We start from the raw sequence: 70,927 nt of genomic DNA on the forward strand, positions 1-70,927 counted from the left end.
TGGTGAGTAAGCATGACTGCCTCTGCTCTTTACCCTATTTGCAGCCAGATTACTTAAATGGGGAAAGAGGATCATGAGTGAAAAAACTAAAATTATGAAATGTTGACTATTGCCATAATCAACAATTCTTGTTTAGTGGAAATCTACTTACACAATCCAAAATTTGAAAAGTAATAACTATCATAAATTCTAAGATGTATCTTCCAATATTACAGATTTTAGTTATCCCGCCCCCTAATATGTTTCTTGCCTGTAGTCCTCACTGGTCCTCCCATCTCTCCTTTTATACGTATCCTGGCTAAACAATGACAACACTCATGGCCAACACAGTACCAAGCCCGCTCCATGATACCAAGAGCCACTACAGGCAATAAAACTATTCCCTCTTATTGTGGTTCCCTTTATGGTGCTTCAGAAGATTGCCTTTTTTTTTTTTTTTCAAATTAAAGGTTTGTGGCAACCCTGAGTCAAGCAAGTCTATTGGCACCATTTTTTCAACAGCATTTGCTTCTTTTGTGTGTGTCACCTTTCAATAATTCTCACAATATTTCAAATATCTCATTATTATTATATTTGCTGTGGTGATCGGCAGTCTTTGGTGTTACTACTGTAATCGTATGTGGGTGCCACAAATCGTGCCCACATAAGATGAACTTAATAAACATTGTGTATGTTCTGACTGCTCCACTGACTGGCCGTTCCCCCATCCCTCCCTCTCCCTAGTCCCTGAGACACAACAATATTGAAAATAGGCCAACTAATAACCTGACAAAGGCCTCTATGGGTTCAAGCGAAAGGAAGAAGCACAGCTCTCTCACTTTAAATCAAAAGTTAGGAACGATTAAGCTCAGGGAGGAAGGCATCTCAAAAGCCAAGGTAGGCCAAAAGTTAGACCTTTTTTGCCAAACAGTGAGCAAAGTTGTGAATGCAAAGGAAAAGTTCTTGAAGGAAATTACACGTGCTACTCCAGGGAACACACGAATGATAAGGGAAACAGCCTTATTGCTGCGTGGAGAAAGGGGCAGTGGTCTGCCCAGGAGACCACACCAGCCACACGCTCCCTTAAGCCAAAGCCTCATCCAGAGCCAGGCCCGGACTCTCCTCGGTTCTAGGACGGCTGAGAGGTGAGGACCTGCAGAAGGAACGTCTGAAGCTGGCAGAGGCCGCGTCAGGAGGCTCAAGGAAAGACGCCGTCCCCATAACACAGGAGCGCAAGGTGAAGCAGCAAGCTTTCCAGAAGCTCCAGCTAGGATCACCGATGAAGGTGGCCGCACTAAACCACAGACTGTCCGCGTAGACGAGACAGCCTGCTCTTGGAGGAGACGCCAGCGAGGACTTTCGCAGCCGGAGAGGAGAAGGCAGCGCCTGGCTTCAAGCTTCAAAGGACAGGCGGACCCTCCTGTGAGGGGCTAACGCGCCTGGTGACCTGAAGCTGAAGCCGGTGCTCGGTGACCTGAAAACCCTAGGGTGCTTAAGACTGATGCTAAGTCCCCTCCGTCTGTGCTCTAGAAACGCAACAACTAAGACACAGCCAGAGGGCAGAACCAGGCGTGGAGCCCGAAGACGGCACGGAGCTGCTGCAGAGTCCGGACCGAACGTGAGCGGACGAGGAGCCGCTGCTTCGGGCCGCGCCAAGCAAGGGGCTTCCCGGATGCGGCTCGTCCTGGCGGAGACGCCGAGACAATGCTTGAAACGACCACCGAGGATCGAGAAGGTGACCGCAGCTCAGCCGACGAGGCAGCGGCAGGGCTCGGGAGGACGGACTCCGATTCTGAAGGCAGTTCTGCTGCAGGTAAAATGCCACCCGGCAGCACCGGCCGCGGCAGAGAAACCGTGACGGACGAGCCGTCGAGGCGGCGAACCGCACGCCTGTCTTACGAACCTGCACGGCCGCACCGGCCTCCAGCGCCCAGCACCCTGATGGGTCGGCAGCGCCGCCCAGACCCTCCTGCTGCGGCAGGACTGACTCGCCAAAAGCTCGGATGGCAGTTAGCACATTCTAGCAATAAAGTATCGTTCAATGAAGGCATGTCCGTTGTCGTTTTAGACACAATGCTATTGCACAGCTCACAGACCCAGCGTCTTGTGCACGGAACTTCCACCCACGGGAAACCAACACATTCCTTGGACCTGCTTTACTGCAGTATTAGCTTTACGGCAGTGGTCTAGAACCGACCCCGCAACATCTCCCAGGCGTGCCTACACGGAGAACAGGTGAGCTAGGCCTTTGTTTGGTGTCCTGGGTCTTGTGAAGAAGCTATAGGCTGATGCCCTGTGGCCGTAGTGCTAAAAGGTGAGGAGAAAGAAACCTCAGCCCTGCACAGCTGGCACTTCGAAGCATGGCCTTCCCACTCTGGTCTAGCTGTCTCCCCAGGAACAGCAGCAGCACCTACTGTTTCTATCGTGTGCCTTTCTCTGCTTTGTGCCTTCTCTGCATGGCTCCCGTCTCCCTTCGTGTCTTTCAGCTTCTACTGCTTCTAACGGCCAACTTTTCATAATTTACATTCAATCTCCAAGAGGATCAGACTGAGTCAATCACCATGCAATACAGATGACCCTTTTGAGCAGAACTCTGAGCAGGCCACAGATCAATGTATAAACTGGCTGTCCTTGGGTCAGGTGCTCATCCGGACCCAGCCAGCAGTGGGCCAGAATTACGAAGTCACTAGCACAGAACATGCCAACCCACGTAGGAAGAAATCCCCAGAAGAGTCCTATGGGCATGAAGAGCCTTCCAAGATCTCCCCTGAAAACAGCTGTATAATTAACCAGGAACACCTGCCCTGATCTGCTCAGTTGAGTTAGAAATAAAACTATCCATACAGACACAATGTACTAATGTAGTGACCTTTATCTAATATTAGCTGGCAAGTTACTGATAAGCTTCCATATCTCAGCAAACACTGAGATAAAGTTATACTCCAAATCAGAATGGCATATTTCAGTTTATAATTTATGCATTGCTAAGCTAAGTCCCATAAGGTAATCCACTGTTCAACCAGGGCACACAGCTTATTCCCCAAATTATCTGGTTTAAATATTTCTACCATTTAGTATATGACATACCAAATGACAAGTTTTCTTGAACCATTGACAGTTGACTAATTTTATGCTTGCATTAATCTTAAAAATTTTAATCCTCGTGGAAAGAAATTAACAGCCAAATTTTCTTATGCACAATAAATTCAAGCTGACTTCTTTTTTGTAGTTTATCTGGGCACATCACCAGTTGTTGTTGTTGTTGTTGTTGTTTTTAACATCTAAACCATATTGTAAGTTTCCTGTTTGACCCTGACCTTAGTCATGCTGACATCCGACTAACAAAGGAGACTTATGAACCAAGCCTGGCTTTGCCCAGTTCAGGGAAGACCTGTGTGCTACACACTGAGATCAGACTGCTTTCTTCCCCCAGCCAAGAGCTGCCTCCAAGGCTTTTGGTTGGTTCCTTTCCAGCTGGCTGTTCCTCTCTCCTCTTAACTAAAGCAGTTGATTTTCTTTTCTTCTGAGCTACCTCCTTCAAGGTCGAGCAGTAAGAGCCCTCCCAACTTTATTGGTTCTGGGACGGGAAACCTTTTAGTTCAAGGAAGCATTTGATACTCCTTTCACGTTTGTGTTTTGGTTGAGTTGCTTTAATTTCAAAAGATTTATCCAGTTAATCTTTCCTCCATTAAAATCAAAGGAAAGTTGGCCTCTCCTTGGAAATGACATCTTTAACCAAAACCACATATTAAGAACAAGTAACAAGAAATGAACTACTAGTATGAAAGAATTCAGGGAAAAGTCAATATCACAGAATAATTTGAAAACAAGAATAAGAGGAAACTTTATATTCAGTGTCCTAGCACACACTGTATGTCGCACGGAGGACAGAATCAAGCATTTAATCCAATCCCAGAAAAGAGGGAAGGTGAGGGGAAGGGACAAGATGACAGGCCAAGCCTTCCCCCAGAGTTAGATCACAGCGGGTCTGGGAGGCACAGGAAGGTAGGGTAGCTTATCCAAGGCTGTGCGGACTTCAGGAAGCAGAGCAGGAATTCAAACCCAGGGTACTCATTTGAAACTGAAGTCCTTCCCTTGATGATAGACATTTCTCCAGAAATGGCATACCAGTCACTGTTTCTCTTTTTGTAATGATTTAAGACACAACTATCTGTTGCTGAAGTCTGAGAGTCTGACCCAATCGTATCTTGATAAATAAACACCGCACTGAACAGTGAAATTTGGGCTGCTTACCCCTAAATTAAGGACAAGGACGTCCACTCTCACCACTTCGATTCAATGTTATAGTGTAACAAGGCAAGAAAATTATATTGAAAGCACCCAAAATGAAATGTTACAAGTAAAAACTACATGACTACCTATGCAGAAAAGCCAATGAACTCTATGAAAAATCTACTGAAACAAGTTTAGCAAAGTTTTAGGATAAGAGATCAATAATCGAAAATCACGGTATTTCTGTATACTAGCAACAATCAAAAATTGAAAATGTTTCAATCCCATTTATAGTAGGAAAAACCCAGTTCTTCTCTCCTGTGTTTCCCTCCTGTGAGGTTCCTTTACTGCTCACACAGAACACTTCACTTCTGACACTCTGGTCGCCAAAATGTGTGAAGTTTCTCCCCCAAAACCAGCAAACCATTCTTGGTGGAGTGTTCAAAAAATCAACTCCATTCTGACACTATCTGCCTGGAGAGAGCATCAAGCTGAGGGCTCTGTCCCGCAGGACTGCCGCCACCCTCATTTCAGATGCCAATTGCAAGTCCGTGTTGTGACCTGTGCTTCTGACTCACCTGCTATAAATCAGATATTCCCACAACCACCTCTTTGGGTTCAATTAATTTGCTAGAGCCACTCACGGAACTCAGGGAAACACATTTACCAGTTTATTAAAGCATACTTAAAGGATACAGATTAACATCCCAATAGAAAAGGCGCATAGGGCAAGGTATGAGGGAAGGGGTGCCACTCTCCTAGCACCTCCACAGGTTCATCAACCCAGAAGCTCTCTGACCCAGTACTACTGGGATTTTATGGAGGCTTCCCCACATAGGCATGATCAATTATTAACTCCATTTCCAGTGCCTCTCCCCTTCTGGAGAAGATGGGTGGGGACGGCCGAAAATCCCAAGCTTCTAATCATGGATTGGTCTTTCTGGAGACCAGCCCCCATCCAGGAGCCCACCCAGAGTCACTCATTAGAACAAAAGGTGTTCTTATCATCTTAGAAATTTACAAGGGTTCTAGGAGCCCCATGTCACGGATGGGGTCAAAGACAAATATTAGAACAAGAGATGCTCCTAAGGTTATCGCTTAGTAAGTTACGAGGGTTTTACAAGTTCTGTGCCAGGAACCAGGGGCCGGTATGTGTGTGTGTGTATGTATGTGTGTGTGTATATATATTTTTTTCCTATTATCTCACACTTGCTCATGGGTAAGACTCAATATTGCTAAAATGCAATTCCTCCCCAAATTGATTTATAGATTCAAAACAGTGCCAGTCAAAATCCCAACAGAATTTTTGTAGAAAGTGATAAGTGGATTCTAAAATTCACATGAAAATTCAAAGGACTAGATTAGTCACAAGTTTGAAAAAGAAGAACAAGGTTGGAGGGATAAAATGGCCAGATTTCAAGATTATAAAGCTACAGTAATCGATGTAAAGACAGAAAAATACATCAATGGAGCAAAAGAATGTCCAGAAGTAGCCTCACACACGGGCAACTGAATTTTGACAAAGATACAAAGGCAATTCAGTGGAGAAAGGGAAGTCTTTTCAACAAATGGTACTGGAACAATTGGATACTCATGTGGAAAAAAAAAAAAAAAAAAAGAACTTTGCTCCATACATTTTGCCATATACAAGTATTAAAACAAAGCTCATTTACAAAATCCAGATTTTTATAATACATCATCCAGGGGCACCTGGGTGGCACAGCGGTTGGGCGTCTGCCTTCAGCTCAGGGCGTGATCCCGGCGTTATGGGATCGGGCCCCACATCAGGCTCCTCTGCTGTGAGCCTGCTTCTTCCTCTCCCACTCCCCCTGCTTGTGTTCCCTCTCGCACTGGCTGTCTGTCAAATAAATAAATAAAATCTTTAAAAATAATAATAATAATAATACATCATCCATACATCCACTACAAAAGTTACTAGATGTGAAAACAAAACAACTGTAATCAAGAGAAAAGTCACTCAGTAAAAGCAGACCTATGAATGCTCCAGATGCTACAATTAGCTGATTTAAAAATAACAATATATGGGGGCGCCTGGGTGGCTCAGTCATTAAGCGTCTGCCTTCAGCTCAGGGCATGATCCCAGTGTTCTGGGATCGAGCCCCATGTCAGGCTCCTCCTCTGGGAGCCTGCTTCTTCCTCTCCCACTCCCCCCTGCCTGTGTTCCCTCTCTCGCTGGCTGTCTCTCTCTCTGTCAAATAAATAAATAAAATCTTAAAAAAAAAAAAAACAATATATGTGTTAAGCAACCTAGAGAAAACAAGGGTATGTTGGGTAGAGAGGAGAATTTCAGGAGAGAAGAGAAACTATAAAAGAAAACCAAAGGGAAATCCTAGAAACAAAAATGCTACCAGATTTTTTTAAATAACTTAATTAGGAAGGGGGAAAATACGGAAAAGAACAAACAGGCTCAATGACTGGCAGAAAGCTATCAAAGTGTCTAATATGTGTGAAACTGGAGTCTCAAAATAAAAGGACAGAGTATGGGGCAGAATAAATACTCGAAGAGACACTGGGAAGTTTTCCAAATCAGATCAAAAATAGTAACTCGCAAATCTAAGAAGTTCAGTAAACTTTACACAGCATAAAAGCAAACTACACACAAACACATCACAGACTCTGAACACCACAAATAAAGAGAAAATCTTTAAAATTTTACAGTCTTGGGGCACCTGGGTGGCTTGGTTGGTTAAGCATCTGCCTTCGGCTCAGGTCATGCTCCCAGGGTCCTGGGATCAAGCCCCGCGTCAGGCTCCCTGCTGAGCCGGGAGCCTGCTTCTACCTCTACTTCTACCCCTCTCCCCTGATCGTGCGCTCTCTCTCAAATAAAATCTTTAAAAATAAAATAAAATTTTACAGTCTTAAAAGCAAGTATTACATAAAGGAAATAACAAGATAATCACTGATTTCTCATTAGAAAAAACTGGAAACCAGGAGAAAATGGAACAACTTTAAAGTACTAAAACACACACACGCACACACACACGTAACACATACTGTCTACCTAACATTCTAAGTTCAGCAAAAAAGTGTTTCAAAAATGAAAAGAAATAAAAGGATAACACGAGAAGATCTCTGTAGTGATGAACCAGCTCTGCATTTTGACTGTGGTTTTGGTTACACAAATCTACACATGTAATAAAATTGAATAGAACTACACACACACAATAGTACTTGTACTGTGGATTGTATCAATTTCGATTTCTTGGTTTTGATACCGTAGTATATTTACATAAGATGTTACCATTGGGATATTGGTACACTGCACTGCCCTGTACTATTTTTAAAACTACCAATTAATTTATATTTCACTTTTTTTTTTTTGAAGATTTTATTTATTTTTCAGAGAGAAAGAGCACGCCCAAGCAGGGGGAGCAGCAGGCAGAGAGAGAAGCAGGCTTCCCTGCTGAGCAAGGAGCCCAAGGTGGGGCTCGATCCCAGGACCCCGGGATCATGACCTGAGCCGAAGGCAGACACTTAACCAACTGAGCCACCCAGGCATCCCATGTATAATTATTTCAAATAAAAAGTTAAAGAAATGCAATAAAGACAATTTTCAGATAAATAAATGCTGAGTTTGTTGCCAGGAAACTCCAGGAAATGCCTGAAATTCTTCAGGTAGAAGGAAACTAGGGTAAAGCATAACTCCCCAGTTTGTGAAGGCTGCACACAGTAATTTCCTTTCAAAGAAGGCGGTCCGAAGGGGAGAAAAAAAAAGTATAAAAATCTGACAAACACTACCTCTGCCAGGAGATCAAGGTCAACATCAACAGTGATAAGCCATGTTGACAGCATGCACCCTTGATATGATATGATGGAAATGGCTCTTCACCTCTGTGGTCTTCCTCCCAAACCCAAATTCCCAGTTTAACCCTGAAGGAAAAATATCAGGCAAATACCAATCTACAAAACACCTGAGCAGCACTCCCCAAAATTGTCAAGGTAATCAAAAAACAAGAAAAGTCTGAGGAAACTATCACATCCAAAAGGAGCCTAAGGAGACGTGATGAGTAAATGTTAGGTGGGATCCTGCAACAGAAAAAGGACATTAGGAGAAAACTGAAGAAATCTAAGTATGGACTTTAGTTACTAATAAAGTAGCAATATTGGTTAATTCTAACTAATATACCACACTGACGTAAGATGTTAAGAATGAGGGAAACTGGGCACAGGCATAGGAGAACGCTCTATACTATTTTTGCAATTTTCCTGTACATCTAAGACTGTTCTAAAAAATAAATTTATTTTTTAAAAACTTAAGACATATAGCAACAAATTACATTATATGGGCTTTTTTTGGATTTGAATTTGAATAAATGGTTAAAATTATGAATCATTAAGAGACATTGAATAGTCTGGATATCTGTTGCTATTAACAAGTCCTTAACTGGTTTTGTTTTAGGTGTAAAAATGGCATGTTTTCTTTTCTAACGAGAGTCCTCTTTCAGGGAAAATACTGACATATTTGTGAATGAAATGTTATGATATCTAGGATTTGCTTCAAAATGATCCATGGGTGGGTGGGAGAAGCAGGTATCATATAGATGAAACGGGATTGTCCATGGTTCGGTAAATACTGGATTGGTAAGAGGCTGGGACGCATTATACCAATCTCTCTAGTTTTATATACATGCTTGAAATTTTCAAAAAAAAAAGTTGCAGAAAAACTTTATAAAGTCTGCCATGGTGTTTTGGATGCTTAGTTTTTAAACATCTTGCTGTTTGTTAAGGGATACTCACTATATATCATTAGCTAACATTAAGGTGTAATTATACTTAGTCATCATTAATGATGTGGGTGTGAATCTATATTTTAAATGCTCCTCTTGTCAATTTTGACTGTTTTGTAAAAAAAAAAAAGTTTTTGGTCATTCTCTTGAAAGATATGATTCAGCTATCTGGTTTACCTTTAGTGGAGCTAACAGAGCTCACACAAGGAACAGGTGTTAGCTCTGCCATTCTTCTGAGTATTTACTTATGTTGCATTTTTATTTTCATCACTAATTCATGGTTTCTTTGAAGGAAATCTCTTCAGATCCATGACCAATTTTGTGAAATTTAGTTTAGAATTTACGTAATATATCCCATAATTCCTCAAAACCAGACCCCTGAAGAGCAATACGTTACAATATTCGGGACACTCACCCACAAGGGCAATGCCGCCGACCACTCCCTGCAGTGGACATCCCACCAGGTTACCTCTCATACCTGTCACAACATGCCACCACCTGTCAGACAGGCCATGAAGGAGCCCTGGCCAATCCATGTATTACACAGTCGCAAAGCTCAATTACTTTTATTTTTAAAAATGTTCTTAAAAAAATAGAAATTCTATTTTTTATTTCTCTGCACACCAATGAGAGAAACTCCCTGGATCCCAACATGCTAGATAAAACCCCACACTGAGGTGCCTTCCCATAGGAGGGAGAACCCACCGTGAACACGTTCCTCAAACAGTAATTATAACTTTGGGTAGCTTGTGAACACCGTGAGTAAATTCCACATCTAAAACGCAGTTGAAGAGCTTATGTAATCCAAGCCTTACTGGCACAAGCCGTCACCTGTTTTATTGCACAGAATTAGCCGCCTGGCTCGCCTCAAGCATCCCCCAGGTGCTGTCACGCAGGCTCTTAGGAACAGGTGTTCTGCTTCGGCCATCTTGCCTGACCACTACCAGGGGCCCTCGGGAAACATAAATTTATTCTCTTTCAGCTTCTGGGAGCTCCAGGTATCCCTTGGCTTGTGACAGCATCACACCAGTCTCTGCCTCTGTCCTCACATGGCTGTGGGCCCTGTGTCTGTGTGAGGGTCTCTTCTTCTCTTAGGAGGACACCAGTCATATTGGAGTAGGGCCGACCCTACTCCAATATGACCTCATCTTAAACTAATTACAGCTCTAACAGCCCTATTTCCAAATAAGATCCCATTCTGAGAGTAATTGGGACTTCAGTACACCTTTTTGAAAGACACGTTCAAGCTCTAACAGTTGAAAACGATTTACAACTACTGCATAGACCTAAATCTGTCCTCAGAGTTCCTTGCTAAGCCAACTACCTCCCTTACGAGTTGCCTACCTCCATGGACCTATGAGACTTATTCCACTTTCCGCCTCTGGGAGTACCCCATACAACTCCATACCTCAGGGTTTGAGCCAGACTGAACCCTGGCATCAGAGAGAAAAGGATCTTTTTCATCCCAGCGCAGGTCAGGCACTTGCTTTCCCTAGGACGGCCTCCTGCTAGGATGCTGAGGACAGGCCTATCAAGATCCTGCTGAGAAAACCACTCTCTCATCCACAAGACCACACAATGCAATGGCCTTGGCGTGTTTCCCCAAATCTGCACTGTTGGATTTGAATGATACCCTAGATGAGACATAACAGATCAGTCTGATTTGGCTTATGCCATGATTAAGATTAGTGCTTTTCCAGTCCTCATCAAATATTTAAAAGCAAAACAACAACAACAAAACGCCTTCATGTCCACTTGGCACTTAGGGTCACCCTTTCACATGTAAAAAGGTAAACTCATTTCACAAACATCCTTTCAGCAAAAGCAAGCACGCGGTTTTACCCCTTGTCTAACCTAATGGTAGATAAAAATAAGTTTTGTATATTACCACAGGGAATTTTTTTAAAAATGTTGAAGCTAGAAATAAGATGTCATTGAACTTGGAAATGCTCACAGAGCATTATAATTTTCCCACAGTAACGACGAATTCACACTTCAAATAACTGCCATTAATTGCCATACCCAGCAATGCTGGAAGCTTAGGCCAGTGGAGGCTTTCCTGGCAAATCTACAGGTTTAGCACGAGCTCCTCACTCAAGGGATAGTGGTGATTAGCTGAACCAATCATGTCCTCTCTCTGGAATTTAAATGGAAGAGATAGAATTCTTATATCCCAGGGACATGGAATATAGTAGAAGGACACACAGAGGAAAGGCGGCATGCAGAGACCACAAGACAGAGCAGTCCTGAATAAGCAGAACCTGCAGAGGAGATAGTGATTGGTGGCAGAAGTTCCAGCTGCTTGGGGCGCCTGGGTGGCACAGTGGTTGAGCGTCTGCCTTCGGCTCAGGGCGTGATCCTGGTATTATGGGATCGAGCCCCACATCAGGCTCCTCCGCTGGGAGCCTGCTTCTTCCTCTCCCACTCCCCCTGCTTGTGTTCCCTCTCTCGCTGGCTGTCTCTATCTCTGTCAAATAAATAAAAATCTTAAAAAAAAAAAAAAAAAGAAGTTCCAGCTGCTTAAACAGGTAACAAGTGATCTCAATCAGTAGAACTACTTTGAATTCAGAATTAAACACCTTTCTCCACCATGTTTCTATAAGGTCTGGCTGCAGTCTGTCACTTCTACATGAATTCACGCCATCAATCCCAAATAATTTTAGGGAGTCATTTCTTAAACCAAACAAATTCTCCCCATTCTGGAATAATGGAATCTTCAAAATTCCTGTATCTGACCTTAACGACTCTAAAACAACTGGAACCTTTTTTAAAGGACTTTGTCCTTTACAACAGAGCTTCTCAGTCTGGACTCCTAATATTCCCAGGCTAGGTCAACACCTTCAAACTCTGAGGCAACTCACAGTAAGAAATACATTTTACAATGAAACTCAGTACCCAAAACATATATAACGCATTTACAAATACATATACACACACAACAAAAGTATCATGAAATAATACAAAACAATACTTACCAATTCGAGCAATCTATTTTCTATTCTGTTCTTCTATTTAAGAAAAGGTAACACCGCAAATCTGATTTCACAACCAACCAGGGAGTCTAGTAGCATCAGTTCAAAGTACTGTGGTAAGGGGCATCCAAGTTCACTGGATAAAAATGATACATTTTCCTGGAGACACACATTTTAAGACCTGAAGTTTTAAAATATTTTAAATATAGAGTAGAATGCAAAAACCATTAAGACAAAACACAGAATTTCACAGATACTTCTCAGTTCCAGCTGGTTGTCTGGGACTTTAGTCTGTAGAGACCCCAGGATCTGAACACACACTTTCCCTCTCTTAGAAGCAGGTCAGCAGGATGGTGGAAGGATTCTGCCCTAATGCCAGTGTTCTAACTCAACAGGCGTATTTATGGGACAGTCACACCACTAAATCTTCATACCCAGGAATCCAATCCTGCCACTCCTCTGTGCTTCCTGGGAAAGGCAAAGGGCTGTGACCAGCAGGTGGGTTGTCCCAACACAGTCAAACAGCCTGAGGACAATAGGGGACATTCGTAGGAGTAGCGAGAGTATCTGCCTCTTTAGCAACCACCAAGGGCAAGAAGATCAAGCGTGATGGAAGCCTCCCGGGCTGGAAAGGTCCCAAGCACATCCTCATTTCTCAGTCCTGACTTCCACCTTCATTTTCCGTGACCGAGGCCTCCAGCGCCGGCATCCCTTCCCCTACTCCAACATTGGTGCTCTTCACCACCAGCACTGGAAAAAGGGGTTGCCCCGTGTACTTTTTGTGGGAAGAACAGCGGCGTCCCCTTTCTGGAGGGGTCAGCCCGCACAGGAGGGCAAGTCCAGCAGACTTGAATCCCCCCTGCAAGGATGGTTCTGGAGCGTCCTCGGCCAGCGATGGCTGGTGTTTGACTTTGCCTACTGAATTAGCCACGCAGGTGTTGACAGGTAGGTATTTCCTGGGAGGTGTGCCGGGTTCGCCGGTGGCAGGGCTGAGACCAGAACTGGGGAGACACACACATATGTAGAGAAATGCGTAACATTTGGAATTAACGCATATTCCATTCTTCCCAGCATCCTACATCCAAGGATGACGCCTAGTAACCACCTTCAACCTCAATCCCAGACTTAGGAACTCTAAAGGAATGAAGGCGTTAAAGAATTAAAAACAAACAAACAAACAAAAAACCCACACAAACACCAGCAGCCAACCCACAAACCAGCCTGCAAGAGCTACGTGCCTCGCGCCTTTTAAGGGCTCTGTGGGCGCGAGTCCGCCAATCGCTTAACGTTCCGCCAATCACCACACTCCCCACAGTTTGCCCCGCCCCCCGCCCTGCTCTAACCAATCACTAGGGAGCTAGCTTCTCTCCGCCCCTCCCGCCCGCCCCCAACGCCTGAGATGTTGGAATCCTTCAAACTTCACTCGGCGCGCAACCGCGGGGTCGCAGCCGGAATTTATTTTTAGCTCTGGGCGAGCAGCCCCGCCCTCGGCTCCGCCTCCTAGCCGCCCCCAATCGGAGATGGAGTTTCCGTCGCGTCATCGCGCGGGCGGGCGGGAGCTATCCAATCAGCGCCCGGGAAGAACTGGCGTAATTAAACAGCGGCGGAAGAGGGTGGGAGGGTCATGACGCAGCGAGTTTTAGTCGTGACTTTTCCGGGGGCATCTTGGCGTCCTCTCTATTTCCCCTTAAAGTTAAACGTCGCCCGACGCACCCCCGTGCTTTTCGAGGGCGGGGGTGGCCGCCGCGGCGGGGAGGGCGGTGCTGACGCGAGTCGCGGCGGGGCCGGCGGCGGCGGTCACGTGGGCGTGTTTGGGGGCGGGGCCGCGCGGCGGTTCCGGGCGGTTGGGCGCGCGAGCAAGGAGCCCAGGCTGCCGCGCCTGCCCGCGCCCGCCTACCCCGCCCCTGGATGCCGCTGTGCCCCGGCGCGGCCGCCGCCGATCGCAGCACAGGAGCCGCCGCAGCCGCGGTTGATGTGGTTGGCCCGGGGCTGAGGAGGCAGCCAAGATGCCGCAGTCCAAGTCCCGGAAGATCGCGATCCTGGGCTACCGGTCTGTGGGTGAGTGGCGGGCGCCGCGCGGCCTCCGCGCCCGGGCCCAGCCTCGCCTGGGCGCCGGGACGCGGCGGCCCGGCCAAGTTTGGGGTCGGCGCGGCCATGTGGCGGCCGCGCGTTTCGTAACCAGCCGCCCGCCGCCGCCACCTCCATTTTGAGCGGAGGCGGCGAGGCCGGGGCCCCGTGGGGCGGCGGCGGGGGGCGGCCTGGGCTCGGGAGGACGTGCCTGGGGAGGCCGCGGGCGGACGGGGAGGTCCGGCGTGGCCCGGGGCCGCCGAGCGGGCGGAGGGGTCTGCTCCCGGCCGGAACCGCCGCAGGGAGCAGTCGCACCTGTCTTCTCTCCACCTTTTTGCGGCTGGCTGTCGCGATCTTGCCAGCGGCCTTTCCGCCCCAAATTAAATAAAGTCCGGGGGATTTTAACAAAGGAAACAGCACCTTGGGTTTTTTCTATCCGTGGCGAAGTTCAGCGTTTTAAAGAAAACCAGGGACCTAAAGGACGTTTGGCTACGGAGGGCAAGTTTCCTACCGAAGAAACCCGAAAGAGCCCTCTTCGAAAGCCCCCTCGATGTGGCCAGCGACCGAAGTAAAAAGGCAGAGAAAATGAGATTTCTGATCTCTCTGTGTCCTATTTTTCTTCGGGAAAAAATAAGGTCAGGTACTTGTAACCGGGCTGTTGAAGTAATTCAGAAGTTTGCCGGGGTTTCCCCCCCAGCCCCCAAAGGTTGACATATATTTGAAACTGTTCGTGGCAGTCGCCTTTTTGCTGAACGGGGGTGGTCTGTGGTGGGGTCGGGGGTGGACGGGGTGCCGGAAGACGAGTGAGAAAACAGAACCGTTGAACTTAACCATGCTTCAGGGCGAGGCTTTATTGTCTTTGACAACCGGAAGGCTGGAGAAATTACGTTTATCTTTTCGTGTTGTTTTTAAGAAGTAACTGTCTAAGGAAAATGTGCGCTTGATCTTGGGGGAGGGAGGTAAAAGCGAAGGTTTGGAGTCTATGGTGATTGCAGAAGGAGGCAACAATAACTGCCATAGGAAAGCTTGTAACTGCCTCCTACCCACTGATGAACTCCCCGAGTCCGCTTTCTCTTCTGCTTCCTCACCCCCATTTTCCACCGCCGGTGCCAGGGTCTGTGCTCTTTGACCAAGATCAGCTACAGCATGCTTACTCATCCTTTTATCATCTCTCTCGTCAAAGTGCCGGGGGGGGGGTGGAGGAATCATAAGAATGGGGGGAAATCAAAGGCTGAGAGATGCTTGTGTAGAGATAGGGGGTGCCAAGAGTCAGAGGGATAACTCTTGTATGATGCAGTGCCAAATCATAGGTCTGTTTGTGGGGGAAGAATGGGTGAGGGCCTTAGCAGCTGCCGCTCTGAAGTAACCACGCATCACATGGAGGCTTTTAAAAATCACTAGCAGTCCACTCCCCAAATGCCCGTGTGGAACCGAACCTTTATTGGCAGCCTGAATCACCCAGCCCTTGCTTCTCTCTTCTCTTTATTTCCTTGGCATTTTGAAGAGTGGGAAGAGGACATATCCTGGCTCCGGAGGGAGTTCTAACCAGATACATAGATGCACAGTGCTCACTAGTTGAGGATAGCAGTCTCTGAATAATTTGCAGGTGACCTCTACCTGGGCTACCTGTTTTAACTTGAGAGAATGTCCTAAAGGTACTGACTTACTCCTTGAAATTCTCCAGATGGTGATTCTAGTCTTCAGTAATAAGCAAGTCTAGTGTTTTATTGCGGTTTTGCTGAAGAAGTTCCTTATGTCCGATTGAGATCCATTCTATTTTGTTTTCCATCTAATCCTCATCCCCCTGAAGACCCAGATGTGACAGGTCACCCCTTCGCCTTCTGTTCACAAACATCTATTTTAAACTGCTTTTGGAATACTGTGCTCAGCCTCCAGTGAGGTACAAACTAAGTTCTGGTTCCTGTTCGCTGTGCCTTCCATATGTCATATTACTATATCCTACTTCAAGTGTAGTGATGATTAAAGTAAAAGGTATTTTGGAGAGTTTAAATTACTCCCAACCTTTGCCTTTGATTTTAACGTTGTTTACCTTTGTTAGGAACCAAGATACTTTGTGGTTTGTGGGCCTTTTGTTTTGCCAGCATCAAAAAAGGAAGTATTCCCCTGATGCTGTGTACTAGCCACTCTTCAGAGAATTACTCTGTATTTGGACTTAAGAAGAGTTTACGGACATGTTTACTTGCATGTGGTGCTATACGAGGGAAGTTGAGTATATGTGTTTCTAGGTTGTTCTTTTGTGATGCTGAGCTGTGTGTCGTATTGACTGACGGTAAAGAGTGGTAGAAAAAGGGGCATCTGGCTGACCCCGTGGAGTGTGTGACTGTTGGGTCTCAGGGTTGTGAGTTTCAGGCCCTTGTTGGGTGTAGAGATTACTTAAAAGTAAAATCTTTTTGAAAAAGCCTCAGCTAGAAACCACACCTTTCTTAGAATTTTCTCTTGATTAAATATCTTATCTCAGCTTGACTAGTAGGGTACTTGTCATTGTGACTTTGTCATGTCACAAATTTTATTTTAAAAGTTTGCCTTTAGATAAAACTACTAAATGCTATGATTGTTTTACTTGGCTTTCAAATTTTGGATTTTTTTTTTTAAACACCGATAAAACTGCCACTGAGGAATGTATAATTCTCAGGTAAATCGTACAACCCTTTTTCCTGAAGTACTTTTCCTGTTATTTACAATGTTAAGCTTTTAAGGACACGTCACCTATAACGCAGTCTGGCTCTCTGGGAGTTCTTTGTATTAATTGTTTCACTGGTGGCAAATGTTTGAGCTCCCTTACATCCATTGTTTCTAATACAACAAGTAGTCCTCTGATAGGAGGTAACTAAACAAGTTAAAAATGTTGTGTCGGGTAACGATCCTTGAATAAAATCTGGTACATCCTTCGCTGGAATCTTCTGCAGAGGGCTTTGATAATCTAGTTTATCCTCAGGCTATAATCAAAAAAAATTTTGTCCTATAAAAGTCTCTGAGATTAACAAAAGGGAGAGGATTGGGGCACCTGGGTGGCACAGTTGTTAAGCGTCTGCCTTCAGCTCAGGGCGTGATCCCCGCGTTCTGGGATCCAGCCCCACATCAGGCTTCTCTGCTAGGAGCCTGCTTCTTCCTCTCCCACTCCCCCTGCTTGTGTTCCCTCTCTCGCTTGCTGGCTCTCTCTGTTAAATAAATAAAATCTTAAAAAAAAAAAAATGGGAGAGGATCACAGGAATGTGAAAGATCATAAAAGAGAAAATGAAATAACTCTGTGGTTTGGTAAAAGACAATTCAAAAGTAACTCAAATTATTACCTTGTCAAAGTGTTTTAGGTAGTAAAAAAGATGCACCTTTTAGTTGGATACTTCATAGGGAAAAATGTCATTAAATTTGTTCCCAATAAAATACAATCCAGTTGTATTCTGATTTACTGTCTTTTTAAATTACTGTATCCTTTCCTGACACATTCCATTGAAAATGCTGAAGGTGGAACATTAGCCTGTGAAGTTGTGTGTTCAGGCACTCAGTAACATTTTGGTTGTGCACCTGTGGGTAGGGTAGTCCTGTAGTGGCCACCTTGTGTTGAAGATTGAAATTAACTTTGGGGGGGGTGTTCATTTGTTCTGTACAAGACGATAGTCAGACTTGGATTTGTGATTGATACTTCAGTGCCAAATGTTACTTTGATGTCCAAGTGGGTTATATCTATCCATAATAACCTTCATCACCCCAAAAAGAAACTCTGTACCTGTTAACACACTCCCCCACTCACCCCTGCCCCTGGCATCCACCTGCTTTCTCTTTCTGTGAATTTACCTATTCTGGACATTTCCTGTAAATGGAAGCATACACACGTGGTCTTTTGTGATGAGCCTCTTTTATTTAACATGAATATTTTCAAGGTTCATCCATGTTGTATAGCGTATACCAGTAATTCCCTTTTGTTGCCAAGTGATTCTCTGTTATTTGAATATGCCACATTTTATTTATACATTTGTCAATTGATGGACATGTGGTGGTTTCTACATTTTGGCTATTATGAATAATGCTGTTATGACCATTCCTATACAAATTTTTGTGTAGACATATGTTTCCATTTCCCTTGGGTGTATTCCTAGGAGTGGAATTGCTGGGTCATTATGTATAACTTTTTTTTTTAATATAATTAACTGCATTGTTTTAAAGATTTTATTTATATATTTGACAGAGCACAGCAGGGAGAGCAGCAGGCAGAGGGAGAGGGAGAAGCAGGCTCACGGAGCAGGGAGCCCTACACAGGGATCTATCCCAGAACCCTGGGATCGTGACCTGAGCCGAAGGCAGACCCCTAACGACTGAGCCACCCACGCGCCCCTATTTTTTTTTTTTTTAAGATTTTATTCATTAGAGAGAGAGAGTGAGTGTGTGTGCATGCACACTCGCATGCAAGCAGGGGGAGGGGCAGAGGGGGAAGGATGAGGAGACTCCCAGCTGAGCAGGGAGCCCAACGTGGAGCCCGATCCCAGGACTCCAAGATCGTGACCCGAGCCAAAGACAGACCCTTAACTCCCTGAGCCACCCAGGTGCCGTGTGTGTAACATTTAGAGGAACTGCTGTGTTTTCCACAGCAGCTGTGCCATTTTACATTCCCACCAATTGAATGTTGGTTTCAATTTCTTTACGTCCTCGCCAACACTTGTGGTTGTCTCTTTTATTTTAGCCGTGCTTATGGGTGTGAAGTGGTATCACATGAGATTTGTACATGATGTCTTCCATTCTGTGGGGTTGTCTTTCCACTTTCTTGATGATGTCCTTTGAAGCAAAAGTTCTCAATTTTGACAAAGTCCAGTTTTATTTTTTCTTTGGTGACCTGTGCTTTTGGTGTCATGTCTAAGTAACCGTTGCCTAATCCAAAGCCATGGAGATTTACTACTATGTTTTCTTTTAAGTGTTTTATCATTTTAACTTTGACATATTTGATCTATGATCTACTCAGTTAATTTTGTATATGGTAGGAGATGGGGGTACAACTTTATTCTTTTGCATGTGGATATCAAGTTGTCCTGGCACCTTTTATTAAAGACCATTCTTACTGGATTATCTTGACATCCTTGTCAAAAACCAGGTGACCATAATAAATGTTAGAGTTTGTTCCTGGATTCTGTTCCTTTGACCTTTATGTCTGTCTTTAATGCCAGTTATCACACTATCTTGATTGTTGTAGTTTTATAGTAAACTTCAAAATAGGGAAGTGTCAGTCTTTATACTCTATACTTTTTCAAGATTGTTTTGCCTATTATGAATCCCTTGTGTTTCCATATGAATCTTAGGTCCAGCTTGTCAGTTCCTGAAAAAAAAAAAAAAAAGCCCACTAAGATTTTGACAGGATGTTTTATAGTTTTGCAATTATCTTTAAATGTCTGATTTTGAAACCAGCTGAATTCTCATATCTGTTTCTAAATTCATTCCATTGCAATGTGTTATTTTAACGCAGCATGTGAAGGAAATCCAGCCTTGCAAAGATACCTTGTTGGGAAAGAGAGGAGTATTTTTTTTCTCAAGGTTTTATTTATTTATTAGAGAGCTTACACGCATGAGTGGGGGGAGGGGCAAAGGGAGAGGGAGAAGCAGACTCCCCACTGAGCGGGGATGTGGGGCTTGATCCCAGGACCCCGAGATCACCATCCGAGGAAAGTCAGATGCTTAACCAACCGAGTTACCCAGGCACCCAGGAGTATTTTAATACCTTTTTCAGGTAATTGTTTATGTTCTTTGATACTTGCCAGAACTCCGTAGGTGTTGGTGGTAGTTTCAGCTCCATAGGTGGTTAGTTGTAATATGCAACCTGAAATCATGTGGAAGAATTTTTTCTACTCCGTTACACTGAATTCCATTGCTTTATTTTGCACTTTGGATGTGTCTTCTACCCGTGACTGATCTTGTAACGTCATATCTTGGTTATTTCAAAAAGAATGGTTCACTGTTATGCAAATCCTTCCACATTTTGATACATTTCAACATACAGACTTTTTTTTTTTAAGATTTATTTGAGAGAAAGAGAGTACTCCTGTGAGCCAGGGAAGGGGCAGCGGGAGAGAGAGGCTCTCAAGCAGACTCCCCACAGAGCAGAGCCTGACCCGACCAGGAGCTCCATCCCAGGACCCCGAGATCATGACCTGAGCCAAAACCAAGAGTTGGATGCTTAACCGACTGAGCCACCCAGGCCACCCCAGCATACAAACTTCTTAATCACGTTTTTTAATATCACCATCAGTCTCTTTAGGAAAAAAAATGTAAATATTGGGAAGCTTTAATTAAGCTTACTGTGAGTGATGCAAGTTCTCCAAAATTCTGATTTCCTCCTAAGGGTTTGAATTGGCTCATTGGCAAAGTGCTACCAGCTTTACTTGAAGTGACAGTCTCATTTCTTTCATTTCAAGAAGATGCCTGCCGAATACAAACTATTTGAAATAATGATCGTTTGTTGGTCATTCTTGCAAGTAAAAATGCAGTTCTGTGATAAAAGTGGCTATTTTCAGATCACTTCACAAACAGTGGCGCACGTGCTTTTTTCTTCAAGACAGCCATCACACTTCAGGATGTGGGAGCGCTTTGTGTATACATCTCATTTGGTCACACGATATTAAAAAGGCATGCTTAAGGGTCAAGATAAAATTAATCATTTTTACTTCTTCCTCAAGGAAGTAAAAATAGTTTGGTGTGTTTTTTTGTTTTTTTGTTTTTTTACTGCGGGTCATGGTCATGAAGACTACACGGCTTTCCACTACAGTGTGTAATCACTGTCTTGATCCGTGCTAAAGGGTACCAAGCCAGCATTGCTTTTGCACCATTAGTGCAAATATGAACATAGTGGGAAAGGCAAATAATAGCTTGGTATTGTGGTAGAAATAGTTTTGACCTCATGAGCCCCCTGAAAAGGTCTCAAGGGCCCCCCAGAGTGTCTCTGGCTACACTCTGAGACTCATTGAGTCGTGGTGTGCAGAACCTTGCTAGACTGCTACTTGCTCTTGTGCAGAATTGAATCAAGAGTGGCTGCATCCTGGATGCTACTCAAGGGGCCTGGTCACCACGGTCTTGGAGGAGCCTTCCAGAAGAGGCCCTGTTGCCTCGTAGGAGAGAGGGATGGTGAGGCAGGAAGGAGCTTGCATGCTTGGGAACTGAAGGAGGCAGGGTGACTAGCAGAGAACGTGGTGGGAGGAGGAAATGAAGGTGGAGGTGGTCAGGGGCTGCGGATGAGGCAGGGCCTTGCAGGAACTTCAAGAGACCGTTCCTTCTGAGTAGTGAGCAGTGGGTTACTAAGAGTATGGGGAGACTTAAGGTACCTAAAGCCAGTTGGCGTGGCCTCTGATTGTGGTGCAGTTTGGGGTGAGTGTCATTTTTTGATCTGGTGATGGTGAGGCTCCCAGAGATTAGTAAAAATTGCCACGGATGGCAGCATATCAGGATTTGTATGCTAATAACACGGTTTTCCAATATAAGCATGAGAATTGGGGTGCAGGGGGGTACTTAAGTACCAACAGCAACATTATCACAAAATCAGAAACAGCCATCTCTACCTGTGATTATGAAGTCAGAAATATACAACACTCTTCTTACTTGAAGGTCTAAAATAAGGAGTTAACTTTAATATTGTCCATGAGTGGATCGTAGTTAGTTATTTGAATAAGTCAGAACTGAACTTGGACATGATTCTGTAAGTTAAACCATTATCAGGTCTTGAGTGATCACCCTTGAGAGAACCTTTATTCTTAGTTCCGGAACTGTTTATCATGAAGTACCAAAGTAAGCCTTAAGTGATACAGTCCTCACAGTCTGTCTTAACCATGTACCTGTCACAGTGCAAACTGCTTTATCATGAATTGCTTGCTTGATTTAGAAATATCATTTAATATATCAAAACAGAGGTCCTGGAATGCTGCTTTAGTCTTTTTAATATTCTTAAAGGTATATTGGGCCTCTGATTAGAAAAAAGAGTTCCGTATAGGACATTGGAATCTGAAGTCTACATTGAGATTAATTTAGAACAGAGGCGCTAGAAGCAAAAGTCTGGCGCTCTGTGGGCAAGGGAAAGGAGGGCAGTTTGAGGACCCTAATAAAATGAACTCCCTCATGTTCTCGGTTGGTTGGTGTCCCCCTTCCCTCCCTGTTCCCCCTCCCTCATTTCTCTTTGTTGTGCTTACTTGCTTGCAGAAAGACTTCTCAGGGACTCTTGAAACAGAAATTGGTGTTTTAACAAGATATGTGATCCTGCTTCTTGCAAGATCAAAAGTTGAATGTTACAACTACAGCATCACGGTAAATAATTTGTGCATGTGGAGATGAAAACATCGGCTCCTACAGTTAATGTAGTTTGATGAAACGAAATGCTTTTCTAAGACTTGTATCAGATATAAATGCATCCAGCTGACATTTTGCTGGTTTTGAAAAATAAATCACATTTAGATTTTATTTTAAAGAGAATATTTTAAAATATAGGTTTTTCTTACTCTTTTTTCTTTTTTTTAAGATTTTATTTATTTGAGAGGGAGAGAGCGCATGTGCAAGAGCAAAAACGGAGGAGGGAGAAGCAGGCTCCCCACTGAACAGGGAGCCTGGACATGGGGCTCAATCCCAGGACACTAGGATCATGACCTGAGCCGAAGGCAGACGCTTAACCCACTGAGCCACCCAAGCACCCTGGTTCTTTTTATTATTGTCCATGACTTGTTATAGGTACTTGAGTAAAAAGTGTAAGTGGTAAAATCCAACCACAGTGGCTAACATCAAGGGGGGAGGAGGGCTCAAGGTGACCTTGGCAAACTGGACGCACCAAGGTAAAATGTGACACTCTGTGGCTGGAGGGGAAGTGGGAAAACACTGGAATCTCCGATCCACATGCTAGACAAGAACTATATGTGGTAGGCGAATCTCTGACCAGGCTTGTGTGGCCTGGAGTATGCCAGGGGGCTGGAATGCCTGACCGGAGACATGAGAGCTCTGAGAACGAAGTTTGGGCTGGAACGTTACTGAGATGGCTCCTGGAGGAAAGGACAGCCAGAAATGTAAAGTCTTGGAGCGCCTGAATGGTGCCGTCGGTTGTGCTGCCAACTCTTGGGTTCAGCTCAGGTCATAATCCCGGGGTCCTGGGATTGAGCCCCCATGTCTGGCTCTGCACTCAGTGCGGAGTCTGCTTCAGCATTCTCTCTCTCTCTCTCCCCACTCCCCCGCTCATGTGCACATACTCTCTCTCTCAAATAAATAAATCTTTTTAAAAAAGAAAGAAACGTACAGTCTTAGGCTTATGTTTCAGAAGAGGTCTCCTGAGTGCGTACAGGTTGAGGACCTGGGTTAATTTTCTGGGCATTTTAGTTAACCGGCACTCACTCTGAACCACACGTAGAGCAGTGTCTCCAGTGCTGGGTGTCACGTGTTGAGGAGCATTGCCAACTTAGAGGAGTGGTTCTTGGAGGTCATGAGCTTTCCCTGAAATCATGGGCCTATTTTCTGGGGAAAGAGTTGGCTTCTGTCAGCTCTCCAAAGGACTTCAGTCCCCCAGAAGATTGAACTGCTAAAATGACGGCTTGTAGAGGACACTGTGTGGATTAGGTGTCATATGTTATTTAGATAGGCGTTCATTAAATGTTCAAATCAGTCACTACTGTATGCCAGACAGTGTGTGCTTAGTCACAGAGGCAAAGGCGGTCCTGATCCCTGCCCAGGGAGCTTCATCTGGTGAGGGAGTCACAGGAGACAGTACTGCTACTACTAATATGGTGGTTTTTAAAGCATTAGCGGTATGGGTGCCCTTAAACTCTGTGAGGTAGGGGGGATGATGATGATGATGATGATGATGCCTCTTTTGCAGATGAGGAAACTGAGCAATAAAAACGTTAAATGGTTTGCCCAAGGTCAGACATTAAGTAGCTGAGCCAGGATCTGAATTTAAGCCATAGTCTGGAGCCAGCACTCTCATTGGGCCACTACACAGATGATTATTTAAATACAGTTGGGATAAATGAGAGAAATCGTGGAGGGGAGAGCTCCTGTAACCATGGGTGGGGGTAGAGAACGATCCCTAAAGAACTGTTGTTAAAGCTGGAGTTAGTCAGGCAGAGGGTGGGGGTGAGTGGGGTAGGGGAAGAAGGGCAGAGCCTTCCAGTCAAAAGGAGCGGCATATGCAAAGCTCCCAAAGGATGAGTGGGAGCCTGGCACAGTGTGGCTGACCGAGGAATGGTGAATGAGGCTGAGAAGAGTACGATGTGAGTGGGCAGGGAGGGATTTATCTGTGTGCCGACTGTCTATCAAGAACAGCCTTGTAGGCCTTGTGAAAGTTTTAGACTTTTCCCTAGAAACAGAGGAAAGTCAGTGACGAGTTTTAAGCAACAGATAAGATGATCGTCTACGCCAGGACTGACAAACTTTTTCTGTAAATATATTGTAAATATATGTATTATATACTGTATTGTTGCAGTAAAGTAGGCTAGAGGAAAGAAAATGTTACTGAGAAAATCTTAAGAGAAAATACATGTATAGTACTATCGTGTGTTTTATCAGGAAAAATCTGCATGTAAGTGGACCTGGGTGTAGTTGAAACCCGTGTTGTTTCAAGAGTCACTGCGCTCCTGCCTTTTGCAGCAAGCAAGCCGCTGTAGACAGCACATCCGTGAGTGTAGCTGTGTGCGGGTAAAACCTTATTGACAGACACTGACATTTGAATTTCATCTAATTTTCATACCATGAAATATCATTGATTTTTTTTTTTTTCAACCAGTTGAAAATGTAAATGCCACTTGTAGTTCCCAGGCTGTACAAAACCAGACTGTGGCCCACGTTTGGCCCCTGGTCTGTAGTTGCTGATTCTCCTGTTCTGTATCCTCAGGAAGATCCCTCCCGCTGCCCCCTGAGGTGGATGGGCAGTCAGGGAACGGAAGTGCCAGGACCAGCCACGTACTGACGTTCACCAGCCAAGGTGTCAGGGACTGGTGTAGGACGGGCAGGATGAGGAGGCAGAGTTGAGAAGTGACGAGGAGGGACTTGCCAAGACTGTGGTGTGGGAGATGTTAAGGATACCCTTCAGGCGGTTCGGCTCGCGGGGGGGCCCTGAGTGGGTAAGGGTGCCGTTGGCTAAAGGGAGGAAGGGTAGACCAGGATTTGGCGGTGGACCACAGTCATTTATGTACCTGCCAGATCGGCACACTCACCTTGCTTTCTGGCTACAGAGGCGCTAGCAGGGACCCACACAGTTCCCGTGGTCCTAGAGCTAGGTGGCTTTCCCTGCGTTTGGGACTCTGAGGGTATGCTGCTCCTGCGTCCCCCTGTCGCCTGAGGGTGTGCCCAAACACACCTTCCTGCTGTGGCATTGTTTCCCTGCTGCCTTGGAAACAGGAGGTTGCGAGACCCACTTGGCCACACACACTCACACTGCTCACCCCGCCAGGCAGGGTGCTGAGGGTTCATGTCCATCTACAAGGACGTTCCTTGCTTTGGGGAGACTGGGAGCCGGGCTTCATCTCTAGACTTTTCTGGGTTGTTTTGTTTTTGTTTTTAAGTAGGCTCCATGTCCAGTGTGGAGCCCAATGCAGGGCTTGAACTCACAACCCTGAGATCAAGACCTGAGCTGAAATCAAGAGTCAGACTCTTAACTGACTGAGCCACCCAGGTGCCCCTAGACTTCTTCATTCTAAGTAACTGCTACCAAAATGTGTGAAATGTGTTTTTATAAAATGTTGTCTTAATCCAACCATGTTTCCACATGACTATTAAACAAAAAAATTGGACTATACACAAAATGGACATAGCTTCCATTTCTTAAACTTCTGTGGAAATCTTTTTGGTAGGCAGCTAAGTGTATACACGTAGGCTGTTCCTGTACCCTTAAACCATGGTGTAAAGTAGCATTGTCCAACAGAAATATAACGCAAGCCACATAGGGAATTTAAAATTGTCAGTAACCACGTTAAGCAAGTAAGAAATAGTTGAAATAATTTAAGTATATATTTAATTTAGCCCACTATGTCCAGAATATTATTTCAATATATATTGAATATTTTTGATGTTTGTTACTTTTTTATGGTAAGCTTTTGAAATCTTCTGTGTGTTTTATACTACGCATGACACGTCTCAGGACCAACCATGTTTCGAGTGTCCACTGCCCACTGGCTCCCCACTGTGGGACAGCACAGGAATAGGGAGGAATGAATTGGTGCTCATAAATGGATCATTGTAGATTCTTAAAGGCCTTTTGAGGAAATAATTTTTATAAATAACCACTCGTGCTGATGAATGTCTCATTTCATTTTCCTAGTGTTTTTATTACTAGTTTTGATGAGTCTTGAACTTCATGCTCTCTATATATTAAAGATTGTGTTATAATTTGAGAATTTATCTCGTTTGCTTTTCTCTAGCTCTTTTCCTCCCTGAACCCCAGCCTTCTCCCCAGTTTTGGCCACATACGTAGCAAAATTTATTCTTCATTGTTGCCAAACATTGAATTTCCTGCAGTTTATCAGGTCTGTCCCTGCCTTCCAGCTCGGCCGTATCTCTGAATCATCCCACGGAAATGGATCTCCTGTTTTAAAACTCTTGAGGGAAATAGTTCCATAGCCTTTCTTGGCAGAATTTTGTTTTTCTTTCAGTTTAGTAACCCTGACGGTTAATAAAAGTCTTCATTTATGTAGCTCAAATCTTTATGTTTTAATATAAACTTCTTTCTCGTATTCTCCTCAGTGGTGTACGTCTGATAGCATCATGCTTGGCGATAGTAAGCACCCGGGAAGTATTTGAATGACTAATAATTTTATGAACCAGTTTTGCTTGTTCATTCTGTCTTGTATTTGTCGTAATAATAAGTGCACCTTGGTTTTTTTCTCACCTAGCATCTATTTTTAAAAATCGGGAAGGGGGTATGAGAAAGAATGAGATGATGTCAGCCCTGGTTAATTCATAGGAACAAATGAGATAATTCATATGAAAATGTTTTACAAACTCTTAAAACGGTGTCTGGCTTGTAGGTTCTAGTGAACCTATGTGCCTTCCTCTGACTGATGGAGATGCTGTAGGGACGGGCATGTGTAGTAGAATCACGGCAGACACGACACACGAGCTTTTATGCACCACCTTTTTCAATTAGAATGGTGAGGTAAGTGTACTTTTTAAAAGGCTTCCTTGGTGACCCTGATGTATATGCATATCACCCCACCCCCTCAAAAAAAACAACCACCTGCCATTGACAGAGAACCACACATTTTTTACTGAAGTGGGGGCGGTGCTTTAGTAAGCCTCTAATTGGCATCGTGTATCACGTAAGGAACAGGTTGTTGAACCTTCATACAGTTCATTGTTATTCTAGCCCTTTTAATAATGATGATATGTTCAGGTTGCAGTCCATTTATAACCCCAGGTGATTCTGCAGTCTTTCTGCTGCTTGCAGACTGGGTTGTTTTACTGATGTCCTTTCTATTGGTGGTTCCCAGAGAAACACCTTCCTGGTGTTCATGCCCTGTCCCTCGGACACTCTAGAATCAGCAGAATGCTGCAGAGATGACGATGGGCCAGTACCAGCTTTACTCCTTAAGAAATCAGCGTCCTCCCCTTCTGTGTTCTCTGGAGCTACAAGTAACATGTGGGCGTACTAGGCGAGGAGGACATGTGGAAGGTGGCAGGCCCCCCAGCCCCCCACCAGGGAGTGACTGCCAGACCAGCAGAGGGCGCAGCTGAGCCCAGCCCGGGTTGTCAAACTCGAGAACGGATTCCGTGGCTGTTGGTATTAGCCGCTAAGTTTTGGGGTGGTCTGTTCTGCAGTGGTGGTTGACTGAGCAGTTGGTAATTTACTGCTGGGGGGGGTGTATTTTTAAACTTAATGATTTCTTTATCGTGTTTTTTTTTTTTTTAAGTAATGTCTACACCCAGGGTGAGGCTTGAACCGAAAATCCCCCGAGATCAAGAGTCACACGCTCCACCAACTGAGCCAGCCAGGCTCCCCGTCATGTTATTTTGAGGCTTTAGCTGAAGTAGTTGTTAGTATATGTCATTTTCTTAGATTACAGATAAATGCATTCAATAATTACGTCTAATAAATTATTCTCCCAAGCTGATTCTTTTAGTCTTAAGATCGGTTGATAATATTACTACTAATAGGGACATTTAGTGAGGACTTCGTACCAGCTATTCCACGCGTATTTTCATTTACACCTCACAGCCATCTGTAAGGTAGGTGCTGTTATTACCTCCAGCTTACAAACAAGGAGACAGACTCAGGAAAACTGCCTGCGGTGATGTAGCTAATCACCATCCTGTTCTGCTCAGTGAGAAATAGTAAATGTCTTTCTCCTTTTTCTACTTTTTTTTAATCAGTTTTTATTGATGTATAATTTACATATAACAAAGTATGCATTTTAAGTGTAAAGTTACATGAGTTTTGATAGATTTATTCACCTGGGCAACCGTTACTCCAAAATACAAAACACTTCTGTCATCCCAAAACGTTCCCTCATACCCCACCCCCACTCCCAGGCAAGCATCGATCTGCTTCCTGTCACCATGGATTAGCTTTTCTTGTTCTGCAGTTTCATATAAATGGAACCGTACAGTGAAGACTCTTTGGCTCCTTTCAAAAAGCGTGATGTTTTTGAGATTCATCCGGTTGTCACATGTGTATGTAGTTCCTTTTTACCGCTGAGTAGTATTCCATCATATGGCCGTGTCATGGTCTCTTTCTCCTGTCATCTGTTGCTTGTTTCCGGTATTTAACTACTAAGAATAAAGCTGTGAGAAGCATTTCTTACGTCTTTGTGGACATGTGATCAGTTTTCTTTGGTAAATAGCTAGGAGTGGGGTTGCACAGGCCACATATATGTTAAGTGTATAGTTTTGTTGGAAACTACCAAACTGTTTCCTGATACATTTGTACCATTTTACACTCCCACCAGCAACAAATGAGAGTTCCATCCTTACTGATGCTCAGGGCCTCGAACTTTCTAACTTCAGCCATGCTAATGTGTAGGTCGTGGTTTTATTTGAATTGTCCCAGTGACTAGGGAGGTTGAGCATCTTTTCATTTACCTATTGGTAATTCATAGATCTCTTGTGAAGTGTCTGTTCAAGTCTTTGCCTAGTTTATTGGGTTCCTTTTGAGTTCTTTTGAATAACAGACACAGAAAGTAGCTCAGTGATTCTGGGGGGCGGGGGGGCACCCACCAGAATGGAAGTGACGGATGACAAGTATGGGGTTCCTTTTTGGAGTGATGAAAATGTTCTGAAATTGGTTGTGGTGACGATGGCACAGCCATGTCAATATGCTAAAAACTTAATTGTGCTCTTTAAGTGGTTAAAGTATATAGTATATGAATTCTATCATAATAAAGTTGTTTAAAATTGAAAGACAAAAGAAGGGTATTCATTTTCAGGGGTGGCTGCAACAGGACACCACAAATGGAGGGGGAACAGACCTTTATCATCTCACAGCTGTGGGGTCAGAAGTCTGAAATCAAGGGTGGACAGGGCCCTGCTCCCTCGGAAGGTGCTCTGGAGGGTCTGTTCCAGGCCTTTCTCCTTGGCTGGTACGGATTTCGGTGTTTCAGAGGCACCGTTAATCAACCACTTGGGATGGCATAAAGCAGTAGAAGCTGAGAACGTGTTCATAGCTATTTCAGGAGGAGAATTTAGAGGAGACTGGGAGGGAATGGGATTCAGAACACAAAAGGCCAGAATAGCATTTGTGGAAAGAAGAGGTGGTCACACGGGTGCCCTTTGAGGTTAGGCACCACTTCACAAGTGCCCTGGCTCATCTTAAATATTCTTGAAGTACTTACGATCTGAGCTGCTGGAAGGGACGTTCTGGAGGTTGGAAGAGAAAAGTGACTTTGAATGATCAGTTAAATTTGAATTTATTTCCCACGGACAATGCTGCTTCAGCTTTAGTGCGCAGCCAAACGGGGCTGGAGCTTGTTAGTCCTCCCAGGAGGTTTGGTTGGGGCTCAAGAATTTACATTTGTAGGGGCGCCTGGGTGGCGCAGTCGTTAAGCGTCTGCCTTTAGCTCAGGGCGTGATCCCAGCGTTCTGGGATTGAGCCCCACGTCAGGTTCCCTGATCCACTGGGAGCCTGCTTCTTCCTCTCCCACTCCCCCTGCTTGTGCTCCCTCTCTCTCTGGCTGTCCTCTCTCTGTCAAATAAATAAATAAAATCTTTAAAAAAAATTTTTTTTTTTTTTTTGCATTTGTAATAGGTTACCTGGGATGCTGCTGGCACCACATTTACACTACTCCTGCAGGAGGAGAGAGGGCTCCAGAGAGGATTCCTGAGGCCTTGGCACAGCCAGGGGGAAGGCGGAAAGAGCATAGATTGAGAATAGTTGTTAACCGACATGATTGCAGAATTTCCCTGCAGCTGAGCTCGACAGGCTCACCAAAAGGCAAATGATTAGATTAAGATCAGAGGGTTTTTCAAGGAGCCCAGAGAAAGGAAATTGGAGGGTAGACAAGATAGTAGCGGACGGTGATTTATCTTGGGGCTTAAAGTGATGGGCAAGGAAGTGAAGCGTGGTGAAGATCGGAGGTTCAGGATGTGGTCATTTAGAGTAGTGTCTTTCTGACCTTTGTGACTGCAGCCTGCGGTGAGAAACCTATTTTACATTGTGACCCAGTCGTGTATGTTTGACTGAAAGAAAAGTTTCAGAACTTTATTATTTGCCGTCCACTCTGGTGTTCTCTTTCTTTAAAAACAGTACTGATCATAGCTCGGTATATTAATATCATGACCTGGTGGGTTACAGCCCCTGATTTGAAAACATTGCTTCCAGAGATGTCCTGGACAGGAGTCAGAAAGTGAGGGCGCTGGGAGAGTACGCCGTCCTGCTTGTGATTGGTAATGAGGGGGGTTGCAGGCGTTGGAGGTGGAGTCGTCTGGGAGGGGTGACCAGCCAGTGTTCCACGGTACGCACACGAGGTGGCATGGAGATAATTATTGGTGGCAATGCCAGTGAAGCTTTGAGGCTAGACTGTTAGCTTATACATGCGGACAGCAGGGTCCTGTAAGGTGATGTTAAGAACTTGAGGTGAAAACGAAAGCAGTCCTCAGAATGGATTGTGTCCCAGATACATTACATTGTTCCCACTGGACCCTTGTGCCAAATGACTTGACAGACCAGTTGGTAGATTGAAACCTACTCCTTCCTATTATGTACCAATGAACAAGTAACCTGTCGGCTGTTCCATAGAATGCTGGTGGGGGAGGGAGGGGGAGGGAATATATAAAAGTAGTGGGTTTTTTAAGGTGAATAATCATGAAAAGTAGTTCAGAATTCATCTGGAAGCTCTTAAGACGTTTTACATACAGTGCCTATTTTGCAGTAATCAGTCAACAACCCTGCAGCTGTATCTTCTGTAGTGAAAATGCTGGGTGAACAAACTTATCCTTGGCAAGAAATACATAAATCCTCGGGGCGCCTGGGGGGCTCAGTTGGTGCAGCGTCTGCCTTCGGCTCAGGTCATCATCCCAGGGTCCTGGGATCGAGCCCCGCATCAGGCTCCCTGCTCAGCGGGAAGCCTGCTTCTCCCTCTCCCTCTGCCTCTCTCTCCTCCCTCCTGCTCTGCTTGCTCTCATGCTCACTCTCCCTCTCTCTCTCAAATAAATAAAACCTTTAAAAAAAAAAAAAGAAATACATAAATCCTGTGTTTACCTGGTAGAAGTTTAGAAGAAACTTATTCAAAAATAATCTGTAGGATATTTTTGAAGTTGTTTTTTAGTGTGGCAGAAGAATATTTGGAAGGTAGTTGTGGGATGTTGGGATATATTGTTTTCACGCCTTTTTGGTACTATGTTATTGTCATAAAAGGAGTGATCCGTGCCCTTCTTTGTGTTGATAACACACATCTGGGTAGGTGATGCCTTTCAGTTTATTTCAAATCACTCCTGTGTTGTTTCATCATTTCTCCAGAGAGCCCATCAGGAATTTGAGGTCCTCCTCAGGATGTACAAATTTGAGCCCACTGAGAGAGAGCATGAAACATCTTCAGGAAATAACTAGTGTTTCAGAATCTGAATTTGATAAATGCAAAAGCCAGAGTAAATGTGTGACGTTATAACAAGGGGGCGATGTTAGAGATAATCCAGTAAAGAACATCATTTGTACAAAGCAGTGCCTCTTGTAGCTGCAAGCACACTGCACAGAAGCTTGACCTAAGAGCCGAGCTGCTGCTTTAGAGGACAGCCGTGTCCCTGAAAGCCAGAAATTGCTGGAGCCAGGACGGAGAACATGATGAGCAGTGGGATTTGTTTACTAAGATTAATATGAAAATTTCAACACTAGTTGTTTAATAATTCTACTTTTTAATGGAAACAGCAAAAAACCCGCTGTGTCATGTTAGCAAATGTAGTCTTCCTGTCCCTTCTTAATTTAAATAATTAATGATCTCCCCTTAGGGGAGAGAACCGAGGAGGAGAGACCCAGGGGAGGCTTAAGCTTTTCTGCAGTCCTGCTTCTGCTAATGGATAGTCCCCTTCTCCCAGGACCAAGCTGATTGAGAAAGCCAGTTTGCTCCCTACAGACTAGAGTTTTAAATTCGGGTGTCCCAGTTACTCGTGAAGATGAGAGTTTGCTGTCAACTTGTATTGTGATTTGGGTTGGACTACACTGTCTGCTTGTGCCGGAATGATTCTTTGCGTTTTTCAAGTCAGATGTTAGTTGAGCCTGTCAGATAATTTCTGCCCTTCATGGTGCAAACAAGGAACTCTGGATATGTACCAATGATTATATTTTTAAAATGTGGTCCACTTGTTCATCTAAAACTCCATTGTTGCTCTAATCTCATGCAATCTTATTTAATGTAACTTTCTTCAGTTTCCTGTGGTAACGCCTGAGGTTCCTGTCCCCCATCCCTTCATTCCTGCAGTAAGGCCCTCGACAGCTATGTATCCTGCCTTCCTCTTGGGGGGCTTATCACGTATACCATACTAACCCCTTTCTTTCACTATTTTTAATCTGGTTCTACTTTGGAAAAAGTGTAAAAATCCTTTTAATCCATTGTAACTCTTGCCCGTTTATCTTAAGAAAAAATTACCTTCTGCTTTCTTCCTTCCTTCTTTCCATTTACAAGCCGGAAAATCCCCAGTAGCCTACAGAAGGGTTTCAAAAGCCCACCAGAGTGTGTAGAAGTACTCTTCAGAAGTCCAAAAGAAGTTTCTTCTCTCTTTTTTCTTTCTAATTAAATTTCTTTTGCTTTAAGCCATAGCATTCAATGTAAATAAGAATTTTCTTATTCCTTTAACTTTTTCAGTTGTGCTAATGACTTAATAGAAGTTTTTTTTTCTTTGCTGTTTCATTTCATAAAATAGTTTTGCTGTATTTTAAGCTAAATGCTCCTTATGAGCTAGCTTAGATAACATGATTCCTTTTGAACATAATCCCTTAGCAATGTGTGTGCTCCTGGATGACCCCCGCATCCTGTCGAGCACGGGCAGGCCTGTGGTTGGCTCCCAAAATAAATACGACAGAACTGTTTCTTAATTCCTGTTGAACTGTGTTTCCTTGTCACGTATGTATATAAAATTGAGATCTTGTGTAATATCTGGAATGTATGAGAGTGCCCTTAGGACACGTGAGTTTTAATTTCATTCGTTCAGAAATGAGTGTCCGCAGCGCTTCGGCCACCATACTGGTCTTGGTGGGCTAATGAGTCAAAAAACGTCAAGCACTAAAAAGAAACAAAGCAGGATGGCTGTGACAGAGTGACCGGTAGGGTGTGGGTGCCGCCGTAGTTGGGGTGGTCTTAGCAGAGGCTTCTCTGAAGAAGGGGTGTTTGATCCCGGACCAGAATAATGACAAAGTGAGTCATATGTGCGGAGATCTGAGGCGATGGCTGGAACAAAGGGACAGGGGGATGAGACTGGAGCCTGGGAGGGTCCGGGGAGGGGAGCAGTGGCAGCAGAGCAGGGCCTGGGGCAGAGAGGGCCTGGTGTTGTGGGCCTTAGCTAGGAGTTGGCAGTTTATTCTAATTGCAGTAGGGTTTTAAGCAGGGAGGGTAACATTTCATTGTCAAAAGCTCATGGAGGCTGCTTTGTAGAAAATGATTTCAGGTTTTAATAATTTCAGAAACGCTTTGAACTGTGTGTTTAACTGCTTGTGAGGAGTAAAATAGGCCCGCCAACTTGGGGCGTTTTCTAGTTGTTTCCCCACAGCTCCCACTCTTAAACTGGTTTATTAATTCATTAATTTCTAAGCATGTGCTTATCTGTGTTTGTGAAAACATGCCACCTGTCAACTACCTTCCGCACGGACTGGAGGAAGGCAAGCACAACCTAAACCCCAGGAGTAGAAGGTTCCTTGTATAAACCTCTCTCCCTGAAGATCTTCTGAGATGGAAGTTCAGTGAGACGCAGCAAGCGTGTGGAGCATGTGTTTAAAATTCACAGTGCTCTGCGGGGCCACCTGGCTGGCTCAGTCAGAATAGCGTGCGACCCTTGATCTCGGGCTAGTAGATTCAAGCCCCACCTCGGGTGTAGAGATTACTTTAAAATGTTGAGGCGCTTCGGTGGCACAGTCCGTTAAGCATCCCGACTCTTGGTTTTGGCTCAGGTCATGATCTCAAGGCCCTGAGATCGAGCCCCACATGGGGGGGGGGGGAGGGGGGAAAAAATCCATGCTCAGCAGGGAGTCTGCTTGAGAGTCTCTCTCCCTCTGTCTCTGCCTCCTTCCCCCCAGCCCCAGTGCTCACATGCGCGTGCACTTTCTCTCAAATAAATAAATCTTTTTAAAACCTAACATCTTAAGAATGTGCTCTGAGAATGTACAAGAGGAGAAAGGGTTTAGGGTGAAATTTGGAAGGGACCACTTCCATCATTTCCTGGACTGTCGTTGCACTGTCTTTACAGAGTGCCCTGGTCTAAAGTCCTTTTTAGGTAACAGATAGAGGGGTGAGAACTTAGGGCTGTCACTCTTGATTTCTTAGGCTCAATTATTAGCAGTTATTTTGTGAAGTCCAGAACATTTCTTAATTGTCTTCTGTGTGCCTGACATCACTAGGCCTTTGATACTGAATGGCTGAGACAGAATTTCTACCTTCAAGGAATTTTTTAAATAAAGATTTGTGTTACATAGTCTCAGGTTCCCCCATTTAAAAACTATACCTGGTAACATTTCTAACAGCCATATATGAAAGAGCCTAAAGAAATAAATCCTGTCTCACTAATTTCTGTATTAAAGTTAATATCCACATTTCAAGGACACCAGAGGAAATTAGCCTTAGCTGAGACCTTATTTCAGAGCTTGTTTACCTTTAACAGAATATGTGATATGCTTGTTGGTCAGTAATATTGTTAATGTGACAAAAGTGTTTAATTCATAATAGCTTAATTGCTTAAATTCCTGTCATATAGAGCAAATTCATGAAATTTATTTCCTTTTTGAAATTGCCCAGAAGTTAAAGGAATGTATTCTGATCCCAGTACTTTCCATCTCTTCATCTTGTTAGGGGTTTTTTTTGTAAAATAGTAGAATTAAATTTTTTGTTACTTTAATATGCCAATACATACTGAGCTTTTGCTCTCTTTTATAGGGAAATCCTCATTGACGATTCAGTTCGTTGAAGGCCAATTTGTTGACTCCTACGACCCAACCATAGAAAACAGTAAGTATTGTTTTGAAGGGTTTATAAACTGAGAAGCTTGCATTCTTCACACAAACGGCCATTGTGTGTTCCTGGAGGCTTCGATGGCAGGGCTTACTGGGGTAAACCTATAGATCTCCAGCTGGGGTCCAAAAAAGCTTCCAAAAGTTTGATCCACTTCACACTAAATGGGTTTTTATTCAGTGTCCAGATCCCGCCATCTAGAAATTGTTACTCAGTTCCATAGGAATCCATTCCTACAGTGAACCTCCTATCCCAGACTGCTTCAGGAAAACACAAATAGAGAGCACAGTCTTTTTTTTTTCCCCTCCTTCGCAACAGTAGCCCTTTCTTAAGGATTCCAAGTTTGAAAAGAAAGGATGAAAACACTCCAGATCCTTTTGTACCTTATTCTTATGGAATCGCTAGCCCTTCCCCCACCCCCACACTCCCCAACCCCTTCCAGTCCTGAAGAGTGGAAAGAAGGCCGTGGAGAAGTGAGCGATTCTGGGATGGAGAGAGCAGTTGCAGCATGAAACAAAGATGGCTCTAAAGGCTGTTGGCGTTTCAGGCCAGGTGCAGAAAAAAGCACCAAAGAATAGGTAGGACCAGCCACAACCTTTACCGTGTTCACTTTCAATCCATGGTTTCAAAATCTTCCTGAAGGATTCTAGGATCATGAAGAGTCTTGATTCTAGGATCATGGAAGAAAACCTGAAGCATTTCATCCAGGGAAGCTGGTTTGTTGGAAGCTGGTCTTGTTTCAAGCAATCTTAAAACCCTAAGTAGACCCTAGAACTAGTCGTCTCACATTCTTGACACCTGGACTTACCCCAGGATTTGTTACCAGGAACATAACACATTTAAACAGGGGATTCTTCAAAACCTGATGGGCATATTAGACATGAAGCCGACTTAACAGTCAGATTCATAAGTTTTAACAACTAGATTTGTAGACCTCACCTGCGCAGAGCTTGCAAGAGAGACTTCGAAAGAGGCTTGCAACAGGGGGTTCACAGACTGTGGCCCGTAGGCCAGGAAGACCCACTGTCTTCGTACAGCGCATGCGCAAAGAATGGTTTTTATATTTTTTAATAATTAAAAAGTCAAAAGAATATTTATGACCTGTGAAAGTTACATGACATTGACATTTCAGTGTCCATAAATAAAGTTTTATTGGAGCACAGCCATGTGCATTCATTCATGTAGTATCCATGCCCGCTTTTGTTCTACAAAGCAGAGTTGTTGAACACTTGCAACAGATTGTGTGGCCCTTTGTAGGAAGAGTTTGCCCACCTCTGACTTAAAATATGCACCGAGCCTTCATGTCCCAGTATGCTGGTGGCAAGGAAGGAAGCCTGTTGGTTGCTAACCCGACTGTGGGAAGGCTGGGGTTTGAAAGTAACCTCTGATAGTATCCAGAAAGGAGGAGGCCTGACTATATACACATCCTGTATTGTTCTGTTTGGCTATCACTCAGAATAGTATGTATGTCAACATGAGGAGCAGATTAATTTGAATGCTACCTGAACAAGTTTGGTTATCTCTCCGTCGGAATAGAACACAAAAAAATTGTGGTCATGGCCTTTAATATTTATTGTACGTAACTGTTTAGAATTGTGTGTCCTTAAAGAGATAAGGCTCATTTGGGCCTTTTATTCATAGAATAATAGAATATAGTTTTCTAGGTAAGCCCTGCTCATAAAAGTGGTTCCTATAATTGTGTGTCCTTGTGCCACTTAAAATTGAGGCGGGGGGAAAGTCATGGTATTGTATATAAATAGATTTTCTTTATATGGAAGTAATAGATCCAGTGAGCATCCAGCTTTCTTACCTTGATATTATCGCAGAAATTGAACGAGGTGACCTTACTTTGAAGGCTGTCAACATCATCTTTAATTGTGTTTTTAGTGTTTCCTATCTAATACTTAGTGTTCAGTAATAAGGACTTATCATCTCAAAAATGGATTAGGAATATTTATTAAAGTCTTTAGGGAGGAGCGAAAATGAATAGCAGGGTATATGGATCGCTTAAAAGTTCATGAGGCGTATGTAGACGTCAGTTTCTGTTTACCATGCTTCTGACCGTCTAACCCAGGCAGAAACCCTTCCTCCACCCTATCCTCTGCTGTTTGGTCAAAAACACTGTTCAATGATAACAGGGAATGAGAAATGGAACAGTTATCATAAGCCTGTTGCTAACAAATGTATAGATGGTTTAAGGCTTTAAAAAGCTCCGCACTCTGTAAATGTGGAAATAACCTGGTAATTATTTTATACTTAACTTTATAACCTAGAACAAGTGGTTCATAGCAAACATTCGGTGGTGACACATCTCTATGAAAGCATCACCACAAAAGCAAAAATTCTGGGACTGTGTCATCTTTTAAAATGGGATATTGGAGAATAACATCAATAAAACCATGTATTTTCTAGTTGGGGGAATTTTTATACCAAAAATGCTGCCTGTGCAAATGTGCTTTATTATCTACTGTATTGTTCCTCTAACGACTCAGTACAAACCAATTTGCTGTGGTGAAATTTAGTAGCAGTAGCTTATAAATTAAGGAGGAATAACAATTTATAACTTCTGCCATCTCAAGGTGGTACTGTTGATGCACTAATAAACCTCAGAAAATTGGAAAATTCTAATTAGGAGCTTTGCAACATCAAGCATTGCATGGTGGGTGGGCTTCTCGGTAGGATATGAATTAGGAGTCCTCAGTACTTTAGTAACATAAATCTTTATGCATTCCAAATTTTAGAAATCTATTACCTTGCTTATTTTAGTAGGCTTTACCACTAAGTAGCTATTAAGTCTGCTTAGGGCAATTTCAGGATTTTCGGTTGGAAATTGGATTAATTTCTCTAGTGATTGAAAAAGGGAGGGGAAGGGAGAGGGGGTTCGAGGAAAGTGAGACAAGGAGAAAGCCAGCTTCCCGCTGCTCCAGGAGGTTGGACATAGAGTACACAGAAGAACTGATTCCTGGTCTATGGAACTGACAGATGTCTTATTACACTTGCTTTTTTTCTATAGTAATAAGAAGAGGCAGTTTTCCGTGACAGATGGAAGGGCCTCGATTGCATTTTGCTGCTGCGCGTTGGAGGATTTACATCCTTTTTATGTGCAAGAATATACGAAAACATCGTTTAATAATTTTATTTCTTATATCTTATGTACAATTACATGTCCTCCCTTTTTACTCTAAGCTCATGGCCAGTGTTTCTCCCGTCTCCTTGGCTGGTTCTTCATCTTGTGGACCTGGCAGCATAGGGCGCCCTTGGGCTCCGACGTCAGGTTCAGGTTTTCTCTGTGCTTGGTCACCAGCGACCTGCCCCTCTCCGCGAATCTGCTGGTCTCACAGTAGCCCCAGCCCCACCCTCTGCCCTGAACTCTGGGCTTTTTTATTTAGCTGCGCTCACTTCCCCATCGGTGTAGGCTTCTTCGTTCCTGTCTCCCCCCACCCCCAGTGCTCCGCCCCCAGGCTTTCCTGAGTTGGTAAGCGGCTTATCAGGCATCTCCTTGCTCAGGCCAAAAACCCTGGAGTTGTCCTGCCTCTCCATGTCCACACCCTACTTCCAGCCAGTCAGAGATCCTTTGGGGCTCGACCCTTGAACTACACCTTCTCTGCCCTCTCTGCCCCGCTGATCCAGACCCCCGTTGTCGTCTTCAGGTCCCGAGTCTGTATAGGCACTGTATGATGGGCTCCCGCCAGTGGCCTCTGTGCACTCTTGCCCGTTTCTGTTATTCGCAGCATAGCTAGAGTGATCTCTTTAAAATATAAATCAGACCAGGTTACTCCCCTACTCAAAACCCTAGTTTCCCATCACATAGAATAAAACTCTGAAGTCCTTACCATCATCTCCTATAAGGTCTTCTGCCTCCTCCCCAGTCTGGGTACCTGCCCACCACTCTCTCAGCCTCTGCTGCGTCAACCTTCTTTTCCTCACTGGTTGCTTTTGTCACTCGCTATTTGACCTCGCCCTGGACGCTCCTCTCCCAGAGTAGATGCCTGACAGTGTCTGGGTCTGCCTTCCTTCCCCGGGGCTGGAAGCTCACTGAGGTCAGCTGCAGTATTTCGAGAGCACCCAGAACAGTGCTCCTGGGGATAATAGGTTCTCAAGAAACAGCTCTTGCGTGAATGAATCATGTTTTCATAGTAATTACGTTCTACTTCGTAACCGCAATTACTTTGTTCTAATTGGAGGTTACTTGTTTTATTGTTCACCGCTGTTGCTTCCATAATTTTCACCAAGTTTAAAAGGCACATTTTGAGCCTACCTGACTAAGGTGTCAGTGGCAGGTGTTTGCACGGGAATATCATGACTGCCCCCTGGCTGACAGTGATCGAAAATGCAGTCGATGCAAGATGCATCCCAAGTTCAGAGAGGCTGCAAATGTGAAAAAAAATACAATAAGAATTTTTTCTTAGAATTGATGAAACAGATTATATTGGGTACTCCCTATCTTGAAATACTTGGATTTGGTTTTCATCTGATTTAATTATTCCCTAAAGTGGTCGTCTCCATCAAGGGCACAAGAGTGAGAAAAAGTGTGGCAGTCTGCTTGGGTGGTGTGGTCCGTGGTTTTTGCCCACCTGCTTCCCGCACCCCTGCTTGCAGTAGGAGGCTACGATGCTAGCATGAGCTTCCCTTTCTCTCCCTGTGGACCTCAGCATTCAGATAAGATCTCCTCTCTATCCCCCTTGTCACTTAAAAGTTTTCTCTTGGGGCGCCTGGGTGGCTCGGTCGTTAAGTGTCTGCCTTTGGCTCAGGGCGTGATCCCGGTGTTCTGGGATCGAGCCCCACATCAGGCTCCTCCGCTGGAAGCCTGCTTCTTCCTCTCCCACTCCCCCTGCTTGTGTTCCCTCTCTCACTCTGTCAAATAAATAAATAAAATCTTTTAAAAAAAAAGTTTTCTCTTGTGATATTCCTGGGTCTGTTTCTGCTTTCCCTTTTGGCTGTGGGACAGTGGGCAACAGTGGGTCCTCTCCCAGCCATGCAAGGGATAGATTCTGCTGCCCGGTTCTAGTCAAGTCGAATGGGCAGCCAGGAGATTGGAGGACTCATGTCAGACAAATGGCTGGGACCGGGGATGCAAAAGACATCAGTTCCCCTTCGTTGTCAGGGTTCCAGATGGTTACGCTTTAATATTCTGTTACTATTAATAGTTCTTTCCTCTTTTGTCTACATTTATTTGAAGTCTGTCTCCTCAGAATTCTGAATTGACTTTTCCGGAAGTTATTTGAGTCTGGTTTTTTCCCCCGTGGTAGGGAAAAGAAGTTGTCACAAAATTGCTTGGATCCTTAAGCTAAGTGGGAATGATGGCTTCATGCAGAACACCTGTTCCTTTGCTGTTTTATCTGTCAATAAAATTGTTAATTTTTTTTATGTACTGAAAGTTCTTAATACTGCAGTTAATATTAGCTCTTTGTGCTCTGACATCAGACTTCCTATAAATTAATGAAAAGTTTTGTGCTTTGGGTTCATTCTCGACCTCAAACTTGATGTCGCGTATTTCACTTTTTCGCAAGAGGAAGGCGTAGCCACAGATGAGCACTCAAGTGACTTTTACAGGATGTGAATTATTGCCTAAGTTCAGTTCCTTTGAAAAAGGTTTAAGGCCTGCTGAACCTTGATTTGCATCAGTCAGCCAGTATTTCTTAGTTAGAAATGGAAGTGGGGGAAGAATCTGTAAACGTGGGCTGATCTGTTCCATTGAACTGATGTTTAATTCCTTTTTCCCCTGTAGCTTTCACAAAATTGATCACAGTCAATGGACAAGAATATCATCTTCAACTTGTCGACACAGCTGGGCAAGTAAGTCTCTCCAGTGTCTCAGAATCTCCTCTGTCCTTCTGTCTGACGGTCCTGGCCCTGCCGCCGATGCTTCGGCACAGCAGCAATGCCGAGGAAACCCTTCGGGGTTCATGTGTGGCTGAATACTAATAGGCTGTCTACTAAGAGACACTTACGGCAGTTTTTCCAAATCATTGACTTGCTCTTCTACTTTAGAATGGTGTGAAATATACTCATAACATTGGGAAGGTTTGTATTTCTCACAGGATAGTGTATTCCTGTTTTTCTAAACTTGCGTTCTATATCAGAATCATATTACTGCTTTTTCTTCCTTTCCAATACGTACGCCACATCAAGACAAAGTAAGTCTTTTCCAGGGGAAAGGCATGAGAAAGGCGCTGGTTTATAGATGAGTCATATGATTACTAGATTAGGGAGTGTTGATTTGATTTGTAGACAGTAGGTAATTGCCAAAGATTAAGTAACCAAAAAAAAAAAAATCCAACACCATATTCACGGTTTAATGTAGTAGGGATTTGAGGAGTGGAAGACCAGGGAATTGACTAGAAGCAGTGGGTGAAAGAAACTGAGAGAACTTGAAGGGTACAAAGAAACCCCTTAACCCTGACAGCTGAACTTCCCCATTCCCATGACACCCGTCCAGCCTTTACTAGAAACCATTTTTTGGGGCTGAATCTGTTAAAACAGTTGCTGGGGTGTGAGGATGTTGGTCTCCGAGTCCTTCCTTGCTCTTACAGTCAACAAAGGATCAGACTAGCAGGAGGGTGTGTGTAGTGTAATCTGGTCCGCCATGTTAGATGGAGACTTTTCTTCTGGAACCCAGGGAGATGGAGATAGACCGAGAATGGTTTGGCCTGTCTTGTGGGTTTGGAATGAACTCCCTCTGCTTTATGTTTTGAAGTGAACATAGGAGCAGAGTGTAGCCTCCTAATGGAGCAAGAAAATAGCTATATTGAGTGGTTTGGGCACCTGTATTGAGTGGTTTGAGCACTGAAGAAACCCTGGAGTTTCAATTCTGGAAGCTTCAAAGTAAATAAATGGGATGTGTATATCACAGATCCACCACACTCCCCCGTTCACCCTACACACGCCCCCTGGTGGTGGGTATAATGGGCTTCTGTCATCAGGCCTCATGACCCCTGCCTTAGGGCAGAGCCCTCCGAGGCTTTTACTCTGCGGGGTACCTGTCCAGTGATAGAAAGGGGGTTTGGAGCTTAAAGGAACAAGGGGGAGCAGTAGAAGTCTCCATAGGGGAGTGAGGATGTGGAGGACGCAGCTTATTTTAGAAGTTACCATAGAAGATCCTCTGGGATAAGACATTATATTGGATTCTGAGAGTTTGTATCTTTTATGGTTAAAGTGACTGTAATTTATTGCCTAAAACAGGACACTTTTAAGAGTGAAGGGAGCCCTGGTAATAATTATGCTGGGACAGAGGGTGCTAACTGATAGTGTCATGGGCAAAGAAGCACAGCCACGTCATTCATAGAGGGCCTCTGACATTATCCGGATCTTGGTTTGCTTTTTGTATCTTCATTTTGAATTTTCATTAAGCTTCTGGAAAGTGGGAATGAGGATGTAAATTGGCAAATCACTTTCATGTCACGTTACTGGAGAAATACATTTTGTAGTAGGCCAGAAGAAGAACCAGTATTTCAGGGTTGTTGGAATGTGGGCTCTGCAGTCACGCTGCCGGCACTTGAATCCTGGCTTTTTTTTTTTTTTTACCAACCGGGTGACCTTGAGAAAGTTATGAACCTTTCTGTGCCTCAGATTCTTCATCTGCAAACTGGCGACGTAGTGCCTGCCTTTACGGGACTGTTGCATGGTTTAGAGTGGATGTGCGAGCTTCATGAGGATTTGGTCCATATTTCTAGATCTTTGATGCTCCTAAGACCAGAGCAGTGCCTAGCATGGCAGCTTGATGTGATGTTAACAAGACACTGGATGGAATAGTGCGGGTGTTGCTTATACTTGGAGTAGAGCTGTCCTTGAAAACATTTTTCTGGAGAGAAAATTCCTTTATGTTGACTCCTTATCAAAATAGAGATGTGTTCCTCTAGGGTTCTGTTTTGCTCTAAAGCATAAATGTACAGTGGAGCATCATGTGCCTTTAACTGTTTTAATGATAGAGTAATAAAGGATGCCCCGCCCCAAAGAAGCCGAGATCTCGGGGAGTGAGTGTATGGTGTGAGGGATGGCAAGGGCAAGGTCAGCGACTGGCTCTGCTTTTCTTGCTCCTGTGAGTTCTCTTACTGCCAGATAAGAATAGTTAGAGAATTTTTGCACAGAATATTTCCAAATTTAGCTGCCTTGAATAATTTGTTCTCATTGCAGCTAGTAGTTTTCTTCAAGGCTACATTCAATTAGGAGACTATGGAATAGAAGGTTACGTTCATATTTGTGATCCGTGATTATGTGACACAGCATTTCCTCGTGCTGTGGTCCTGGAGAACCACGTACACCTCATTCAGTAGCAACTGGACGAGGTGTCACATTTACAGCTGCTCCAAGAGCTGTTTTTAAAATTGGGTTCTGCTGGGCTGGGGCCGAGACAGCCAGCGGCAGGGGGAGATGATGTGGAGAGGACAGATCCTGTCACCGCCACCTAGAGCGCATTTGTTCACTGGTATACGCGTTTTTGGAGTAAACCTGTAGCAACATATAATGGCACGTCCTATTTACTTAGTAGTTGATGTCGTATCTGGTTTCATTGCCCAGCAAGGGATGACGATGAACATAGTTACATACAAGTCGATTATTTTTAGTTTGCATGAAAGATTTTGTTTGGGCCTAATTTAAGTAGACTCGGTGACAAGTGAGTCAGTGGCAGTCGTGTTCATAATGTCAAATCCCCTTTTTAAAAAAACAAGTATTAAGTTCAGTTTTTTAAAAATAGTACTAAATGCACATATTACAGAAATAAAAGAGCACAAAATGATAAATAGTAAAGCTTCCATCTTTCCCACTCCGGCGGCATCAGCTCCACCCCTCCAAGAGCAGCCCCATCACCAGTTTCTAGTATATGTTTCCGAGATATTCTCTGCGTGAACATACAAATAGAGTTGGGGTTTTCTTTTTTTTTTTTTTCTTTTTCAAGCAAGAAGTAACGTATCTCTGTGTCTCCATCTTGGAGGTGATCCCATAGCCATTCTTACGGCCCCAGTTGTCCTCCCCAGTTGTCCTCCCCATGTACTTCAAGCAAGAAGTAACGTATCTCTGTGTCTCCATCTTGGAGGTGATCCCATAGCCATTCGTACGGCCCCAGTTGTCCTCCCCAGTTGTCCTCCCCATGGCTGCACAATACGTTGTCGTTCGGATATAGCGTGCTTTGACAATTAATCGACACGTAGGTCGTTTCCAGTCGTGCTGCCACCAGCAGTGACACCAGCGGTCAGCGTCTTGTGTCCTTTTCAGCCGCGTGTGTGGGTGGTCAAGAGCACGTTCTGGCGGCAGGATTGCCGCATCCTCGGCCGGCGGTCACCTTCTCACCGGCAAGGAGCAGGGGCCTGTTGGCCTGCGTGCTCATTGGCACGGTGTTTAGCAGATCTCTTGTTATCTGCCAGTCCGCTAGGTGAAGAAGAGTATCCCAGTTAATAAGGATTTTTCTTCTCATGAAGGAGTTTGAGCATATTTTCCTGTTTGAGGGCATTTGTATTTCCTTCTCTGGGAGTTATCCTGTCCGTGTACTTTGTCCTTTTTCTCTTGGGTGAACCATCTCTGCTTAGTGGTTTGAGAGACCCCTTAATAATGTACAGAAAATCAGCATTTTATGTGATGTGAGCCACAAGGTTTTGGTTTGTTTTCTCTCTGTGGTTTTTGTTTGAAAGGTTTTAAGTCATGAAGAACTTTCTCATTTTCATATAGTTGAATTTGTTAATCTCTTTTCAACTCATATTATTCCTTTTTTTTTTTTTTTTTTTTTTTTTTTTTTGAGAGAGAAAGAGAAAGAAAGCACTAGTGGGGAGAGGGAGAGGGAGAAACAGACTCCCTACTGAGCAGGGAGCCCAACATGGGGCTCTATCCCAGGACCCTGGGATCATGACCTGAGCCGAAGGCAGAACCGACTGAGCCACCCAGGCGTCCCATCAACTGATACTATTCTTAAAAAATTCTTCCATCTACTATGCATATGGTTTCCATTTTTAATCTTTAAATCCTCTACAATATATTTTTGCTCAAGTGTGAGTTAGAGATCCAGTTTAGCCATTCATTTATCCCCCAGATGCTTCTGCTTTTGTTCCCTGTACAGCTTTCTTGAGGGTTACTTTTTTACCCTTACTGAGCAGAACTGCCAAGATTAGCATTTACCTAATTCCCGTCTGTCTGGGTCTTCATAGATTTTTCAGTCCACTTCATTTATGAAATAGTAGGTATTTATTTTAATTAAATAAGTATTTTTGTAGTTTCACCCAGCTCCTTCTACAATTGCTGTTTCTCAGAAAAAATACACTTTTTATCAGGATTCTGTTACATTTAGAAATGTTAATTCAGGATCGATCAGTGGGTACCTTGATGACCTACACGTTCTTGCCAAGGACCATGGCACGCTGGCCCATTTACTTACATCTTTGATGTCTTGGGGGTATTTTACGATTTTCTTCAGATGGATCGTACACTTTTCTTAAGTTTATTCCTAGAATTTTGTCCTTTTTGGTTGCTGTTACAGCTGAGGTGCTTCCCCCCAGGATACTTTCTAACTGGTGGTGGTTTGCACCACGCCTCTGAAATATGATGACTCATTTCTTTTATTCCCACGTCTTCTCTCCAGGGAGAAGGTGATTTGAACTCTGGATCTACTGTAGCTCAGCTAGTGACTAAAATCATTTGGAATTTGTTTTTAATCTGGGTGGAAAGACCTGTCATTCCATTAACAAAAATGCATTCTCAAAATTTAACACTAAAATGAACTCAATTTAATGAAACTAATATGAAACTGATAATGAAAACAAAGGTTTTATTTTGCATATGCGGTAAGCCCTGAGTTGTAGAAATGCTCTTTTGATGAATGATTACTACTGATGATACCAAAAGAGCTGACAGTAAAACTTAATTTTCCTTTGATTTTTATTTTTTAAAGATACCTTATTATTATGGTAAATAGTAATAATTTGGGGCAGTAATTCAGGGCCATCATGAACATTGGTTGTAACCACACTGTGGAATTGCAGAGTTAACAGAGACGGTTGATATAATGATGGTTTGGCCTGATTTTCTATAATAGTGCCTGAGATACGTGGCATGTTGATAATTACATTTCAACAGAGAATGAAACGTGTACTAAGGCAAACCGCACTGACAGTAGACCTTTAGTATGCTTTAATAATACTAAAGCCGAGTTTTGAGTTCCCTAAAGCTGCTTTATGAAACTGGGTACTGATACATTGTTTCGTAATGTGTACCTTTGTTTTTGATTTGTAGACTTGCTCAATAAACAACTCATTTGATCCTCAGAAGTCTGGGTACACAAGATCCGGCGTTTTGATTTTCTCCTCTCTCCTTGCCCTCTCAAGTGCTGGGGACAGCCCACTAATGACCAATAAACTGGCACTGGGGCCATTGTGACTCATACGCAGAGAATAGGTTTAGTGGAGACGTAACAGTTTTACATAGGAAAATACAAATTTATGGAACAAACCAGAAGCACTCGTGAATTTCCCGTGAGATCTAAGGTTTTGGACTTTTTCTCCGTAAAAGAACTGTTAGTGCTTTTTTGCCTCCTGTAGGATCACAGGACCTGTTGTTGTCATTTCTTCCATCCTCTTTCCCCAGGAATTGCAGAAGTTATTAGCCTTCTCCCCAAAAGTCTTAAAATAGCCAGACTCGTTTTTCGAATGTTGGCGTAAAGCAAGTATCAGCCCCAGACCTGTCTTAAATAAGTCCTGAGTGTTTGGGCTCTGTTTCTAGAAGAATATTTTAATCTACTTTTTGTTTCCTTTGATTTCTTTGACCAGGTCATGTGTGGAAAATCTTTGGGTACAGATTGCTTGTTGTGCTACATGAAGACTTCTACTCAAATGGAATTATTTTTTCTCCCACAGGATGAATACTCCATCTTTCCTCAGACATACTCCATAGATATTAATGGTTATATTCTTGTGTATTCTGTTACATCAATCAAAAGGTAGGACTCACTCCTGCTGCTTGCTTGAGTTTGTTTGCTCTGCGTAGATAGCATTCGTCAGCATAGATCATGATGGAATTGGTTATAGTAACATCAGACTTACCAGGCTAAATGTTTTTCAGTGATTGTCTTGTGGAGCAAACAGGTTGTTAAGGGAGAAAAATATCCCAGTAGATGTTTTCTTACACGGATAGAATAAAAGCTCTGTATTTCCTCGCTCCAGCTGCCTAGAGAAATAGTGATTGCACATGATCTGAGCTCTTCTCCTACTGGAAATGGGAACTCCATAAATTGATTTACTTTTTGTGTGTTTTCACCATATTAGTGGGGAACACGGGCTGACTGCTAGGGCCCTCTAGCTAAAGAACACCCTGCAAATGTCTATTCAGAGATTAAAATTTGTGTTTATGTGATTTGTCAGCCAAGTTTTAGACTTTCCCATTTAAATATCTCACCTATTTCATTTTGAATATTCTCAGTAAGAGTTGGTTGGTGTCAGATACATGTAGGAAAGAATTAAGGAATTCCTTGCGTTCAGGTTATTTTATATTAAAATGATGAGTCGATGACATTATATATTTTTCCCACGATAAACATTATATAAGAAACGTTTAAAAATACCAGCACTTAAGATGGATGTCTGATTTCATGCTTCTGTTTTACAGTTTTGAAGTGATTAAAGTTATTCATGGAAAATTGTTGGATATGGTGGGGAAAGTGCAGTAAGTAGTAACAGTTTCTCTCTTTTGTGAAATACACTCATTATAGTTCTGTCTTCTGAACAGTAAGATCTGGCATTGACTAGTTTCCTTTGGCTTTTTTGTCTCACGTGACTAGAATACCTATTATGTTGGTTGGGAATAAGAAAGACCTCCACATGGAAAGGTATGTAACTTCTGAATAATTACTGATTTATTAACATCGAGTCCGAGGTGATGTACGCGCTGAAATACCTTTTGTAATTCCTGTTCCCGTGCTGATACTGTTCTGAGGCGTAGCCTGCCTGTGTTCCGAAATACGGCAGCGAGTGTACCCAAGCAGGAGCAAGACCAATATAAAATCTCACCCTGACCAGTGTTTTCTCTAAAAAAGAGGGAGCAAACATGGTAGGAAATTAGCTTTGGGTTCTCCCACCGTTTGTGCCAAGTGGACTCTGAAGAGACCACGGAAGCACTCGTTCGTTCAGCACCCAGTTTCTGAGTTACCGCAGTCAGGGTTCAATCAGCGAACCAGGGGCAAGGCCCCCACTGCTGCGGAGCCGGTCTGGAGACGAGGCTCGCCAGCTGGGTACGTGCGGCCTTGCGCACAGCAGAGTTGAGCTGGGGGCCCCTTCACAGCTACCCCATCCTCGGGCGCTCACAACCCAGTTCGCTGTGAAACAGTCCGCTTCCCGGGTACTGGAGTACTGGAAAACACAGTCGTGTTCTCTGAACCGCGAGGGCTTGCTGGAGCATGGGTACTCCCGTAAGGCCACGTCTGTCCCGTTCCCCAACTCAGGCATCCTTAAAACCCTCCCCCGTGGCACACACTGGATGGTAAGACCGAGCAGAGAGCGTTCTTCTGCGTGACAAGGACAACAGTTGATAAAAGTGGAGCCTGGTTCACTAATAATTCTAGGTGTTTTCTAAATAAAGAGCACAGTATGTTAATTAGAATTTTCTTTTTCCCATAGGGTGATCAGTTATGAAGAAGGGAAAGCGTTAGCAGAGTCTTGGAACGCAGCTTTTTTGGAATCTTCTGCTAAAGAAAATCAGGTACCTATTTTGTAGAACTCCTTTCGTGCTGCAGCCGTCAGTCCCAGGCCTGTGTCCCCTTAGTCAGCAGTGCCCTGCCCACCCTGCCACTCCTGTTGCACCTGTGTCCTTCCTTCGCCCACTTTCGCGTCGGCCTTTGGGTTTCTCTCAGGATTCTGCTTACGAGGGGACCTAGGATATCTGTAGGATAAACAGAAGTTAAGAGTAAAGGAAAGACTACTTTGTGAACGTACATTATTATTTTTGTTTTATATTAAACGCTGGTACAGAAATAAGTCCAGACATAGAAAAGAAACGAGAATGATCTTAAATCACGTTGGCAGTGATTTTGTGCCCACACCAATCCCCTTTCTCTGTAGGACGAAACAGAGGGCAATGGATGTATTGTTTCTCACGTGGAAACTATCAAGAACCATTTTACAGGCCTCTGTTCCCCGCTCAGCCCGGCAGATGTTCCGTTGAAGGCACATCCTAGGAAAGCTGTCGGTTTTATCTGTGGAGGCTTCACGCAGCCTCTCTTTCCTTCTCCTCCCAAGGCCTTTCTGTAGCCCCGCAGCACCCAGCGCCTCCTGCCTCCATGTTCCCTCCAGTGTTTGTCCGTGGCCGCTAACTTCCGAAAGCTGCCGTCAGATGGTGTCACCCTGTGCTAGAAGAACTGTCAGTGGGTTGCCCGTTGTCTAGAGAACAGACTCGGAGCCCTTAGGGATACGGAGGGCAGGGCGGGGTCGGTGCTCTTCCAGTTCCTCTTGCTGTGTCCCTGTCCTTCTCAGTCCTCCTCAGGCATGACAGAGCGCAGCCACCACCTTCCCCACGGGGGGCACTCACCGAATGCGCCCTCGTGCTCTGCTCGGACCTCAGCTGTCCTTTCTCGAATTCACCACTTACATCCATACAGTGCTTTACAGCCTTTTAAAGTCTTTTCAGCTTGTTCTCTTGTTTGATCCTCAAAGAAGAGTAGTTGGTGTTCGCGTCTGTGAGGAAACTATTCAGTAAGGGTGACTGGCGCATCCTGGGTAAGGATGGCTGGCACGCTGTGGGCCACCTCTGCCACTTTTCCCCTAGCCCTCAAGGTTCTTTTCTTTTATCCCCCTTCATTCATTCCAAAATCCAAGACGTGTCCTTTACCTTTGTATTCTCCATAATGTCCAGCACGGTGGGCTCTGTCAGCACACCTGTCTGGTAGATACTTAGATCCCTTGACAGTCAGATCCCTTTGTTCCTGGGTTCAGCTAATGAGGGAGATTAAATCTGTGTGATTGGTTCCCATGTGCCAGGTAACAAGGGATTCGTGTGACTCTGCTTACCTCCTGAGTGCAGACAGAATTCAGATGCCAGGAGTTGAGATAGTAAGAGATACCTTCATTTCCTAATGGAATTAAATCAAACATTATTGGGTGTCTAATCTGTCCTTAGGATCATTTAGTTGCACTATCTCATTTTGGAAGTGAGTGTGAGAGGTCAATGAGTTTTGTAAGATCACTCTATTTAAATGGCGTAAGAACTAAGACTAAAGTTTAAATCTAACCCTAATTTGGTCCTCTCTCCTCTACACCATGCTTCCGGCGGATGGGAAGAGAAGGCCTTGTGCATGACCGAAGCATAATAGAGTAAAGCGTTCTTGGGGAGGGATACAGGCTGTCTGGATTACAGAGTCTGTGTGTTAACCTTGATTGGAATCTGGTTCTAAAAACCGTGTAAAAAACATTTTTGGTCCATTGGAAAGATTTTATTATGTTCTGTGTATATTAGGGAAATAATGTTAATTTCCTTAGATGCAGTGATGGTATAAGAATTATGAAGAGAATATCCATATTCTTAGGAAATGCTGCAAACCAAAGTATTTAGGGGCCAGGTTACATAATGTCTGCAACTTACTTTCAGATGGGGTGGATGGACCGAGAGAGGGCGAGCAAATACAGCAAAGACGTTAACATTTGTTGACTCGAGGTAGTGGGGCCAGGTGATGATTGTACAGTTCTCTCCATTTTTCTGTATGTTTGAAATTTTGCATCATAAAGATTTGAAAATGGCTAGAAGATAAGAACTTCCGCTTAGAAAGCGGCTCCGTAAGTCTGGGACGTGCTGTACAGCGTGGTGACGACAGTTAACAATACCGTGTTGTTTTTGTTTGTATTAGAAGGTTGTTGAGAGAGTAGATGGTAAAAGTTCTCACCACAAGAAAAAAGAATTGTGCAGTGGATGTGAACAATCTGGATTTGCTGTGGGGCTCACTTCCCAGTGTGTACAAATCATTCTGGAGTACGCTGCAAACTCACAGTGTTATGTGTCACTTACACCTCATTTAAAACATGTTTTTCAAGGCGGAGGAGTGCTGTTGAATGGCCCCAGCTGTCTTGGTTCTGTGTGCTACCTTCACTCTTTCTCTCTGGTGAAGGTCTGGGGGTCCTGACGCAGTCATTCCATCCGACACGGTCCTTACCTAGGTGGCGGCCACAGGGTTGTGTCACTGTTCGGGTGACCCCTGCGCAGTGCGCACCACTGTTGCGTGTGTGTCTGGCAGCTACGGGCGTTCCCACTGGCAGCCCCGGATGCGTCGGTAGCTTGTGGGCCCTCCCCCAGTGCGATTAGGGGGCATTGCCCGGGAGGGCCCACCGCTCGGGTTGGTGGAACTTTCTGACGACGACCTGTGGTGGTTTGTTGGAGCTGCGTACGCTAGTGCGAGGTTTCGGGGTGCAGGCCTCTGCTGTCTGGTTTACGCCGTACTTCACCGCAGCTTCCGGTTGTGATGTGGCTCTCGGTCGATTTGTTCTCTGTCTTGGTGCTTCCTTTAGAAGGTCGCTTGGTGCTTTCCAAGGCACAGGTAAAACACGAGTCAGGCTGAGGGCTCAGAGCCAAAGAGAAAGGACTCCACCTTCTGTGATTCTTCTCGGTTTTGATATATTTAGCAAATTGATCTGATATCAGCTAAACATGCCGAGGAAGGCAAGGGTCCTGTATGGCCGCCTCACACGGCTCAAGCCAGAGAAGCTCAAGGACGAGGGGACGCACTCGTCGTCGTCTGTTCTGCTCTCGCGCTGCCCTCAGTGCAGCAGGTTCCTCGTTAGACAGGAAATGAATCCTTTAATTGTACCCAAATCAGGTAAATACAGCAGTGACACGGAGTTCTTGGGACACCAGCGGCCTGGGCAGCCCTCTCAGACGTGTGTCTAGAGATGTCCCTGCTCTCTGTCACGCTCTCGTACTCCTGCCCACGTGGTCTTGGGATGTGCTGAAGGGAATCAGGAGACCCCAAGCCTGGCGAGTCTCTCCCCGCCCACAGGGGAGAAACCAAGTAATTCTGCTGCCTTACGTCAGAGGCGTAAGTGATTCTAACCCACGCACATGCCAGCGTGCTTGCCGCTGTTCGTGCCGGGGAGGGAGAGAACTTGTGTAGTAAAGACTCGCGTGCACACACACCACACACCAGTAGGCGTGTGGTCAGGGACCAGTCTGTGTGAACTGCTCAGATGTTTCATTGGCAATTTTTCAAGTACAGCTTGTTTGTCATTTGTATTATTCGGTGGACTTTGTTGACTGAGTGCTCGGTAGTAAAAATGGTCGAGGTCGTGAGAATCCTACACTCGGGCTATTACCGAACTGTGGGATGTGCTTGCAGCTCGGGCTTGTTTCTTGTGGAGGCCTGCAGCTATATTCTAGCAACGAGATGAAAGAGAATACTTGGGCCGAGTCACATCACACAGAGAATCAAGGAGAATTCTGAGATTTATCTAGAAAGCCAAATTCCAGGCACACTGTGTTTTCTTGGTGAGAGTTTGGCACGTGTTTTTCCGAACATTTTTCTGTGCATTTTTGTACAGTGAGACAAACAACTTGTTTGTCTAATCATGGGAAAGGAGGAAACCTTGCTGAAGCCAGTGACCTTGATTAGACAAGTGGGGTGGGATCTGGGGCCGGCTTTAGCTGAATTAGGGGTGCCTCGTCCATGGCAGGAGGGAAGGAGCCAGAGCCGATGAGCCCAGACTCAAGGGGTGGTCAGTTTGGTGGACAACGGAGTATGTAGAATTCTCTTATGAATGCTGCGAGTTTCCCAGCGAGCTGGAAAACACACTTACCAGCTGAGTGTGAGAATGGGGGAGAGGTTTGAGAAATCCCAGGTGAAAGGCAAGGCATGAAAGCTTCATCTGGGGAGTGGCTAGACCAGGGAAATGCAGTTGGGTGGAGCCAGGGGTCCCCTTTGGAGTCCAGGTCCCAGAGGAAAAGTGAGCCGAGCCACTCTGGCTGTGTGGCTGCAGGTGCCGAGCCGGTGGACGGCTGGCAGTGACAGTGGGGGTGGGCTGTGGAGTCAGTGCTGGCCAGGGAGGACAGTGAGGACGAGAAGTGGTTAAGGGACAGAGAAGGGTCCTCAGACAAAGGAAGCTGTTGCCTGTGGGGCTGAGGATTGCAGAGTTCGGGGTATTGAGGGAGGGAGGGAATGAGGGAGAGAAGGAAGGTGGGTATGCTGGGTAGTTGACATTGGGTGATGGAGGGGTAGCTGTTGGTATTGACAGGATCTACGTGCTGCCCCTCGAGGCTGTTGAGAACAGGGGCAGTTTTGGTTATCATGAGGGACAGGTGTTCAGCCTAAGAGGGGATTCCCCACCCCAAAATACCAGTGACTCCTCATGAAGGGCTCATGGGGCTGCCCATGGGGCTAGAGGCTGCGGTCGAGGAAGACCGGTCACTGGAGGAGAGGAAGTCATGGGGCTGAGAGCGGCGTTGGAGACAGCGACGCTGCTCCAGAAGGAAGAGGGGAGACGACTCGGGGTTCGTATGTGGCTCGAAGGTGTCTTATATCACGGCCCAGCTGTGTAAGAGTTGAAGCTGAGAGTTTCAAGGAAGTAGGAGGCACGGGTCGGAGGGGTCAGCGAGGAGCAGGAAGAGCCCCGGCCCTGCTGTCAGTCCCGTGGTTCAGGGCTGTGAAGAGAGAACCCCACCCCTCCCACCCCCTCGGGGAAAGGGCTACAGGGAAACGGCGTTCTGGTGGGAATGAGAGCCAGCAGGTGAGGGGGTGCTCGCGCTGGACCCTGAAGCTCCAGAGGCACCGTAGCAGGGGGAGGACTCCTTGGGTGCCTGCGGTGACTGGTGAAAACGGGTCAGAAGCATGATGTGAGGTTAGTTCTCGAGTCAGGTGGTGGTGGTTGGGGGGGAGGAGGTGAGGCAGGGAGGGAGTCCGGGGCTCCTGCAGGTTGGGGGCGTCTGCACCTGCACTTCCACCTGCAGGGGGGATGGTGGGTGGTGGGCCTGTTTGAGTCCTGCCAGCAGTAGAAGTATTCGTCAGGGTTCCACTTTAAAACTAATGCGGTCTAGTTTTCTCTCTGATTTTCAGACGGCTGTTGATGTTTTTAGAAGGATAATTTTGGAGGCAGAAAAAATTGATGGGGCCGCTTCACAAGGAAAGTCTTCCTGCTCGGTGATGTAATCCTGCCCAGAACCGGAGGACGCTGGGAGTCAGTCCTGCCCGAAGAAGCAGACTGCCCATTATCCTTCCAGATAAACTCAGCTGCTTTTTCCTTCTGTTAACCTGAAAGATTTCATCTGGGTCAGAGCTTTTTCCTGCCCCACCCCCCTTTCAGATTATGTTAAACTCTGACTCTGTCCAAATGAGTTCACTTCCATTTTCAAATTTTAAGCAATCATATTTTCAATTTATATATTGTATTTCTTAATAATATTATGACCAAGAATTTTATCGGCATTAATTTTTCAGTGTAGTTTGTTGTTTAAAATAATGTAATCATCAAAATGATACATATTGTTACACTACTATTAACTAGGCTTCGATATATCAGTGTTTATTTCATTGTGTTAAATGTATACTTGTAAATAAAATAGCTGCAAACCTTAACCCCTCGAGCTGCCTAAGTGTGGCTTTTAAAGAAGAAAACGTGGTCCTCCAGAGGAAATCTTGCCCTGCCTTGCGGACGGCTCCTGCTGGGGGGGAGGATGTGGCCGCGGGTGGAGGTGAGTGGAGCCCACAGGGCCAGCCTGCTGACCTCAGGGGCTTGGGGGCCCTGGCGCCTGGCGGGCCCACCAGACAGCAGGGCCGTGGACAGTTAGGAAGAGCGCCAGAACTGGGCTGGCTCTCATTTGACCCCAGCTGAGTGGCCTTGAGGGGTCTGTGAAAGGAGTTAGTGGCCAGTAGTGACTGTCCTCCCCTCTACCCTCAGAGCCCCCACCTTGAGTGGGCAGCTTCGTGCTGTGGGAGCACCGAGCAGAGCCCTCTCCTTACCCTGCTGCTTGCCTGTAGGCCACTTGAAGACAAGGGGAAGTTAAGAGTCACTTCCTGTTTCTCCTTGGGCCTTGCTTGATGTCCACCGCAGACAGGATCTGATTCAGATCCCACAACACCGAGTTGTTTCAAGGGCGGGAAGTGTTGCCAGTAAGGGGGGGGGAGCTTTGAGAACCGCCTTCAGACCCCGACCGCACCCCTCCTGCTCCACAAGGACCAGCGAGGAGCAAGGAGGTTCTCCTTTGCACGGTGGCCGCCACATCGACTCGTAAGTCCCACTTGAGTTGAGTGGCGCTTTCCCAGTGACGGTGCACAGAGCCAGTTCTGACCATGAAGCAGATGTTATCACTGACTTTATTAATAAAAGGTAGTGTTTCAAATACTCAAAAAAAATTTTTTTTTGACCACACAGTATTGTCACTTATTAACAGGCTTTATTCTTAGGCCTTGTGTTCTGCGTGGGTCCTCCATGTGTGGGACTGTGTTAAATCCGGATCCACTTCTGAAAGGAATTTCTGTGTAAATGGGAACGTTGAGCATGTTCGTGCTGGAAGCCAGCTCTCACCAAGTGATCCTCGGAGGACCGGGCCCTGTCTGGAGGTGGCCCGGGGTTCCTTTACGTGGTGCTTCTTCACCTACTCACTCCCGACGGTTACTGTTCTTTTTTTTTTCCTCCCAAGTTTTTATTGAAACATCAGTTAACATGCAGTGAGACTGTGCTACGTGTCGTGAACACAGCAGGGAGACCCGCACCCTGTAGAGCCTGCCTCCAGCCTTGAGCCTTGGAGATGCCCCAGGGCCGGGCCAGTCCTGCTGCCTGTGCGTCGATCCCGTCCACAGGCAGTTGGTTGACTTACTGGATGGACTGAGCGTGTCGTGCGTTCCAGACGTGGTGCTGCGGCTCCAGGCTTCAGTGACGAGCGCTCACTCCCTTGAGGTGCCGGTAGGAGGTGGTCGGTAGCACCTGTGCTCTGCTGATGTTACGATTTGCTTCCCAGCTGCCCTGTGAAGAAGGTGCCGCCCTATTTACAGTCAAGAAAACCATCTTAAAGGGGTCAGCAATTGGTTAATGCCAATGACCAAATCCATTGTGTGTCCTCTCTGCCAATGTGATATCTGAGCTTCTGAAGAAATTCTGGCAACTGCCAGATTTGACTTCAGTTTTTTTTGTTATTTAATACTGTGTTCAATCAGCCACTTCTTGGCCTTTTTTTCTTAATGTTTTAACATTTCTGAAATCAAAAATGAGTCTTAGGATCAATGAAAAAGCATCATGTTCAGAAAGATAATGTTTTTCTTAGTGGTACATAAATGTCCCAGATTCATTGAAGTACAGTACATGCAAATATAAAACGAGGTATCTATTCAAAACTATTTTGCAGGGGCCCCCGGGTGACTCAGTCGGTTAAGCGTCTGACTCTTGGTTTCAGCTTGGTCATGATCTCAGGGTCATGAGATCGAGCCCTATGTCGGGCTCTATGCTCAGCGCGGAGTCTGCTTAAAGATTCTTACCCACTCTGCTCCTCCCCCAACTTGCACACTCTCTCTCAAATAAATAAATAAAATATTAAACGCTTTTGCAGCCCACAATAAATACAAATTACAGAATCACGTTATAAATTTAAATTAATGTGATGGAATCTTGCTCAAACTAGATTGTCCAGCCAGTTACCCTCTCTAGACCGCCGTGTCCCTGACGGCGCAGCGCTCTTGCCCAAACTGTTCATCACCTCCTTGTCACCACACCCACTGAGTCCTCCTGGGTTCTTTCTTGACCTTTCAGCAGCATTCCACACGGCCAGTGACTGCAAGCCTTCTCCGTGCTTCCATGAAACCACGTTCTCCAGGTCTCCTGCAGCACACTGTGGGCATGAGTCTCCGAGTCTCCTTTGCTGTTTGCTTCTCTGCCAGACCTCAGCGGGCCCTTCTGCCTGCACCCTCTTCCCTGGTTTTCCCTAGTCACAGCTTTAACTCCCACATTTCCTGAAGGCTCCAAAGCTCACACCTCCCACCCTGACTTCTCTGGGCTTTTCTTGTCTTAGATGTTTCAAAGCCCTCTCCGATGTGTTATGTCAATATTGAATACTTGATTTTCCTTAGAAACCTGGGCCTCCCCTAAGACCCTGTTTCAGGAAATGACACCATTGTCCACTAGATTCTAAAGCTAGAGAGTGGGGGGCCATCCTCTCCCTCCTCCCTCTTCTCCTCCCAGGCAGTCCACCTCCAGTGCATACCTGCTTCCTGTGGTAGGTAGCCCACCCTCCAAACCCTTCACACCGCGGACCGAGTCACTTGCTGAAACTAATTGTTTTATGTCACTCCTTTAAATTCTCTAATAATAATCGTGCCAAAATCCAAAATTCCAATGCTTGGAGCTTAGCACGATAGAGCTGGTGCTTATGTCAACCTCATCTGCCCCCGAGGCTGTGCTCTGGTCCCTCTGGCCTCGGTGGTTCCCAGACAAAAAGCTCTTCTCCCTCAAGACTGTGCTTGTCTTCCTGGGGCCCAGAAGGCCCTTCCCCAGACTTCCCACCCCCAGGCCACCACGTGGGCTCCTCTTAGCGAGTGTCGGAGCCCTCACACTTTATCACAAGGTATAGCCCCTGTCTCGATCCATCACTGGATCCCGTGCACACCGCATGCTCGGCTGGCACACTAGCTCTGCCCGCAGTGGAGGCAGTGATCGACCCGTCCCGGGCCCCTGACTCCCCAGCGCCCTCGAGCCAGGGCCTGCCGAAAGAGATTGCCCAGTGCGCCACTTGACTTTGTCGTCTCTGTTACAACGTGTATTTTTTTGTGAATTTCTTAGTGGTTGCCCTAGGCATTATAATGAACATCTTAATTCATAACGGATTAACGCCGTGTCACTAGTGTACAAAAACTTGGCTCCTGTATATAGCTCATGCTCCCCATTTGTGGTATTGTCCTACAAATTGCATTTTTATATGTTGTGTAAAATGAACAGATTTGTTTTTGCTTTATGAAGTCATCTTTTAAATCAAATGGGAGAACTTATAAAAAACACATTTATCCTGTCTTGTGTACTCACCTGTGTAGCGACATTTCCAGGTGCTCTGCAGTCATCTAGTGACCTTGGTTCCCGCCGAGACTCCCTCCAGCATTTCTTTCGAGGCCTGCCAGGCGTGAATTCTCTGCGGATTGTGTTGCTCTTCCTCTTTCCAGGAAGGCCTTGTGGGATGTAGAGTTCTGGGGGCAGCGCGTTTCTCCTTCGGCCCTTTCCCGCCCCTTCTGGTTGAGGTTTCTCCAGGAGCAGGTGCGGCCCGCGCGTGTGCTGATCTGCACCCCCAGGAGCCTGCTGTCTTTTCAGAGCCCCCTTGGACACCTTTTCCAACATTTTCTTTTCTTTTCTTTTTTTTAAGACTGTTTGCTGTTTGTCCCAATGTCAAATAAATGGCTGCCGATTGTTTTTGACAGATACTCTGGGAAACAGCGGTCAGGTCAAATAAAGCCAAGTTTTGCAGGGGGGTTTTCTAGGGAACTGCTGGTTGTGACAACTGAGGAGTTTTCTGAATGCGGGGCTTTGCAAGAGCTCCAGCCCCCTCTTGATCTTTCTGGGGCTGCCATCGTGCTGGTTTTTCCCCATTGCGGCTGCTGTTTTGCAGGGCACCTCGGAGTTGGGGTCGGGGCCTGGCAGGAGGGGAAATGACAATGCCCTAAGGCTCATTTGTGCTGAGAGCTAATTGCTTTTCTTTTTTTTTTTTTTTAAAGATTTTATTTATTTATTTGACAGAGATAGAGACAGCCAGCGAGAAAGGGAACACAAGCAGGGGGAGTGGGAGAGGAAGAAGCAGGCTCATAGTGGAGGAGCCTGATGTGGGGCTCGATCCCATAACGCCGGGATCACGCCCCGAGCCGAAGGCAAACGCTTAACCGCTGTGCCACCCAGGCGCCCCTAATTGCTTTTCTTAAATAAACACCCCCCGGTTGTTGCAAGCCTTTAATTAATGTTCAGAGTTCTGATCTGGGGGGACAGTTTTTACCAGTGTTCTCCCTGGGTTCTCCGAGGTCCTTACGGCAGTGTTCCCAGTGACGTCCCTGCAGGGCCTGCACAGTGGAACGGGTGGGTGGATGAGCCCTTCTGTGGGGCTACATTCTAGACTGCTTTCCTTTGAATTTGGCCCACGTCCGTTGCGGTGTTGAAATTCCCCACCATCCATGCAGGGCGCTGGGACAGCCTTACTCACTCCTGAGCGCACCCCTCACGGGGTCATAACGAGGAAGGACGGGGCCATCTGCCAGGTCAGCGCAGGCAGCCTGGGACTCAGACGGCCACCGTGCTTGGTCACCAGGAAGTCATTCAGATGACCCAAATACGCCGCTGCCTTTTCGGTTATCATGGAAACGGAAGCACAGCTGAACAGTTCTTGGAGAGGCCTGGACTCCAGGAAAGCCTCTGGCTCCTGTGGGCCGCGGCCGGCCTGAGCAGAGCCCCCGGCCCAAGCTGCCTCAGCCCTGCCGGCCGCGTTTCCGGAGCGCGCGCCTGCCCGAGGCGTCCGGCTGCCGTGGTGACCCCAGTGGACCCAGACTGCAGTGCATGTTAATAGGGGCTGCTGTGAAGGCTGTACCAGTGGGAAACCAGGATGACTTCCAGAGCATTCCTCAGGAGATTCCAGAACCATTCGCAATCTCCTCCCCCTCCCCCAAGAGGGCAAAACTTTACATTGAGCAGAACTTCTGCGTTACCCATCCTGATGCTCTTTCTGTCCCTTCGATGACTTCCTAGTGTGGCGGGCCGTCTGCTTGGAGTTAACTGGAAAGCCGAGAGTGGACTTAGCATCCCCGCTTCCAGCGGCGGGACCTGAGGCCCAGAGATAGCTCCCAACAATTAGTCCATTAGTTTACACTGCACCCCAGTACCCACCGGGAACCCCGCATAAATGGAGCCTCGGACGAAGACTCAGAACAAAGCAGTTCTGGTCCCACGTCTGCAGCTAATGTGTGTCCTCGAGCAACTCCCTCACACTCTCTGGTCTTGATTTCCTTTATCCACAAAACTTCCCTTTGCCAGGGACTGTCATCATGCCACAAGTAGGAAAACCTTGGCTGTCCCCAAGCCCTAATGAATGCAGCGTCACAGTCCTGAGGACCGCGAGCCGCCCCCTGTACCCGCTCGAGGCCTTCACCTGCCACCCGGGGCCCGCTGTTTCTGAGCTCCGCAAGCTTCTGCCACGTGGGGCCAACAGCACTGGGTGTTGTGGGTGACTCCGGGGTTCCCGGAGGCCTGCACACCCAGAAAGACACGATGGAGAATCACCAGCGATCTCAACACGCAAGTTTCCCAAATCTGAAAAAAAATAGTTCATTCCAGTCCGGCCCCGGGGGTCAAGAACACGTCGGTCTGCAGCCGTGCTCGTCAAGGAAATGCAGGTCTGCCGCCGGAGGCCCCTGTCTGGACCCATGGAGCTCAGCCTCCAGCAGACCCTGTCACGGTGCCGTGAAGAGTGCCCTGGTCTGCGGACAGACGGCTTGCTCCCTCAGATGCCAAGTAGGGACCTCAGTTCACCCTCCAAGGAGAAGACTGCGTGCGCGGGACACGGGCTTCAAAGGCCCCTCGGCTCCCACATTCTGTTACCGCCCAGGAAGCGGCCTTGGCTTAGATCTCTAAGGCATGAAGTTTCTCAGGAAATAGCAAAAGATTCTGGAATTATTACAGCCTCAGCAATCAGGACCTTTCACCCAGTTCCTCCTGCTGCCCAAGAAGGGCCCGGGCGGAGCTGTGCCTCTCGATAGAGCACAAAAACAGAACGACCCGCTCGGCTGCCTGCTCCCACAGGGAGCGCGTCCTGCAGGCCTCGCTGGCCTCCTAGGGTTTGGGTTTACCCGTTTATGCCCTCTTCCAGCCCCCATCGCTAGATTAGCAGAGAAGCCAAGTAAATCCACACCGTAATCCCTGGCTTTTGTATGTGGCACGCCTGCGAGGTTGCGCTGTCCTGAACTTTACCCTAAAAGGCTGACGCCGAGGGCCTGGCGTGGACAGCTGGAGCAGCTGGAAAGGTTACATTCCTCAGCTGTGACGTGGGGATTTTTAGGATCCCATAACCGGAGCCGTTCCGAGGCACAACCTTTTCTGTGCCTGTAACTGGGCCATTACGTGAGGCTGTGAACTGGTCGGGAAGTGCTCCCTGGCGAACCTGGGGCGGGCGGCTCTCAAACGTGGGCCTGCCTAGGAGTCACCTGAAGGGCTGGCTAAAACAGGGAGGGCCTCACCCGGGGCTGTTGATTCTGGGGGTCCACGCTGGAGCCCGAGACATCCTCATATCTATCGAGTACCCAGGGCTGCCGCTGCGGCTGCTGGTTCAGGAACCACGTTTTGAGAGCCGCTGACTTAAGCCATGATACCTACATAAAGGGGGACACAGGCAGGAGTCCTGTGCCTGCAGAATCGCAGAGTGGAGGGCGGGGGTGACCGAACGCCCACTCTGCCGGGGACTAGCGGCTGTGTCCTAAGCTATATTGAAGTCCTAATCCCAGGTACCTGTGCACGTGGCCTTACTTGGAAATAAGGTCTTTGCAGATGTCATCAAGTTAAGTGAGGTCATACCAGACTAAGGTGGGTCCCAATCCAGCGGCTAATGTCCTTCTAAGAAGAAATTTGGACCCAGAGAGCCAGATCTCACAGGGAAGAAGGACATGCAGTGACAGAGGTCGAGAACGGAGGGGAGCAGAGGCAACCGGAACAGAAGCATGGAACAGACTCTCCCTCGGAGCCTCCAAAAAGGAACCAAGGCTGTCCACATCTGGGTTTCGGACTTCTGGCCTCCAGGACTGGGAGAGGACAAATATCTGTGTTTTAAGCACCACCACCCCCCCAGACTGTGGCACTCTGCCGGGGCTGCCCGAGGAAACTGGTGCACGTGGGGCTTCAGGCAAACCCTAGCAAGTTGGCCATCCCAAATGACACGTGGCCAGATCACTCCTGTTGACAAAGGAGGAAACTGAAGGTCGGAGTTGTGACCTGCCATCTAGTCCATTGGGGCCACGATGACAGAACACCACAGCCTAGCGGGATTGGAGCAAGGTAGTATTTCTCATCGTCTGAAGGCTGGACGTCCGAAGGCGCGCGCAGATTTTGGTGTCTGGTGAGAGGCGCTTCCTGGTCTGTAGACAGCCGTCTTGCTGCGTCCTCTCCTGGTGGAAGAGCAAGGGAGCTCTTTCCTAAGGGCACTCTGGTCCCATTCATCACAGCTCCGCCCTCATGAGCTGAGCACCTCCCAATACCGGTACCTTTTGGATCAGCTTTCAACATGTGATTTGGTTTGATAAGATTCGAGGGGGACATATCGCTCCTGACGTGGGTCACCTAGCAAATTCCTGAGACCCAAGCCTAGAACCCATTTTCTCAGGGTTGACCGTGATCCCCAGATGATTCCCGTACACACGAATGCATAATGTGTATACACACGTATGAATGTGGGAACAGCCGTCCAACTGGGCCACCCAGGCGGGGGCGCGGGGGGAGGCTCAGTGCACAGTCAGGTGCCGTCCGTCTGGGTAGAGCTCTAACAAGTGCGAAGTGACACTGATGCTGTTGGACCGGAGGCCACACTGGCTCAGTTATACTCCCCCTCAGGAGGGTGCAGCCCCTAGACTAAAGATCCCTCAAGGACAGGGACCCACATTCTCACCCGTGCTCTGCCACCAGGGGGATAGTCCACATTCCTGGATTCACCTCTGTTTTCCCATCTTCAAAATGAAGAAGCATTTGAACCAAATGGGTTGTTCCCAATTATGCATGTTTCTTGAGCTGGATTAAGATGTTCTGCAAGAATTTAAATTTCCCAATTTTTATCAAAAAAAATTCTTTTTCAGTGTTGAGGCGGTTTTCCCCCCCACAATTTTTCTTTAATGGGTAGCAGGTGCAGCCACTTGCCAATGTGATTGAACCCCAAATTACACCCGGATTTTAAGTGCTGTGTCAGTGGGTCAGGTGCCCTGCCCCCACCTGGTAGCTGCCTACACGGTTGAGAGCTGCGGCGGGAGCCCGAGGTCCAACGGCCAGGTTTGCACTGTCGCCCCCTAGAGTCTGAGGAAGGCACAAATCTCTGCTGATGTCTTCCTCCGCATTGCTGACCCTCTGCGGCTCCTGCGGTGCATGGGGTCCTGAGGCCCGGCCGCTGGCTGCGACGTGCTCGCAGTCCCAGTGCCAATGACAGGAGAGGCTTTCCATGTTTTCTCCCCTCATTTTCCGAGTTCCCTTCTCGGGTTTTCTGGGTTCAGGGTGGAGGGAGATCTGAGAGCAGGGCTGCCGAGGAAAGGGAGGGGAGCCTGACACCACTGAGTGCCGCTCAGCCCAGGGCTCTGCGTGATGTGCCCCTGGTCACCCGGGTGTCCTGGCCCCCAAGCCCAGCACGCACATTCCACCACTCCCGAAGGAGGAGCTCCGTGGGATTTGAGGCCCAATGTAGGGAGTCCCTTTCGCTGTTTCCCCAAACCGAAGCTTTGAGTGGGGCTGTGGGGCTGTGTCCTTCAGGCTTCCCGGCCCCACTGGCCACCCCAGAGCTCAAGGCCTCATCCTGCCACCAAAAGCTCGAGTGTTACCCTCTCTGAGGGCACCTTCAGTGTCTGGCTGGTGGGGTCACACACCCCGTTGTTTCAGAGAGGTGTCCAGCCCGATATCCACCGTCCGCCCTCGGCTGGACCCTGCTGGATTTGAACAGGAAGACCTAGCGTCAGTGGTCAGCTCCCCCTGCTGCAGATAGTTTTGCTCCAAAAGCAAAACCCCTTTCCCAATGTGAATTCCACAAACCTCTCATGCTGTCTGTGTCGCTGCTATGGAAATCGTGACCCCACTGGTATTAGCCGACTGTGCCCACATCACTTGCCCCCTCCCTCCTGTTCTGCCTCTGCCCCCAACGAACGGCTCAGCCTCCCCAGTTCTCAGCCACCATCAAGACTCACACCAGATGAAAGGAGACAGGCCTGAAGCCAGGACGCAGGCCTCTGCCCCCCATTGCCCTTCGCACCCCCAGCACCCCTCCCCCAGCCCACAGCCATGTTTGTGCCCTGTGACCTGCTGGAGTGAGCTGGGACCCCACTTGGCCCCACGCAAACCGGATTGGGTCCCTTTTTCAGGAGTTGGGTTGGAAATACTGAAGGAGTGAGTCCACTGGCCCTGGGAGGCCAGGAGGTGGAGACGAGTCAGGCCACGTGCTACCACAGTTGTGATGCAGGAGAGCGAGCGAGCGAGCAGGCATGAGTGAGGAACCACAAGCGCTGAGGAGATTCGAACCGCCGCTGACCCATGCCTGGGCCACCCAAGCTTGGTGCCGTGGTGCTGATTTCAGGTGACTCAAATTCTATATAGACAGGGGCCCTAAAAAAAAAGTTTGCCTAGTTCTGGGCCTGGGACTTAACTTGCTCATCTGTAAAATGGAGTAACTACAGCACTGTAGCAGGATGTAGGCTTGTCACAAGTGGGGATTAATAAACAATGAGAATATATTAAATATCAAAAGAAAAGAAGAAAAGAAAAGAGAAGAAACAAATCGCTGCCAGCCCCCGCCCCCCCCTCCCGGCTCACTCTGACTTGTAGTTCTGTGGAGGCGGGATTTTATTTGCCCCTTTCCCAGGTTAGGGGACTGAGGCTCAGGGCCAGGAGCCAATCCAAGAGCGGCGTGGCTCGGTGGGGCAATCCTCCCTGCGTCACTGCAGGCTGGGGCTCGTGGACTCTCAGGACGCCTGAGGGCCCTGCTCTGGGCCCCGGGGAGGATGACGCAGCTCTTCTGTCCGGTATGTTCAGAGATCTGCCTCTAACCGTGCCGTTCTGGACCAGCTCCACCACCCTGTGTCTAGATGGCTAGTTTTATGTGTTTTATGTTTTATTGCTCAGTACTCAGTATTCAGAGTGCACTTTCAGTCAGAGTTCAGGGTCGCCTCAGTGCTGGAAAGTTCTGAGCCACTACCTCCTCAAATAGGGCTTCGCTGCGGCTCTTTTGTTTTCTAAAGATTTATTTATTTGTTTGTTGGGGGGAGGGGGAAGGGGCAGAGGGAGAGAGAGAATCCCAAGCAGACTCCAAGCCGAGCGGGGAGCCAGACGCGGAGCTCGATCACATCACTCTGAGATCTTGACCTGAGCTGAAACCAGTTTAAAGATTTTATTTATTTGAGAGAGAGAGAGAGAGCGTGTGAGAGAGAACGAGCTTGGGGAGGGGCAGAGGCAGAGGGATAGGGAGAAGCAGGCTCCCCACTGGGCAGGGAGCCCAACATGGGGCTCAATCCCAGAACCCTGGGATCATGACCTGAGCTGAAAGACGCTTAATCCACTGGGCCGCCCAGGCGCCCCTCTGCTGCTCTTGATGGCTCTTTTCTGGAATGTCCCTTGGTATATGTTGGAATTATCAGCCTTCCATTCATGTCACTTAAATGTGTTTTCATAATTCCTTATTTGCTCTCTATTTGTTGCTTGGATGGCTTTCTCGAAGTGGGCATATTTTCAGGCTTTGAGTCATTAGACGAGGAAATGCTGAAGACTCGGGTGAAGGGGGAGCTGGAGGAGGAAGGTCTGAAACATGACAGGAACAGACAAGCTGGGAAGACTGTGAAACAGCAACATGCTAGAAGAATGTACGAACCGTAATCTCTTTGGGGGTAAAGGCATGGATTCTGCATTCAAGTCGGAGCTCCACTGCTCACCAGCTCTGTGGCCTGAGGCCAGTTACTCATCCGGTGCCTCACTTTCCGTATCTACAAAGTGGGGGTGATAACACCTGCCTCTGAAGATTGCCGAGGGAATTAAATGGCATGACGTGTGTTGTGTTGGTCCCTGGCTGTATAAACCCTGTGAGATCACTGTCCCTGCGGTTGAATGTACTGTAATCCCAAGCCCCACCCACACACACCGCTGCCCCGCCCCCAGCAGTTGGGGGTGTAGTTATTATAACCACCACTAAGGGTCAGGCTTCGTCGCCTCTCGCTAAGCGTGCTTATTCTCGGGTGGGAGATGGGGCCAAGGGGATGTCTGCTAGAAGCCAAACGTTCAGCTTTGGCACTCCTACCCTATCCTAATCCGATACTCACCCCCTGCACTGGAGACCTCTGGCTCCTCTTCTGGGAGGGAGATGTGTTCTGTCTCCTAGAAGCAGAACTGAAACAGGGCCCAGCCGGAACCCCAGGCGGTGGGGCTTGGCACTGAGCAAACCCAGGAAGATTTCACTCCTTCTCCCAAGGAGGCTCAGGGCCCCTCTGGTCCACAGACACACACTCCCCTTAGAAGGGCGCAGAGTCTGGCTAAAGGAGCTCCCTCCCTCCCTGTCCACCAGAGGCCAGTGTGTCCAGAGGAGCGAGACTGTCCCCAAGCTGCCCAGTGCACTTCCTGGGCACGTACTAACCCAGGCCCAGGCGAGCATCCCGATGGCTAACACGGCACTGTTGGGGTGCTTGCCGTTGTTCACTCACGCATCCCGTGGGGGCTGGGCGAGCTCAGGCTTCATCCAGCAGTTTCACAGAGGTATGGCCTCCAAACATGGTGGATTGGCCCCTGGGGGCATTTGGACATCGGAGGGTGTTTCCATTTTCAGAATGATAGAGGAAGGGCAGGCCTTTAGTGGGTAGGGCCCCAGGATACTTGATATCTGGCAACAAGCCATGAGGAGCGGTCCCACAATTTCACCCCAAACACATTGTATTTTTTGCTTATTTTTAATAGACACTGAATTTTCCTAGCGTGCAATGTACTACATAAATAGAGGGAAGATTTTACTTAGTTTTCTGAGGAACTTACCAAGAGTTGTTCGTTCACTGTTTCAGAAACTGGGGTCACAAAAAAGATAACAAATTGCAGAAGGGGGTGCCTGGATGGCTCAGATGGTGAAGCGTCTGCCTTTGGCTTGGGCCATGATCACAGGTTCCTGGGATCGAGCCCCGCATAGGGCTCCCTGCTCAGTGAGGAGCCTGCTTCTCCCTCTCCTTCTACTGCCCCCCCCCGCTTGTGCTCTCTCACTCTGTCAAATAAATAAATAAAATCTTTTTTAAAAATTGCAGAAGAATACTGTACAATGTTAGCCCCCTGTAAACTGTATATTATTTCCAGGTACACAAATAGTAAAGGTATGAAAAGGTTCAAAGAAATAATAAACACAAAGATCAGGATAGTGGGTATTTCTGGAGAAGGAAGGCTTTTGATGATTCTTTTTTTTTTTTTTTTTTTTAGATTTATTTATTTATTTATTTTAGGGAAAGAGGGAACGGGGAGGGGCAGAGGGAGAGGGAGAGAGAAACTTTAGCGGACTCCTCCCTGAGCTCAGGGCCCAGTGCAATCCCACAACCCTGAGATCAAGACCTGAGCTTAAACCAAGACTCGGATGCTTACCCGACTGCGCCACCCAGGGGCCCCTGATGACTTCTTTCTTTAAAGAAAAAAAAAAGTCAACCTGACATAAAAATGGCAAAATGTTAAGATTTCACGAAGCTGGGTAATGGGTGTGTTATTATTCTTTCTATTGCTCTCTAGACTTCTCTTTCCTCTAACTTACCCCAAAGAGGGAGAGATTCGACAAAAACCCAAGGTGGGAGGATGGAAGCGGGCAGGTGGGCACAGATGGCTCATGATTTGCCACTTTCCCACATGGAGCAACTGCTCGCAGCTTTCAAAGTGGCACGTTGTTGAGATTTTCTTAAAATCAAGCCAGCATCCTCAACCCTGCTCCTTCCACTGTCATCGTTCCATTCTGAGCCATTCCCCTAGCATTTTGTCACCAACTAGCAGTCACATGTGGCTTAAGATCTTGCCTATTTCAAGGTTCCTTTTAACAGCAGACTACTGAAGATGACTCGCTCAAGGCCCAGGTTCTGCCAGCCCGCCGCTTGCACGTGTCGATAGCTGTTTGGGGCAGGGATTCTTCTTGGGCACAAATACGTCACATGAACCATGCAGACCTGACCTCCTTATAAGGAAAATCCTGGCCGAGAACGGAGACATGGCGCATGGCGCGGGGCCAGAGGAATGGAGGTCAAAGTTGAAGAATCTGATCCACCTGTTCATTTTTACCAATTCTTTTAGTGAGGCTGTGGCTTGTCATTTTTTTGGTGTGTACTCAACAGAAAACACCTGAAATTGCTGCTTGTGTTTTCAATCTCCCCACGTCACCTGGGTGCATTGTCTGTGGGCTCTGGCCCTGGTGCTTTAAGGGCAGATACAAATTACACTATGGACTTCAAGGGATAACGATGTGTCAGTGTTTACTCCTAGTTGTAACAAATATACCAGCCTCGTGGGGCTGCTGATGGTGGGGAGGCTGGGGCAGGCAGGGGGTATATGGGAACTCTCTGTGCTTGGAGCTCAATCTTGCTATGAACCTAAAATTGCTCTCGAAAATAAAGTTTATATTTAAAAAAATAAGAGGCTTAATTTTCCCAGTTGAAAATAAGGGAAGAGACTTCCCGTTCCTCCTTTTTCTTCTAGAATTTCTTTCTTGGTTCTTTTCTTCTTCTTCTTCTTCTTCTTCTTCTTCTTCTTCTTCTTCTTCTTCTTCTTCTTTTTAAGATTTTATTTATTTATTAGAGAGAGAGCACGCACAAGCAGGAAGAAGGGCAGAGGGAGAGGGAGAAGCGGACTTCCCAAAGAGCATGGAGCCCCATGTGGGGCTCCATCCCAGGACCCCCGGGATCATGACCTGAGCAGAAGGCAGACACTTAACCAGCTAAGCCACCCAGGCGCTACCCCCCCTTTTTTAAAAGAAGATTTTATTTATTTATTTGACAGAGAGCACAAGCAGGGGGAGCAGGAGAGGGAAGAGCAGATTCCCTGCCGAGCAGGGAGCCCAAATTGGGGCTGGACTCCAGGACTCCGGGATTATGACCCGAGCCAAAGGCAGAAGTTTGACTGAGCCACCCCGGCCCCCCTTCCTTGGTTCCTCTTACATGCATGCACATCTTTTAATGGCTAAACAAGCTGCTTGCCAGTCTGCAAACTCAGGAATGTTTCCTCCTGGAGCTCGGAGCCACCTCTTCAAAACGGAATCATCAAAGGAAATATCGCCCCACCTCCCAGTTTCCTGGGAGGAGAGGGCTGGCTTAGCCCCAGCTGTCACCTTACTTTGAATCATAAAACCTATCTCGCAGCGCAAAAATACAAGAAAATTAGCAATTTCTCTTAAGAACACACGTGTAGTGAGTTGCAGCTGCCTGTCCAGATAAAAAGGCTGAGATTTCCTCGTCTTTGAACTCTCTTTAGCACATGGCCTGTGATGCACATCACATTCGGGCTGAATGCTTATTTATTCAATAATACAACGGTTTTCTTCCTCTTCTACCTTTATGGACAGGCTTTTGGGGAGATTTTGGTTTTAATTCTATTTCCCCAACAGGGCCCGTGTCGGGAGGCAAACGGAATGTGTGGTTTGGCCAGTGTGGATGCCTGTGGGGGCAACAGCTGGGCCAGGCCCGCCTAGAGGCCTATCCTTGGACAGCCTCTCAGAACAGGGACAAGGTCACGCCTGTACCCCAAGAACTGCATGACCTCTTCTGAGCCTGAAGCATCTCATCTGTGAAATGGTGCTCAAAATTCTTTCCTGAAAGTGGAGAGACGATTCAGACTGTTCTCCACAGCACCCCCTCCTCATCCCCCAAGACCCACTGCCTCTGCCCTCCCTGAAGCCCCCTGGGGTCACCCCTGTGCAGGTGAGCTCTCTCTCCTTTGATCTCAGAGCCGGCCCCCAGCCCCAGCTGACCGCCCACCAGAGTCACTGTTTGATGTATACACATCTTATCCCCCCAGCCTAATCTGGGGGCTGCACATCTTGTGGGTTCAGTGTTGACTCTGCTCCCTTCACAAACAATCTTTGAGCCCTTGTTGAGTGCCAAGAACTTCTGTGCCCTGAGAGTCTCACGCTGCAATGGGGTTGCATGTTTCTGTAAACCCCTCCCTGTCGTCCAGGGTGGTCCGGGTGCAGAGCACTGTGGACCACCAGCGAGGGCTGCGGGGGCAGGGCAGGTAGCACGGAAAGGGATCGAGGATGAGCAATGATTGGGGGTGGGGGACAGCATTCAGAGAGCAAGAACGCAGGCGGGGAAAAGGAAGGGGAGGACAACCTGGCACAGAGATGGGGGGAGGGGAGTGGGCCACCAGCAACTGCGTGTCGTTGGAGTGGAAAGTGGAAAGTGGGGTTGGGAGCTAAGAGCAGAGCGGCGGGGGGCGGCAATCAAGGGCTGTCTTCTTTGCCCCCAGGAGCTGGGTTCCATGCTTGGTTCAGAGGAAAACCTCAGTCACTGCTTGAGCGCGGGGAACCAGGTGAGAAAGGGAGGGGCGGGAGGTCCGGGAAGGTTCGGTGCCCAAGGAGGGAAGGAGGAGGGGCGGCACTGCTGCAGAACCGCAAGGTCGAGGGAGGCGGTGGGGCCCGGCGTGTGCGTGTGTGCGCGCACGTGTGTGTGCCCCTGACTCAGCAGGGACGGCGGGCGGGGGTCGGAGGC

General features: G+C 46.5%; 2 protein-coding genes across 4 annotated transcripts in view; both read left to right on the forward strand.

Annotated features, from left to right (window-relative positions):
* Positions 1 to 13,763: 13,763 nt before the first annotated feature.
* RHEB (Ras homolog, mTORC1 binding) lies at positions 13,764 to 55,117 on the forward strand. Of its 3 annotated transcripts, none has more exons than XM_040643781.1 (8): positions 13,764 to 13,990; positions 35,524 to 35,595; positions 41,327 to 41,394; positions 47,349 to 47,518; positions 48,184 to 48,240; positions 48,356 to 48,403; positions 49,191 to 49,272; positions 54,599 to 55,117. In XM_040643781.1, the coding sequence occupies exons 1-8, from the start codon at positions 13,939 to 13,941 to the stop codon at positions 54,689 to 54,691; spliced, it is 642 nt and encodes a 213-aa protein (XP_040499715.1). In that variant the 5' UTR covers positions 13,764 to 13,938; the 3' UTR covers positions 54,692 to 55,117. The 3 variants fall into 3 exon arrangements, with proteins under 3 accessions (XP_040499715.1, XP_040499717.1, XP_040499716.1); XM_040643783.1 differs by having other exon boundaries at positions 13,768 to 13,990; positions 47,436 to 47,518; XM_040643782.1 differs by lacking the exon at positions 13,764 to 13,990 and adding an exon at positions 22,255 to 22,291.
* A 14,727-nt stretch (positions 55,118 to 69,844) lies between these two features.
* Positions 69,845 to 70,927, forward strand: part of CRYGN (crystallin gamma N) — a 7,865-nt gene continuing 6,782 nt past the window's right edge. Inside the window, exons 1-2 of the mRNA XM_040644581.1 lie at positions 69,845 to 70,138; positions 70,686 to 70,748. Of these exons, the coding sequence (XP_040500515.1) occupies positions 70,698 to 70,748 (51 nt within the window). The 5' untranslated portion in view covers positions 69,845 to 70,138; positions 70,686 to 70,697. The remainder of the gene's footprint in view (positions 70,139 to 70,685; positions 70,749 to 70,927) is intronic.

Source organism: Ursus maritimus, unplaced genomic scaffold (genome assembly GCF_017311325.1).
Source record: "Ursus maritimus isolate PB19 unplaced genomic scaffold, ASM1731132v1 scaffold_3, whole genome shotgun sequence".
NCBI classification, from domain to species: domain Eukaryota; kingdom Metazoa; phylum Chordata; class Mammalia; order Carnivora; family Ursidae; genus Ursus; species Ursus maritimus.

What these genes read in the sequence shown, in the direction of transcription:
- RHEB (XM_040643781.1), top strand. Translation starts at nt 13,939, where the DNA reads ATGCCGCAGTCCAAGTCCCGGAAGATCGCGATCCTGGGCTACCGGTCT. An exon ending in TCTGTTACATCAATCAAAAG is followed by an intron (nt 47,519 to 48,183) that starts GTAGGACTCACT and finishes TCTGTTTTACAG; the next exon opens with TTTTGAAGTGATTAAAGTTA. An exon ending in AAAGACCTCCACATGGAAAG is followed by an intron (nt 48,404 to 49,190) that starts GTATGTAACTTC and finishes TTTTTCCCATAG; the next exon opens with GGTGATCAGTTATGAAGAAG.